General features: G+C 45.2%; 1 protein-coding gene and 1 long non-coding RNA gene across 2 annotated transcripts; both read left to right on the forward strand.

Moving 5' to 3' along the window:
• Positions 1–3979: 3979 nt before the first annotated feature.
• On the forward strand, positions 3980–12685 carry LOC140216400 (uncharacterized). The gene is made up of 3 exons (XR_011893064.1): positions 3980–4122; positions 9970–10129; positions 12593–12685. It is a non-coding gene; the product is annotated as an uncharacterized lncRNA (long non-coding RNA).
• Positions 12686–19859: 7174 nt separating this feature from the next.
• LOC129386195 (neprilysin-1-like) lies at positions 19860–47254 on the forward strand. Its single transcript, XM_072286893.1, has 6 exons — positions 19860–19989; positions 23230–23430; positions 34182–34235; positions 41332–41564; positions 45593–45739; positions 46696–47254. Exons 1-6 carry the CDS (start codon positions 19860–19862, stop codon positions 47032–47034), a joined length of 1104 nt encoding a protein of 367 aa, XP_072142994.1. The 3' UTR covers positions 47035–47254.
• Positions 47255–72089: the final 24835 nt, after the last annotated feature.

Consider the following 72089-nt stretch of genomic DNA (forward strand, 5'->3'; position numbering starts at 1 on the left):
TCATGTGATATTCAATGTACAGCGCACGTGGTTTCCGCGTGCTCATCACAGCGCGTGCAGGTCGCCGCGGGAAGGGCTGCCAGGGCCCCACTTAGGGCGCCGCACCTGATACCGCACTGCGGCAGCGGCTGTCGCCTGAGCGCACCTCGAGTGTGCGCGTAATTTCCATCGCGATGAGATGTTTCGAGATCCTTGAAAAGGGGGTGATTAAATTGCCACAGTGACATCATTTGTGCACGACGAGCGCTCAGCAATTTAAACGCGGGGCCTCTTCAGAGGGGCCGCTGAAGGGACAGTGGGATCATGTGCAAAGTGCGACACAACGGCATTCGCTTTCATCACGTAGCACGTTTCATAAGGCCGGTGCCCACAGCGCACCTCTCCCCCGCCCCTGTGAAAAAGAAAAAAATAACGCAGGCAACCATGCGCGCCGCTTATTGAGTTTGAATCGCTGAACATAGTACACTGGTGCGTGCTTGACGATTTCCGGTCATCGCAAGTGCAACCTTACTATGGAAGTAAAATGAATGATAACTAGCCACACTGCCACTTATTTCTTTCCTTCATGACCCATTTAGTACGAAAACACATATCATTTTCCTCTTCATGGGATGTCGCTAACTAGGCCCCTGAGTAATGCAAATGACCGTGTCTAAATGTGTCTGAAAACTGGAAAGGGGAAGAATTAATTTTTTCTGTTATTTATTGCCCGGTGTTAAAAAAATAACCTGCGGCTCCCTTAACTCTAGCTTCAAATTATCTAAACGTTATGCTATCTTCCATTGTCGAACGGCAACATGAGGCAAAGATGAAAAGTAATTTTTTCCCCACCCATTCTCTGCTTGACAATGTGCAGAACTCCACTTTCACATTTGCAATATCACATCTCTGATTTGCCTTCTAGCTAGTGCATCAAGTTAATATTGGGCACTCTGCTATGTTTCCTGAGAACAATGTATATTTGCCAGTCCTGCGCTTTCCGTCGGTAGTAGATTCCTTCAAACCATCACTGCAGTATTATTTCTTTCGTGGAAAAGGTAAAAACTAACCCAGTTTACATTATTGGGACAGAAGGGCCTGATGTCACCTCTTAAAAACAGTAAAAGCGTATTAGCGCATAATGGTAATACCATTATGCATCGTGTAACACAGCTCTGTCTGTGCGAAATGAGCTGGAGCTTGATTCCAGCTGGTGCGTTTCGGCATTCGCGGGAGGCGAGCACACGCTGGCTAGAGGCCTCACTTTTCATGTTCCCTTTGATCCGATCAGCCTGAATTTTCGGGCTTTGCATGGTACGGATTAGTCTCGATCTACGTTCTGCTGCTTTAACGCCACGCGCTATGCTAGCGCATTGCTGAGGTTTACTTGGATACGGTGTTCGAGAAGTGGTTTGTGGGGCGCCAGTGTAGGGTGCATGTGAATGCGGCTGCACTAGGGACAATAACATGCTTGAAAGGTTTCGTCACGTGAATAGTAAACGAACAGACATGGCTTTTCCTGACTCTCCTTCAATTTAGTAACACTGACGTAACTCAAAAGGGAAGCCGGTTACCGCGGAAACTAGCCGACATAATATGTAGACAAAAAATGGAGTTTTGGAGGGATGTTTCAAAGATGTGGAAGGACAGTTCATCCATCTAGTCGGTCGTCCTGGCGGTGGTATTGTAATGCGATATGAAAAAAAAAACGCAGAATGCTTGAACCAGTATTTTCGTTTTCTTTACACGCCAGCGATAGCAGCCTGCAAACGTGACAAGCGCACATCTCAGGAAGGGATTATACGAAGAAAAATATCCTTATCAGCACGCACGGTCTTAAGATGCTGCTAACGAGGCTAGGTAATTCGAAGAGGGGTGGTCTCGAGGGCGTAACATGTTTTCGACGATATTCGCATCAGAAGAGTCATGGTATCGAAAACCTGTTTGTGGTAAATCTCTGCTTAAGGCATGTATTCCACCACAGTAGAGAAAGGCAATAGCAGCACCCATCCGTCCATGAAGCCCTCGGTGTAAAGTGTATAACTACCGACCAATATGTCTTACTTGAGTCGCATCCGAAATTCTCGAAAATATATTATGCATCGGCGCTCTACAGCGCATGAATCAATATTAAATGTTCCCACCTCGTCAGCATCTCCTTCTCAAAGGCAAGTGACCGAATTCACGCACGATATAGCGTCTGCATAAGACAATAGAAATTAGGTTGATGACACATTTTTAGACTTCAAGAAGGCAAGCCACACGCTAATGCTTGCCTTCTTGATACAAAAAAATGACACCATATATTATTAATTTTCATGTAATATCTTAAGTAGATGATTACTTAGCATCACGTCGCTACTTCGTCATTGTTAATGGTGTCAAGTCCAGTTGAACAGAAGCAACTTCATGCGTCCCGCAAGGCAAGGTTCCAGGACTGTTGTTGTCTTTACTATACAATAATGATATACCTGAGGGTATCGAATAACAAATTAAGCTTATTGCTGAATATTTGGTAATGTGTGAGAAAATCACTAATGCCCAGGAGAAAAGTTGATTGCAGAATGCTATTCATAAAATTCTTCAATGGTGCACGCGATTTTCTAGCACATATAGATAGCTTTCACATAGTTCACTCGATAAAAGCAAGCTTCTAATACTAAATACCACAATCATGATATTGCAATAACTAACGTTTCGCAATTTATATAACTAGCATTTCAAGCATAAGTTAAATTGGCAGCGTCATGTTGGCGACGTATTAGGCAAAGCAGCTAAGGCACTATATTTCTTTGCTAAAATGCCAGGACATTTACTTAGACTTACCGTAAGTTACTTCATGAGACATACTTGAGATACGTCATTGACTGCGCGCGCTAGGACACCGTTCAATTAGATAAGGCGCAGAAAATAGAAGATCGCTTCGTCTCTTTATAATACGACAGAAACTTCTGTGCTACCTCCAGAAAATAGGCTCAAAGTGGGACCCTTAGACAATTGTCGTCTTGTACTTCGCATGAATGTTTTCCACAATATTTCGTATGCTACCGTTAACATCCTAGAGGCAACTACTTTAGGGAACCATATTACTACTCCCAGCGGATTGACCACATGTTTAAAGTAAGCGAATACTCCTGTAAAACATAATGGTTTCATATGTCCTTCTTTCCAAAACTGATTCGCGATTAGAATGTGTTGCACCCTTCTTTTTATTGATTTTTGTGATGATTTCTGCTCTCAGGTAAAAGAACCGATTCGATAATCTGTATCTTCTGGTTGCTGTTATTACTTTTTATGGCTTGGAGTGTTCTTTCAATTTGTTATTCATAGATGTATATGCTTTGGATGATTTCTGGCTAACATTTTTCTGAGTTTATTGCGTGTTTCTTGTTCTTTGTGTGCAATTCTGTTGTGTCGCGTTGTCTGCTGATGTAATGTTCTCCGTCACCCTGTACCGGAAGATATATACGAACTGAAATGCTCTTCCACCTGGAATGCCTTTTTTCTCTGTGGGTACAGCTTACAGAAAATATAAATGCAATGCAGCATATGACAATTCACCTCCACAAGAGTTTGTGTGATGAGAAGTGTGGTGGTTTTCGGAAAAAATAATGTCAAAAGTTACGTTTGACAGCAACGGCTGACTTCGTTTCCTAATACCACACCACAACCTGGGCTTTCTGTTGAGGTGCTCTCATATTTTATATTTAGTCAACACCTAGAAGAAAATTTAATTAAAAACGCCTGTTGAATTGCTTTAAATGATGCCACAAACAGCAGGTTTGTATGTATCATAGTTTGTTTTCATTTTGAAATCAGGAATGTTTAATATGGACACCCTGCATATTCCGGTTCCTTCTGGAGGTTATAATGATTGAACTTGCTAACAGAGGAGTGTGCGCTCGAGTACTATTCTGGATGAAGCATCACCTCATCCGCATCTTGCAAACTCACGTCTTGCAGACCCCAGACCTGGTGAAGTGGATGAGATCTCTGAACCTGGACCTAAAAAATAAGGCAAAGCTGGAAATGGTAGATGCTGTGGACATGATGATGCGCTGCAGCCTTGACTTTGGAATCCAGGTCATCTTGTCGATTACATTCCATAGTGCCTGGTTCATCAAAGATAAGCGAGCTATGCAGGTACGTGCAAGTCATAGCTCTTTCGTTCTTTTCTTTGCGTACACAGAAACTGCTCCGTCATCCGAATGTTATTAGGCTGGCGGAGAGTTAGTCCTCTTAGCTTCGTTTTCGTGTTGTTCACTAATTCTATTTTGAAATAAAACAGACTGCCAATTTCCGCCTGCGTTTTATACGGCTTCGTTGCATCATTATGTGCTTGCTTGACAGTCTGTACTCGTTTCGGCGAACCTTGCGATACATGTTCCTGAAAGCGAGAAAAGTCGCACCCATTGGTTCTTGTAGTTACTATGCCCTGGCACTCTGGCACTCTCTTCTGGGCCTATTCAAAATCAATCAGCCTGCCCGAAAAAGCAATGCAACCAAGGTTACTGAGGCTACTGCAGGGTGATTTTCCGTGAGGCCTGTGAGTTTCAGGCGCAGATTTTTTTACTCACTCGCCAAAAAAGGCAGCGCATAAGCCGCAAATGTGGTCAATTAATTTTTTTAATGTCTCTCTATCTCTCTCTCTATTGCCTTCAACTTCTTAGTATCAGCAAGAAGAACTGTTGAGAACATTCACTCGCAGGCGAACACCATATAAGAGACTTTTCTCGTGCAGTTAGACAAAAAGGGCTTGCCGAACGCGCTTCGCAAAACAAACACATTCACTTAACAAGTGAATACTTTTTGTGCTGAAGGAAGTCTTTTCTATGATCTTGTAACGATTTGCCACTTCACTGCTCTTCTAACATCGGTCTCTATGCTGATGACTGCGTTCTATATGAAGTGATTAAATCTTCTAATGATCATTATCGCCTTCAAGAGTCGTTTGCTAGGTTTTGCGATTGGTGTAACACTTGGCAAATGAACATTAATTTCAATAAAACCGCTCTGATGTCTTTCTGCAACAAATCTTCCCCCTCCCTTTTCAGTTACTCGTTCAATGGCCGTACAGTAGATAAGGTTTCTGAGTATAAGTATCCTTGTGTCATTTTTACGCATAACATGTCATGGTCCAAACACATTGATTACATATGCAGTAAAGCACTAAAAAATTAGGTTACTTGAGGCGAACGCTAACCCGATCTCCTAAAGACACAAAGTTACTAATGTATAAATCTCTAATCTGCCCTGTTCTTGATTATGCATCGGTAGTTTGGAGCCCGCATAAGCAGTTAGAGATTAATAAACTAGAAGCTATACAGAAAAAAGCTGTGCGATTTATATGTCATCGTTACGATCGCAACTTTTCGCCCTCTTCAACACTTTCTTCCTTGAACCTAAACACGCTCTCTTCTCGTCGCCGTGTCGAATCATTAAAATTCTTGCATTGCATTGTCAATTCTTTAGTTCGGCTCTAAAATGATAATTCCATTAACTTCGCGCCGGGATCATCAACGAGAAGACATCATGACCTAAACTTGATACCGTACTACGCACGTACTAACATGTTCAAATTCAGCTTTTTCCCCCGCTCAATCGAAGACTGGAATTCATTACCTGGGTCCATTCGCTCATGCTCATCCCAAATTTTTTCAACCGCCATTCCAGATGCATAATCGTGCTCAGCCATGCCTGGCAGCATTTGTATAACTTCCTGTGTATTTTTCTTTCATCAGTGCTCTTTAATAGTGTTCGCTTGTGTTTACCGCTGTATACTCCAATGCATTTTCAGTACCTTTTCTTAACCCACTCCTGCTATAGCGCAAATTGCGCTGCAGTATGTATGTATAAATAAATAAATAAATAAATAAATAAATAAATAAATAAATAAATAAATAACTAAATAAATAAATAAATAACAGTATTCGCTCCACTAGTCCCTCCGTGCATCTTGAAATAGCTACCTGTAAAGAAAAGCCACAGCCATATATATATATATATATATATAAACAACACCTACACAGCTTTAAAGGCACTGTATCAAGAGCAGAGGGCGCGGTAGCTGCACGGACTAGACCATACACTGCGAATCATAAATAATTATCATTGCGCATTATAAATGATTATCAATGACACGCATTTTGACACGCAGATGTGTTCAGAATACAATATATACAAACATGACTCTCAGGTAAGTGCCAGAAGTTACCATGATTATGTGTAGTGAAAACAAGATGACGTACACATGCAGATACAAAGGCGTGACGTTTAGCACATGGCATCTCTAAGTGCAACCTTGAATTATCTAAAAATTGACGTGTTAAGCGTACCACTTCGAGCCACAGCCACATACGTCAAAAAAGCCACATGTAAAAAAAAGAGAGAAAAATGTTGAAATCATACACTGCGTGAGAAGTGTATATTTGTGCTCAATCTAAAGTTATACAGGTTAGTTTTCCTTTGTATTAATTTATTCCGGACGAGACATATTAAATTTGTGCATCAATTAGGATTCGCGAAGCTCGCAGTCATGGCTGGTGCGGAATCCATATTCGAGTATTGTTACTTTGAGATTGCTATTTGAGTGGCCAGGCGTGTTAACATGTTTCGTGATTGGTAGATTTGGTTGGTATTTGGCATGCGACCTATGGTTGTTAAAACGGATCCTGAAAGGGGTTTCAGTCTGGCCTATGTACTGCATGTAGCAAGTGCCGCACTGGAGCAAGTACACTACATTATATGACTCACAGTTGAAGCTACCTTTAATAGTGAACATGAATTGGCTGTCTATGCTGGTGGCAGCCACCTTAGGCCTTATATGAGCGCAGACTTAGCAGCGTGGCTCATTGCGGCGACTGCAACAGGTCGGGTTAGAAGTGGCGATTTTCGACGACGCCAGTATGTCATCTATGTTTTTCGAACATCTGTACACGACACGAGGTGGCTCAGGAAAAACGGCTTTTAACCTGTCGCTTTTGGTGAGAATGTTGCAGTGTTTGCGGAGTATGCCTAAGACCTTAGGGTTAGATTCTGAATGTGTGAGTATCAAATCAGCCGACTGGGAGCCACTGGGCTTGTTTCTGCCTTTAAGGAAGTCCATCCGGTCATGTCCTGCCGCTCGGTGTATAGCGTCACCGATCATCTTTTCTTGATATTTACGGTTGAGAAGCTTCTTTTTCAGTTCCTGGCAACAAGAATTAAAATCGTCTTCTTCGGAACATATGCGCTTAAAGAGCTGTGCCTGGCTATATGGAATCGCATATAGCGCACTTACACAGACACATACACACAAACACACAAACACACACAAACACACACACACACACACACATATATATATATATATATATATATATATATATATATATATATATATATATATATATATATATATATATATATATATATTGAAGCATGGATTAGTTTATTGAGTGAATTCAGAGCCTCCGAATGGGCATTTGATATCCATAATCGAGGAAATCAACGAAGATGCTGTCGTTTCTTCGCGCAACCCTCGTGCCCGTTAATTTTCGCGCCCCACTGTACCACGACTGTGAGCATAAATTACTTGTCAATCAAATTTACCAGCGTACAGTATACGCAAGTGCAGCATGAATTTGTTACATTAAAGATGTAGTTTTTAAATTTTCAATGAAACGAGAAGCGCGGTGGTGATTTTAGCCCACGACTGAGCATAAATCCCACAGAAGGCGCACTCAACCGGCTCCGATGGCCTGCTTCGCTGCCGGTGATAAATTTCGTCCAGAAACCATATGGCAGGCTCACGTCAAGCCGCACTAGATTGAATTTCGAATAGGCTAGAGCTCATTCAATTTATACCTAGATCAGGAAGTCCGCATAAATCACGTGAGTGCGAGCACAGTTTGTGCCTACCTTTTTTTCCAAGAACAAGCACTATTTTAGCGGAAAAATGCGCGGGCTATACCAGCCTCAGTAGTGTGCGAAGTTTCATTGTCCATTTAGGCAATCAAAGTATCACAAACGTTTTCACTAGCTATTTGAGATAAAGTACCCGTTGCAATAGTGAAACTGGAGGTCGAAAGTAAAAAAACTAATGGTAATGGAGCCAGAATCATGATGCTAGCTCCATTTGCTTGTTACATGTAGGGCAAAGAAGTTCCTTGATAATTCGATGAATTACGCAGGAATGTTTCTGTCAAGGTTCAGCTGGTATACTGCACGTGCAATAAAGCTTTAGGGAACGACCACTTATTTAGCAGCACAATTCGCTGGATGATATCGCAGTTACTTCCGTATTTATGCCTAATAGATAACTGCCCAGATTTAGCACAAAACTATAGTTGGGGGACCAACTCAAACTTCTTTGTTTAAGTACAAGTAAGGCACATAAATGGTTCTGTCGGAGAAGCTGTGGAACAATGTCAACGAATGTTGTTGTGTTTTAAAATGGAATGATAAATTCTAGCAACTCACGAAAGCAGAATTTCGATTTAGGACATTCACTCACAAGAAAGGGCCGAAAGTCGGTAGATGTTAATAAACTGATGCGCAAGGTTCACAGACTCGTAATTGTGCATTAAAAATACACATTGTAGTTCTGTCAACTGCAACATTTAAAGCAATAAAATGCTTGAGATTTGTCATATAAGAATTCAGCTCGCGTGGAGCTGTTGCATGGTTCAGTACGGTTTCCCTATTGTCCTACTCTAAATTTACTGGAGTAGATTAAAGTAGTGTGATGTAGTAAATTTAATTTTTCCGCTTGATGTCTCATATACAGCATGATTTACAGAATTGCGATATCGTTATTATTACAGAGTCAAACAATTGTAAACTTCGTTGTTGTGTTCCCTGAACTTTCGTAATTTAGGAAACATTTCTAAAAAGAATGAAGGCCCATAAAAAGTTGACTACCTTCTGTCGCAAGATTTAACATATTCTCGTCAGCATCGATGCAGCCGTTGGCGATTAAAATAATTTCTCTATTCCCATGTGTTTAAGTAGAAACCATCTTCTCCTATAGCAGCTATTGGAACGTTGGCATTCATGTTATTCATGAAGGAGGCAATAAGTGGAACGTGTTTCGGAGCTAACCCAACCCGCACAAGTTAAAATTGTACTGTTGCCCACCTCTTCAAGTTTCTCACCCGAAAGCCAAGAATAGCCCTACTTGCCATCTTTAGTTTGTTTATTGTTTGTTTTATTTGTTCAAAATAACTAAAATTCGAGGTGCGAAAGGCATCTATATTTATCGCCATCAGGCTGCATCTAGAAATGTACGCCAGACACTAAACGCTTCATGCAGATTATGATGCAAATCCTTCTCACAAAGGACCGAACTTTGCCCGCCGTGGTTGCTTATCAGCTATGGTGTTGGACTGCTAAGCACGAGGTCGCGGAATCGAATCCCGGACACGGCGGCCGCATTTCGGTGGGGGTGAAATGTGAAAACGCCCGTGTACGTAGATTTAGGTGCACGTTAAAGAACTCCAGGTGGTTCAAATTTCTGCACTCCCCCACTACGGCGCGCCGCATAATGAGATCGTAGTTTTGGCATGTAAAACCTCTCAATTTTTTTGAGGTACCAAACCTTGCTTTCTTTGTACACTGGCGGATTTCAGCCTACGCGCAACTGTGTCGTGGAAGATGAATTGAAATCGGGTTTACTTGGCGTTTATTTATCGCGGTTGTTTAGCCACCAAATGGAACATTTGGACGTCCTCTTCCCATCCTGTTCTGCTGGGCGCCTAAGACACAACGATGAACTGTATTGATATGTAGTGCGGAACGTATGCTAGCAAGGCCATTTTCAATGTGCGGCAAGAATACGAGAAAACGTTTATTTTTGTTGGTTACAGCCACATAAATGCCACAAAAAAAAGTGGGGGAAGGAATAAATAATATCGTTTTGTTAAATGTAAATGTATAAATATACATTAAAGCGCAATGTGCCAGCACGGCGTGAAATAGCTAAGAGGTTCTGGTCGCCCAATCCCTCTGCAGCTCGGTTTCAGCGAAGAAGACGCAGCGTGGATTTTCTCGCGCTACAGTGTACCCAAGAAGAAGAAATTGGACGACTACATCGAGCTACTCGGCCTCTATGGCCTAACAAGCCCTGGCGATAAACAACTTGCAGCCAAGATCATGGAATACGAGAAGCAACGTGAGCAACGCATGTTCCCGTGTTGTAGTTAAGGAAAAAATAGCCAGGCGAAAGGCTTGGAGTCTGTGGCAAGCATTGCGTCAGCACCTTATCTCTAGACATACTCGGCTTTTTCCTGAACTGTACAACAAAACATTATGTTTCAACGGCACTACAGTGCGGTTCAGTTGCGCAACTTGTTTATCATTCTTTTTTTCGCTATGCATAGCTGTGAAGCGCAAGCTTAGTGTAAAGATATGAATTTCAATTTTTATAAATACGCTTTTGCAGCGCAACTACACACACAAGATAGAAGATAGCGCAGGCGAAACATTGAGCTATATGTCGTACAGAATGTATGCAACTACATATCCTCTGCTATGCCCGTTACTGCCCGTACAAATGAATAAAAAGTATTGGAAAAATTCGCGGCTTTCAGCGCCATTGTATATATAAGCGACTTTACTGTATCCGGCCTCCACCAACTCATGTCATTCTTATTTTCTGCTTTCACGCCGCCGAAGTGAAATTTTCCTTCTCTTGGTAGCATCCTCAACGTCAATTGTTGCTTGATTTGTGAAATGATCTGTTTGCTCGGCTGATTGGGTTTTTAACGCATATTTCTGCTGCGTATTGACCGACACTTTCTTCCGTTTTTGGTTGCCGTATGTTGTGCTTTTCACCTTCTCTGTTGCTGGATCTGTTCAACGCTTCATTTGGCGACGTTATTGAGAATAGCCCTGTGCCCATTTCGCTGTGGCGCTTCCCATTCCAGACTGCTGCCGTGCTGAGCTCCGGTAAAATTCAAAAATTGTCCCTTGTTCCTTTAGCGCTGTCACATCGCTCAAGAATATCTTCACATAACCTTTACCTCTCGAATGTTTGCGCGGCAGCCAACGCCTACTTGTGCCTTTCTTTTTTTCCTTTTTTGATGAAATTGTTTAACACAAATTGAAATTACCATTACTGCTTTAATGGAGACGCTACTTCGACGGCACATATTCGAAACGTTTTGCGTTATTTGTGCTCCCTGAAAAGTGAATGGCTGCGCTGCCGAGGCGCTTCAGTGGTCATGGGGGCCAACATTCGGCAGCACGTGCCCATCGGTCTCAGAGGCCGTAGTACGCGTGGGGCATTTTTTTTTATACTCACTATTTCGAATTATGGGTGCTATCAGCACCTACTCGATTGCACTGGAATGAATGGGAGTTTCTTGAGAAACTCCGCGCTTAGTAAAGCACGCAGGACCATCACTGAAGCGTGACGCGTCAGTCAGAGGGCAGTTGGCGCAGTGTTCTGGTTAATGGAGTTGATAAGAGCAGCTTCAACTCGAAGCTGTTTCAGAAAGTGGCGTAATACTCACAGCCATTATTTTCATATGCACTCCCAAGCGCGTGCATTTTCTGTGTCAATGCTTTGGTAAAGTCACATAATCTATTCTATACAATATTAAAGTTTCAAGTTTGTTTCAAGAAAGTCAATACAAGTTGTGTGCAAACACTGCATGGAATTGTGTCGAATTGAATTGATAGCTCGTTATCGTTAAACTTCATGCTACTTGGGCCCTCTCAGAAGTATTAAAATGTAATGGTGGACTAGAAAGAAATTTGAACCCCGGGACATGCAGCCTGAGAGCAATGTCGCATTTTGTAACATGAGCAACTAATCGCGTCCTGTGAACTGGTTATCTAATACTAGGATCCAGCCACAGGAACCCTTACCTCTCGGGTCCGGCAGCGACAGAGCGCGCTAATTCCGGAATGGCGAATGCTCCGAGTATATAATGTCCTTTTTTTATTTATCCCGCTAAGCTTTACGAATCACAGCAGCCTCTATGTAGTTTTTAACGTAGCCGGCTTTTAAAATTCTGTACAAAATTCTGTGCGGCATCTGTGCATTTGATCTGTTTGTGTCGCTTCATTTACTTTTTATGCGCTATAATATATTCATACTTGAATATAACTTAGGTTTTGCATATGTGGCCAAAGCTGTTCTGCGTTTCTTGCAGTTTTGCTCATTTGGTGTGCTCGTTCACCCTTGTATAATGCCTTCTGGTTAGCTCTTAGTTTGTGAAAAAAACTTAGTTGATAGAAGATAGCACTAGCTCTATATTAAATAGAATGTTCTTGCCATGCCACGGCTACTGCTCTTATAAATAACCATTGAGATTTGCTCCTGGTACAAACTTCATGATATTGCTAGGACTCTCAATAATCAAGTACCTAATGAAAAAGCGCGACCGCTGTTTCAAAAGATTTGTGGGTATTTATTTGTGAATAAGCTCGTTATCTTAAACACCCCTTGTAGGAATTTTCAAGACGTCCGCGCTAATCATCAATGCTTTTGTCATGCGGATCTGATAGTGGTCAGCTGCATCAATTCACCTTTGCACCGTGCTGTACAGCTTGCGACGCTCCTCCGTTGCAGCCTGCATGACACAGCGACTGGACTAATTATAGGCACTTTCTCTGATTCCTTCTGCAGTAGAAAGAACCATCTTAAAGTCTGCTCCCCATGAAGGCTCTATTCTGCACCGAACCATCAGTAGCATGGGCGACATGACGAAGCCATACGTAACAGCAGGTATGTAGCCCATACTTTCGCTTTTCGCTGCTCTCATCAAGCACACTCCCCTGTCAAACACGTGCATCCGTATAAGAATACGCCATTAGTTAAATTGTTTAACATGCGGAGGTGTATGTCCGACTTCTTCGACGAGAATTCTTCGTAGCGGATTTCTTCGACAAACGGCCTTGACAAATCGTCAGCCAAGACACCTGCGAAGCGTGACTGCGCAACCGCCAACCAATCCACAATACCTCTTCTTGATACAAAATTAACCTAGGGCCTCCACAAGGCTTTCGTGGGAAAACAGGGCCCTGAAAACCATATATTTGTCCAACCTCTAAAATTCCGCTTGCTTTCTAGGCGCAACCTCTCAGATTTTTGATGGCCTGGCCGTGCTGACAGACGAGTTCTTGACACCCAAGCTAACACATATGTAACGAATTGGTTTGTACGACCTCTACAAGGGTGCCGCTGGCCGCATTTTCCCTTACAGAATTAGGCACTGTAGCAATAAGCGGTATCTAAATATTCTCAATACAAGAAATAGACGCCTTCAAGCAAATCATTCCTGTTTTAAAACAAAGCTTTCGTTTCTTCTTTCCCGGTCTTTTGGTCTGTCTGCATGATAGGCTTGCCACCGAACAAGACCGCATTCACGCAGCTTTCATCCGCCTCGCCCCTCAACCGTCGAGCTACCGGTTTTAGTTTGAAGAAAAGGTCTTCTCTGTTTCTCTTTGAAAACGACATGCCAACGAAATTCACCGATGCCCTACGTCTCCGCTGAAAACTTCTGAATAGAAAAATGAAGAAGTCTTCGCTAAATGTACCGATTCTTCAAAGCAGGAGCTGGCAACCGCCAAGGCTAGCAGGAGTACTGCACCATTATTAGATTATTTCAGGCTAGTTCAGGAAGAATATAGAGAGAGGTATTCAACGCTGTATAAAAGTATACTGCAAAATGCGTTAGCCATAAACAGCTTTGTAGGAAGAATTAATCTTTATCACAAGAAATTCACTTTACATAGGATTAAAATGTGCGTGGTTTCTCAATAATTTATGCTTTCCTCTACATAAAATGCTCCTTCATTTTAGAGGTTTACGAGATCTATGGAATCTGGCGCGGACCTGTGCGTTCTCATTCATGCCGTGATTACGCTGCCGATTTGGTGATACGAAGGAGGCTGCGTTGATGGCTGTTCGTTGACGGATACTTGACATCAACCACGACTCCAGCGGCGTTCATCCCCACTACACTAAAGTCACCATGAATGTACCCCTAGCAGATTTGCGGTAAAAGACATAAAGGGGCAATAGCTCTTTTGCGGCGTGCACACAGTCACATACTACCACAGAAACAAAAAACAAAAAAAAAGAGATTGCGTTGCGTGCAGAGTTATGCAGTATCATTGAGTTATGGGGCGGTGTTATGAAGTAGCAATCTCGACAGAAATCTTGAGACGAAGACTGGTGAGTGTAGCTTATCGCTATCTGTTATCTTTACTGCAGCATTGGATTGCACTTGTGGCGCGCTCTCTAAAGAAAGGCTGAGGTAGTGTGAACATAACGCCAAAGGTATATTAAAGGGGCCTTGTAACACCTTTCCAGTGATAATGCAATGGCCTCACAATTAAGACGCCTCGCAAGCATCATGCCACAGAAATTTTCGGAATACTTCAAGTATCAGTCAAGTTATCGAACAAATGGGTGGCTTTCTCTTGTCGTCTCCACTGGCGCATTAGAACGTACAGAGCGCAGAAGCCAAGAGGGCAAATCCCCGCCAAATGCTGAGTGTCTGGGCGGCGAAAGGACTCGCTGCCATACGCGGTGGCGGCTGGAGTGGACGATGCTACGCACCACGACACAGCTATAACGAAGGACTCGTGCAGCCGACGCAGCTACGTGAAACTGTCACGCGCACACTAGCAGTGCAAAGATGAATGGTTTTTCGGTCTTTTGGAGATCACATACATGTATATCTTTCATTTATTTTACTCCAAATTAACAGTTCCGTGTTAGCGCGATTGTTCTCACGTTAACAGAATCAGTCATTAGCGGTTGGTGATTTCAGCTGCTTGCGATCACGCTGCATGACGACATTGCGGAAGGGAGAGCAAGTTATTTATTTTTCTCTTCTCTGCGTGACATTGCAAATGCGCTGCTGCATGCACTGCAATAATTAATAGCCAATATGTTCCAAGGTGCCCTTTGTACAGATAATCAACCCTTCTTTTACGATGTAGTAAATGCATTTTTGGACCCTTCAAGAAGTCATCAATTAGTCGCGCGTTTAGGGTATTTCAGTTGCAATGCTTAGGCTGTCGTACATGACCCATCAATCACGAAAACGGAGAAATCGGAACCAGTGCTGTCTTTTCGGTGACCCCTCAAACGTAAGCAAGGCGTCACTGGCGCTTTCAACAAGAGAGTTGTTGTAGATGCGCAACTGGCGTAGTGGAGGAGTCATAACAGAACAAAAGGACACTTTGTTATGTTTTATGTTTATTAAGTAGCTGTCTGCGTAAACATTACCTTGCTTCAAATTGAACTGCAGCTAGACTTAAGTTTCTGGGACCACCCGGTTCTGTTAGGGTCGACCTGAGGAAGTCATAGGCATACACATGTACACATATGAAAGAGAACAAATATGGCTTCCAAGATACCATACATGCGAAGCATATATGAGAAATGTGCTACAAGAAAGGTACTACTTACCAGTTACCGTGCAATAACGGAATGCACATATCCTTGAAAACAAATTCGGTAATTTTGGTCAGATTGGTGACGAGTGCAAATTCTTTGGCTCGAACAAGCTCTAAACAGCTATCGCCCACACTGAGATCTGAACTCGCCATCACTTTACCGCTTTCTGTCCGCACTCATGTATATAAGACTGCTATCAACACTTTGATGAGCACAGTGTTCATGTAAGCATCTTATGCTCTTGCGGATGTCAACTCAATCACAGTGAGCTAGAGGCAAGGCCATCAGAGCAACGAGAGCGCAAAGATGCACGCAATGGTTAATTTACTCCTAGCACAGACAATGAAGCCAAAACAATGCCTTATCAGAACGCGAACGCATACATATAAATGACCGCCTGAAGGGCACAAACACACGCACATGCAATTTAAAGGTGAACTTTTCAGGTACGCCTCTCTGCATCCTTAAGGAGCTGCATTGTATGGCGATTGATGGCAGCGTACGCGCCCCCATTTATAGCCGGCGCTCAATAAGAGGTATTGATTGTGAGCTGATTGAGAATATGAGCTTTGTGTGTTTCTTTCCTTGCCATGCGTATATAACATTGATTAGGAATTTCATGTATGCTGAACGAAACCAAGCTGTGTCTCGTTTTAATCAAGAAGTGCTTCTTTTTTTCTTTCATCACAGTTGTTCCCTTCGTACATAGCCGCGCTTCAGTCGCTGATCTAATGACAGCCCTTGCTAATGTCGGTGAAAATTAGTTCTGGACCGTTTTTCGCCCAATTCCTCGCTATCCATTTTGATCGACCATGGCAGAGTTCCCTTCACCAGTCACATAACGAAATAGACATGTCTGCGACACGCCTCTTTGCCATTTTCTCGATATGATACGCTTCCAGGGCCTCTCGTTGCGCTGCATCTTCACTTTTGTCGAGAATCCTAACATTCCTGAATTGTGTCTAGCGCCAATAATTATTTACATGCGTGTCCAACTGCATACCATCCCAGCTTCTCACAATATGCGCATGCTCCCTCGTGCGGTCATTGTAGCAGCGTCATCGATTTCACCGAAGCACACCTTGCTGCAAGTCCACGGTATCTCGTGCACTACTTCCGTGGAACATTTTACAAAGACTTCGCATGTGCTCCTTTCGACATTCCCTTTTGACTCTGCTGACGCTGCAGGTACAGGGAAACAAGTATGAAGGCTTCACTGGGGCGCAACATACAACGGGAACACCGCGCCCGCCCGTCACCTACATTTAATTGTGGTTTTCCATGTGCAAATAGGCAACCACTTCAGGGCCGCTCTAATGTAAATCTATTCCCAACTTTTCGTTTCCGTTTCTGCAATGAACCCAACACAATTGATCAACATTCTTTCGAACCGTCCCCAATTTCATTGTTTGTTCCGCGACGTCAGGAAAACTGCAATGCCCCCCCGTAAGACGTGTATACACTAATTGTGGATTATTAGACCGAAAAAAGAAAATGATCTCGGACTCTACGCGTCTTCACCATCAGCCCTCCGTAACCGACCAAAAGCTTTCGGTCAGCGCCCACTTCGCCTGTCTCTCACGCAACGTCACAAATCCGCAAGAACTGCGTCAAAGTGACGAGTATGCGTTAATTATGCATTTATGCGCCGAACAAAACTGAACTTCTTTCGGAATTGCTGCTGACCACCCCGATACAAAATGAATATAAGATGGCTGCCCACCTATCACTCTGGCCATGGATACTCGTACCTGCCGGGGGTAATGCATTGATTTGTGTCTATAAAAAATTTCGCTTGCGAGTTTAACGCTGTTGAGCCCTTTCAGCACGTACACGCCATTACTTTGCCAAATTTTATTGGCTGACAATCATTTAAAGCTGCATGTTTACCTTTAGGTGGCAAGCCCCCGCGATTTCCTACCAGATACACAAAGCTAAGCAAGAAGAAGCGAGTTGGTTCAAGACTCTGGCATCACCCTCCTTATCAGGTTATGTACTTTCACCGCACCAGCCAGGTCCAACCGAAATACTCTCCACTTCTGTTTGCTCCTCGCCTCTGGTCAGCCAATTAGATCAGAAAAACATGTCAAGTAAGGCAATGCTTTTTCGTTGAAAGTAAACAGAAATGACCTATAAATGAGAAAAGCGTATGATTGGTCTGTTCAAACAACGCAGTCAGTCACCGCCCTATGCTTGCCTGGTGGCTACGTAAATTTGACATCAGGAGGTTGGATTAAAAACAGATCGGAATAGTTTTAAGTCATGAGGCCCCTGTTCTCAATTTCCTTCACTGAGGTTTACTCTCCATCGCTACACGTTGACATTTGTAGGAGTGTTTCTCCAAGTGCGAAGAGGACCGTATGAGGGAAGCCATCTGAAAAAAGCCTACTAAACTCAATGTTAAAAGAGGAAACCGCCTAATGCGGCTGCGGTTTGTAAAACGCGGACTCAAGGCACAGGGAAGCTGTCCCAATTTTACAGTTGTTGAGTGCGCTAAATTTTAAAGCAGCAGATCTTCTTTTTTTTCTTGCGCACGTGCTATAACTCGAACGCAAATGTCGCTTCAAGAACTCGAAGTTTACAACTAAAAACTGAATGCACCTCTCGGTCGGAAGTTCATGTCTGAAGAGTAGGCACTGGCTGTGGTCACAAAGAGCAGCTAAAACCACGTCAGCCGCAGCCTTTTTCGTCAAATTGCACACTTTAAAGAATATCTAAAAATCGTCCATATGTCAAAAAGCCATTCAAATACAGTCGTGGGTTAATTTATTTTCTAAACTTGATTAAGTTAAGCCCGAGAAATATTGTTTAAAATGGGCACCGCGCAGAAGCCAACTTTCTTGCTGCAGGTAAAAGTTCTGCTCACTAAAAAGAGGAAAGAAAAGGGGCTGCATAGTTACTAATAAGTGATTCACTCGTCAGTCATGAGCAATATCATCATCATCATCATTTTTATTTTCACCACTGGATACAAGGTGAAAAATGGAGAGCCGAAAAAAAAACACGAAATTTCTTCGGTTTGACAAAGCTCCGGTCTCCCAGGCAGGCACAGTAGCGGCTGGTGTAGCAATACGATCACGCATAAAGTGTGGATATAACAGTATTTTAAACACAAGTACATGTAGATACTTTTATGTTATCGGCACTAGTTATAATACAATTGTGTAAAATAACTCCCAGTATACAATTGTAATATGTTATCTTCCATATTATTATTTAACGCAGACTCAATCTCATATATCACAAGAATGCAAAAGCAAGATATATAGATACACACACACACACATACACACACACACACTCACTCACATATATATATATATATATATATATATATATATATATATATATATATATATATACATACACACTTAAATATCATAAATTTTATAGAAGTGTACAAGAAACACAAGTTACCACCAGGAAACATTGTTTTCCTTTAGAAATTACTTTACATACTTGCAAATACATATGTACATGTATGTTAAAAAAATAGAAAAACAAAATCCGCATATAGGCTGATGCTTTCGCGACAGACACCCCGGCAACATAGCCGAGGGCGTCATCACATCCTCGAATTTTAGAAACACGAAGAAAGCCCTTTGCAGCATTCAGTTTACAACGCAAGCACTGTCACGTGGTCCAGGCACAATCACTGCAGCGGAAGCCTGGTTCTAGGAATAATTGTTAAAAGTGTGAACGTATAGACAAAACGAGAGTACATGATAAGTTCTGCAGAACTGTTAGAGCACTTAACAATACACATCTGTAAGAATCAATCCAATATTTTAGTTTTGTTTTGAGATAACACATCAACATTCTGTTGGTTGATATAGTTAACTAGGTAGGGTAATGTATGTTTAAGGCGTTGACAGCCATAATTAGTACGTGAGAATCCTGTACGTGAAGAAAAAAGAACTTTTTTTTAGGTTTTGTGATAAATACTACGTTTTTTTTTCTTTTATTAGCTTGTGGCCAGAACTGCAAACATAGCATACACAAGAAAATCCTAAGAAGTTTTGAACCGTCAGTACGAAACCACGACATGCATACAGCACTACGTGGTTTACTGTTAAATGGAGAGATACACGCTCTGCGAAGAGTAAAAACGATGGTGCAATAAAATAAATAATCTAGGTAAGCTAAACACAGGCAGGATATGTTTTTTTCACTAAATTATGCTGTCAAAAAGGCAGTGCTCTCAAAAGATGAAATCTCCGCAATAAACTGAAGTAAATATTTTGCAACTTTCTTTATCTATATAGCCTGCCATATACCAAAGTTTCGCAAACGCCAGCTCGACAATGTCTCTGTCCTTTAATCTCCAGAGAAGTGGTCTACCATCTTTGCTACGTACACCAACCAAATCTACAGCGGCAACGATACTGTTGTGTACCAGGAATACGTCTTGCCCGTTCTCGTAAACCTCATCAAGTCGAAAGCTGTGGGGTACACAGGGCTTCGCCACCTGATCACCTGGAGCATGTTCCGGCAGATGGTGCAATACACGGAACCGAGGTACTTCGCGTCCAAAAAGGCCATGACCGACGCCTGCTACGATAGCGTCCTCAAGGTCATGAAGCTGGCGGCCGTGAACCCTTACCTCCGAGCAAGTACGCCTGCCTACTTCCATTCTACGCCAACACATTCCTTTTGCGGTGAATTTTAACTGAACTATTTACAGGGGAAATTCGCCAGAAATTTACAACCCTACATTGATCTGACATTGTTAAAGCAAAATGTGACGTGACGAGGTTCACGCATATGCGAGTAATACGTGGAGCCAAGCGGAGCGAAAGAAGAAAAAAAGAACAAATGGGTCAAATGGGAGAGAATGGTCTTGCGTGAGACAGGCGTCATGTATGACATTTCATATTCATGTGGGGGAAGCTACGTTGGACAGATTACTTATTTGGATGTCGCATAATATTCTACATAAATTTATTTTGTTTATTTGACCTTATTTTATTTAGCCATTCGGAATGTGCAACTTTTCGGTCAATCCTTCAAAATAGGTATACGCCACTGTGACGCAAATATTGAAGATTTACATTTATTTGTACGTCTGTAGTGCTGCCGTGTACATATTTCTGTCATCCCCAATCTACCCTTACCAAGCAACAAACATTTCTTACCTACTCACGCGCTTGCTCTCTAGACATGTCGCACTGTTCATCAGCATGATTTTTTTTCTTGAAGTTACTCGCGCCTCCTACGTGGCCTAGGGCATAAATATAACGGGGATGCGACTCCAGCGCCAATTGCGTTATTTTAATACAAACACCAATTCTTGCGCCAAACTGCGCCGAACACAAAAAATTGACGGACATATTGCGTCACATTGCGCTACAAAAGCTTCGATATGTGTCCTCCTGCAGTGGCTGCGAAGAGCGAGCGCATTCGTTTTCTGAAAAAGAGAGCAGCCGTTCGCATTCCACACAATGCGCAACGGTGCCTCCGGCATACCTTGTCGTTATTTTTGCGCTTATAATAAAGGACTTTTCGGCGTGTCCAGCAAGTGGTTGGCGTGGCGCGGTCACTCCCAGCTGTCGTCGCTGCTGTCGGAACAGCCAGGGCGGCTGTGATTAGAAAATTTAGAGTGCACGAAAATGCAGCTGAGAGGGTCGAGCGGCGCTGTGCTTCCCAGCTGAAGCGCAAAATAACGAAAGTAGACTGAGGGCGCTGCAAGCAAACTAAATAAAGGGACGCGCGCACTGCAGCTGGTTCAGCGGAAGGGCGCCTCTGTCCCTAGGCCGGTATAGCGTAAAGCTACTCCAATCTGTTGGTAGGTCCATATGCGCAAAGCCTACGTTATTTTGACCTATCGCGAAGGGTAACGACGGATTTGGAATAAAACAGATTGGAATAGTTTTACATGATACGAGGAAGCCCTGGTCTATTAGGCAGAAAGGGCTTTAAAAGAAGTCACACTTTCGAGTGAAACACAAAGCATCGATTGCGACAGCAAACTAGAAGACAGCTATACGAAGTAAGGATAGTAGTTTTACCGCCCATGTAAACTTGTAAACATTCCCTTACAAAATTAACAAGCATGGTGACACGCGCGCACGAAGAAACGTGAACACATTTCACTCGATCACCGCTGGAGTGAGGAAGTGCGGAAGCAGCAACGAGCGAAATGACCTACGTGCTGCCTCTCGTTTCCACGCGAATTGAGCGACGAAAACACAGCGCCCACGAAGCTATCATCATTCGCCACGTGCGCTGTCTCCATCGCAGATTGCTTTAACAAAAAAAAGGCCTGCGTGGTCGTGCCAGACGAAGCAGCCGCCGGAGTAGGACGCACCCCCCCCCCCCCCCCCTGGTGCTTCGCCCGCGACGGAACACAGCGCGCAGTCTCCCAGCGTATTTCTCTCGCGCGCGCGAGGTTGAACCGCCATCTTCGGCTCGCCGTCGCACGACACAGCACACGGCGCGGGACAATGATGTTATCATACTTGGGCTTTGTAGAGAACGCCACCGCACTGTCGACGACCACGACATACATGGGCCTGGTGGGCTCATATAGTTGATGAACCACAGTAGTTGATAATTCTCGCTTGTCCGTAGCCTCCTGGTGAAGCACATTTCCAGGCAATTCACCTACACCGCCGAGACATAAAACAAAACGGTATTTATAAAAAAAAAACGTCTTGCGCTACTTTTCGAAATTTCGGACACACTAAGGCTGAATTCATGTTTTTGTTATCACTACTACAGATTAAAAATCTACAGGCACTACTGCCATAATTCGCATGCACTAGACGGTTGAAGTATCGGCGTAATCTGCTTCCTAATTCAGCTTAAGACATTGCATAAGGCAGCTGTAGAAAAGCGCTTAGGCTGGTTTATTCTGGGTCGTCGTGCCCTCGAAGTGCGCTGCTTCGAGGCCACGAACTTCAGGCTGACCGAACTTCAGACTGACTTGTTAGAAATTACTCCAAACTGCCATGTTTACTGTTCCAAGCTGCTCCAAAATGCTATTTTGTCCGCTCCAAACTGCTGCAAAATGCAATTTTACTTGCTCCAAAAATTGCTCTAAAATGGCTTTGGGCAGTCCCACCCCTGTAATGTAGAAGTTCACGTGAGAGCAACACAACTAAAAAAGAGGCCGCAAGCTGTACAGCACATGAAGAACCGCTTCACTAGAGATTTGTTGCAAATATAAATCAACATATAAGTTACAAACTGCAGTTATATTTTGCACAGTATCTCGCACGATACGCAGCCGCAAGTGTCCTTCGATAAACGCTGCTGTTTACAATAAAAACTTATTTATCGCAGGTTGCGCTACCTGATTTCCCTGTGACATTGACTGTACAATTTATGGCCTCCAAATTGGATAATATCCTGCTGGGGCTTTCAAAACGGCTCATCTGGACTGAAAACTAGATGATAGCGTTGAAAATGCTATAAAATGCAATATAGTATCATATTTTGCAGTGTATTGTTACGTGTTATATCATACAGAATAAAAGAATTTATTGCGGCACAATATTTCTTTAGAATGGAATTTTGCAGCTCACAGGGAATTCACAGAGTGATCTCCCTAACAAGGTTTATTTCTTTTCTTTTAATTATCGAGAAAGTTTGAATTGGGGGGGGGGGGGGGGGGTTGAAGCAGTATTTCAGGTACGTAATTCGTAGAGCACCTAATTTAATTTTCGTTAATATTGTGCAAGAAACCTCTCCCCCACACCCACCCCAAGCCGCACATAGATAAGAATAAGGAGACCGTAAGTGCTTGATTTATTTTTAGTTTCCAACAGGCACCAAGAACCAAAGAAAGTATGAATGATTATGACTGGCTAGCGCTGAGTCACAGTGTACACGCATTTACTCCTCACGACCAGCTGTCACCCCGGAAATGCTCCTTGAGGCTGAAGAAATGATGCTCGCAATCCTCACCGCCTTCCGAACGCTCCTGGTGTCATCGACGTGGCTCAAGGGCACGGCGCGAGTGGCTGCAATTCGAAAGCTGTTCTACTTGCAGTACCACATTGGAGGCCCGAGCAGCCGACGCCATGACGCCGCCCACGTAGAAGAGCTTTACGGTGAGTGGTCCTCTCTTTTTTTTTAAAGAGAGACAGGGACGATGGAGACGTTTCCTAGGAAGCCAATTTGCGCGAAGGTCAGGATCTGTGGAGCATGGTCTCTTCCAATTCATTAATGAATAACGGTACCAGACGTCAAACACAGAGGACACAACAGGTTCGATGCTCACCGCTAAAGCTCATCAATTATATATCATTAGAGATTTCCTTCACTTCTCTATTGAGCGTCAGATATAAGGAAATATTAAGACACACAGTAAAGCATGTGACTGTTTTACATATGCACCACCGATGTCCGTGTGCTCGTCCTGGCAGTAATTGTGTGGCTATTTCAATTTTAGCCAAAGCTTCCACTATATTTAGCAGACACGATACACATTGGTGGGTTTATATTGTTGCAGGAAGAAAGCAGGCCCACGAGTATAAAATAACGTATATTTACTACTGGCGTATATGGCGCTCAGGCAACTGCCAGACTTCGTCTTCGTCTATTCCAATTGAACTTCTTCGTTCCCTTCACCGTAACATCACCCTCCCGGTGGAGTAGCTCCGTCCCGGTGCAAGTTATAAAGCCTCACGTAATGGGGGGACATAGGGCTTAAGCCTGGTGACGTGAACAACATCGCTGGTCACGTTGTGATGCACTGAAGGCTGACCGACTGGGGCGATCTCGTATGTCACGTCGGACACTTGGCGTAAGATCTGGTACGGACCACAATACCGGCAAAGTAGTTTTTCCGACAAGCCGACGCGACGTGCAGGCGTCCAGAGAAGAACAAGGGAACCAGGTGAAACATGGTAGACTTGTTGCCGAAGGTCGTAGCGTCACTCTTGAGAAGCTTGCGAGACTGTGAGGCGATGACGGGCGACATCTCGGGCCTGGGCGGCTAAGTCAATAGCATCTCGAGCGTAACCAGTGCTGGGTGATTGTGCTGCGGAAGGTAGCAACGTGTCGAGGGGCAAGGTGGGGTAGCGGCAATACAAAAGTTTAAATGGTGAAAATCCGGCAGTGTCGTGACGGGACGAGTTGTTTGCGAAAGTGATGTATGGTAAAGGGACGTCCCAGTCACGGTGATTGTCGGAAACGTACATGGCCATCATTTCAGTTAGCGTGCGGTTGAGTCGCTCGGTGAGGCCGTTCGTTTGAGGGTGGTACGCGGTGGCAATCTGGTGTTCTGTAGAGCAGGAGCGGAGCAGGTCATCGACGACCTTCGATAAAAAGTAGCGGCCGCGATCCGTCAGCAACTGTCGAGCGGCGCCGGGGTGCAGGATTACGTCGTATAGTAAGAAGTCGGCGACATCTGTAGCGCAGCTGGTTGGTAGCGCTCGTGCGATGCCATATCTCGTGGCATAATCAGTTGCTACAGCAATCCATTTGTTGCCTTTGATAGAAATTGGAAAGGGGCCAAGGAGGTCTAGGCCCGCAAGAAAGAAAGGCTCTATGGGGATATCAATTGGTTGAAGCAAACCAGCGAGAGGCGTAGCAGGCGTCTTCCGGCGTTGACACAGGTCGCAAGAAGCGACAGAACGGCGCACAGAGCGATAAATGCTGGGCCAGAAGAAGCGGCGCCGCAGGCGGTCATATCTACGAGTGATGCCCAGATGTCCAGCAGTAGGAGCGTCGTGAAGTTGCTGGAGCACGGCTAGCCGAAGGTTCTTGGGAACGACTAGGAGGAGCTCCGGGCCGTCAGGACGAACGCTACGACGGTATAAAGTTCCATCGCGCAAGGTGAACATCCGCAGGGACGGGTCATTGGGCGAGGAGCTTAGCCGTTCCATAAGTGTTCGAATAACAGGATGTTTGCGCTGCTCGTCGCCAATATGGAAGAAGGCGGAGATGGATAGAACACTGATGTCGGTGTCTGCATCGGCATCGTCCGGTTGATCCACGGGATTGCGGGGCAGGCAGTCAGCGTCTTTATGCAGGCGCCCTGACTTATACATAATAGAATATGTACATTCCTGGAGACGCGATGCCCAACGTGCAAGTCGTCCAGTTGGGTCCTTCAAAGAGGAGAGCCAGCAGAGGGCGTGATGATCGGTTACGACGCAGAAGCTCCGACTGGAAAGGTACGGCCGGAATTTCGCGACCGCCCATGCGAGCGCGAGGCATTCTCTCTCAGTAACGGAGTAATTTCGTTCGGGCGTGGAAAGAAGGCCGCCAGCGTAAGCGATGGCACGGTCTTGGCCCTGGTGACGCTGAGCGAGGACAGCGCTGATGCCATGACCACTCGCGTCAGTTCGTACTTCAGCGGGCGCCTAAGGGTCAAAGTGTGACAGAATTGGGGAAGTTGTAAGCCGTTCAATCACGGTAGAAAAGGCTTTCTCCTGCAGTGGTCCCCAAGAGAAAGAGACGTCTCTCTTAAGAAGGTCAGTGAGAGGGTGAGCGATATCGGCAAAATTGTTGACAAATCGCTGGAAGTAAGAGCATAAGCCCAGAAAACTACGGACATCGTTTGATGAGCAAGGTATAGGAAAATTTCGCACGCCGTGAACTTTCTGTGGATCAGGTTGGATTCCGGCGGCGTTTACGAGATGGCCGAGCATGTTAATTTCACGGCGACCGAAATGACACTGGGAGAATTTTAGCTGAAGGCCATCCCTGCGAAACACGGAGAGTATGGTTGTGAGGCGCCGCAAGTGGCTCTCAAAGTTCAGCGAAAACACAATTACATCGTCGAGGTAACAGAGGCATGTAGACCACTTCAAGCCGAGCAAGAGAGAGTCCATCATGCGCTCGACTGTAGCTGGCGCATCGCATAATCCAAACGGCATGAATTTAAATAGGTACAGACCGTCCGGTGCGAAGAAGGCGGTTTTCTCGCGGTCCATCTCATCGACGCTAATCTGCCTATAGCCGGAGCGGAGGTCAATTGATGAAAAGTATTGGGATCCGTGAAGGCAGTCAAGAGCATCATCAATGCGTGGCAGGGGATAGACATCCGTCTTTGTTATCCTGTTGAGGTGACGGCAGTCAACGCAGAAGCGCCACGAGTTGTCTTTTTTCTTTACTAAGACAACCGGTGATGCCCACGGGCTACTGGAAGGTTCAATGATGTCCTTGTCCACCATCCTGTCTACTTCTTTCTGTATGATGGCCCTTTCTGTTGCGGAGACACGATATGGCCGCCTATGAATGGGGCTGGCGTCACCGGTGTTGATGTGATGCGTGACAACAGATGTCTGGCCAAGTGGACGGTCGTCGAAATCAAAGATGTCCCGAAAAGATGACAGGAGGTGACGAAGAGCCGTTGTTTGCTCGGAAGGAAGGTCAGGGGCGATCATCTTAGAAAGATCCAGAGCAGGCGTCGCAGGCGTCGAGTACGGATGAGTGGGTGACAAAGGTCCGTTGGTACTGACGAAGGATTCACAGGTCAAAGAAGAAATCTCAAATTCTTCCAATGGAGTGATATGCGCTTTGGCGATACCGTGTGGCAGCGCATGCGACAAAAATCCAAAATTGAGGATGGGCACGCGAGCGCTGTTTTCGCGGACCCGGATTGAGGTGCTAGGTAGGGCGATATTGCGCGACAAAACCACGTCAGTAAGCGGCGACACGACGTACTCGCCATCAGGTACGGGAGGACAGGGCGTCAGGAGGACATTTGTAGCCGCCTGTGGAGACAGCCTTGCAAACTCAGCAGAACATAAGCAGTTTCTGCCGACGCAACAACAAGTTGTTGCGTCGGCAGGAAGCGGCACATTCAACTGTACAACACCTGCGTAGCAGTCAATTTGGGCAGAGTGTTTCGAAAGGAAGTCGAGGCCGAGAATTAGGTCGTGTAAATAGTGATTAAGGAGGATAAATATAACGGTACAATGGCCCCTAATGGCCACACGTGCTCTGCACATTCCAAGGACCGGTGATATACTACCATCGGCGACTCGCACAGTGCGTGGTACGGCGGGCGTCAGAACCTTTTTGAGCCTTCGGCGGAGAGCAGCGCTCATAACTGAAAGCTGCGCTCCTGTGTCAACGAGAGATCTAATAGAAACGCCATCAACTTCAATGTCCAGTAGGTTTCCACATGTAGGCAGGGCCAACAGAGGATTTGCGGGCCGGGTTGGAGTTGCAGCTTCACCTCCGGGAGCTGCACCGCCTAGTTTCCCGAAGCGAAGCGACCGGTTGCAGAAGGGGACGAAGAGCGGTGAACGAGAGGCGAATGGGACCTACGAGCTCGCGGAGACGGGGAGCGGCTGGATCTTCGTGGAGCACTGTCGGCGTTGATGTTCCTAGTCGGCGTATAGGGCGAGAAAGTACGATTGTCTGGTACTTGGCGGTAGTGACTCGGAGACGACCCCCGACGAGGCGACGACCAATGGTTGCGGCAATGACGGACAATGTGTCCTATACCGGAACAGTTAAAACAGATAGGTTTATCATCCAGTGTGCGCCAGTCAGCTGGGTTGCGACGAGGGGGAGGAAAGCTTTGCGTCTGGGAGCAAGCGGCCGGAGAAATCTGGTAGGTGTTTGTATGGCGGACCGAGCAGAGAGATGGAATGCCCAAACTTGCTATTTCCTCCCGAACGACCGCTTGTATCAGGGAGATAGCGGGCGCGCTTTCCCGACAGTCAGAACGAACTGGAGCGGGAGCCATGGCCTCAAGCTCACGGTGAACGATGCGCGTGATTTATTCCGGTCCTTACGGCTGAACGAAGCGCGGCGGGCTTTCACAAGAAACTGTCGCGGCGGTATTGGGCAATCGGTCGAAAGTTTCAGCGACGCGGCGGCCCTTCGCTTGTTCGAAGCGCCGGCACTCCTTTGTAATTGCATCCACAGTGGCACAATCCTTGCACATCAGGAGATTGAAGGCATCGTCTGAAATACCTTTGAATATGTGACCAATCTTGTCTGCCTTGGTCATGTTGTTATCAGCCTTGCGACAGAGGGCCAGCACATCCTGTATGTAGACGATATAAGATTCTGTGGACGTTTGTGCGCGACACGCAAGTTCTTTTTTTGCCGCCAGCTGACAGCGACCGACAGGTCTGCCAAACAGGTCTCGCATTTTTTCTTTGCAGACATCCCAGCTCGTTAGGTCAGCTTCGTGTGTGTCGTACCATCGCCTCGCAGTTCCTCTTAGGTAAAATATCACGTTTGCTAGCATCATTGTTGGATCCCACCTGTTCTTGTCGCAGACTCGTTCATACACCGTAAGCCAGTCCTCGACTTCGGCGTTGTCCGTGCCACAGCATGTCCCTGGGTCCCGCGGATAAGTGAGGATGACCGTTGGCATGGGCTGCTGAGGCGTTGTCGCTTGTTTCGGTTGGTTTGCCATTGTGCCGGCAGGTAGATGACGTCCGCTGCGAAGTTCCGCGATTGCACCCCGCACCTTCCACCAAAATGTTGCAGGAAGAAAGCAGGCCCACGAATGTAAAATAACGTATGTTTACAACTGGCGTATATGGCGTTCAGGCAACTGCCAGACTTCGTCTTCGTCTAGTCCAATTCAACTTCTTCGTTCCCTTCACCGTAACAATATGTAAGGATCGAGCGCGAACGTAGAAGCAATACATCACGAACAAGATAGAATTTATCGACAGGAAATAGAGAAAGGTCGACTTGAGCTAGTGTGCTCTAACTTGCTACTCTGCCCTGGGGAGGAGGGAAGGGGAATGAACGTATTGGGATGGGCTGTTATGATGGGACAGTTGGTGAGTGCTTATGTATGTTAGACACTGGCCTTACTAGAGCCACTCGTCTAGCTTGGTGTCCTGCTCAAACATCAACAGTGCTTTACTTGCCCCCATTGAAGCTGCAGTGTCAGGCCATGGGATGAGGACAGCGTGCTCCGACAGCGGTTGCCTGCGAACGCTTGCTAGGAAACTTTCTAACGTGCTGCGCTCCAGAATTCTGGACAATAGCACACAGTTCGCCTTGTGCCTGGCGGAGCAATGAATATTGTTGCTGATATTGCGAGCTCCTGCTCCAGCGAGAAACAGCCATTTTGTTAACAGGAAGGTGGTTTTATCAGCGCGAGGTACTTATCGAATTCGGTTGCAATGCGTGGCTGGAGCTCACAAACAGCAAAGCTAAAGCGATGTCAAAAAGCGAGACACATGATCTTTTTTTTTAAGCTTCCCAGCTCATGCATTTTAATAACTCGGCATTGCACAGCGTCACTATTGGTGATTTTGCCGCTCTTTTCGCAGTCCTTGGTGTATTTATTTTAACGCAGAATCTGAGTTGTACCCTTAGAATGTCAGGCGTCTTACATAAGGATGGATATACTACAAACAGTATCCAAAGGATCATACTCTACAAATCTTGGCATTCGCTTCAGTCACGTATACATGAATCACAGGATGACCTCAAGAAACCAGATTACCGGAAGAAGCCTTAATGTTGCAGTGTACAAAGACAAATTGTTGGCAAATATAATGATTACGGCGGTGGCGATCAGTGAAAGAAAAAGAGCAAAGCAACCGTCTTCCTTCATTATTACGATTCTGACACTATTAATCTGTTAAAGTAGTTACACTTGCGTTTTCGTTCTGGCTTCTTTGTACTCGTCTCACATAGGCTATATTTTTAGAACCTTTGCCTAGGCGATACACGTCTTCACTGTTTCTTTGTTCATGGATGACACGACGGTTGTAGTGTTAGCGAAACAACTGACAAGCACTATTATACATAAGCAATGATCCGTCGGCCGTCAAAGGAATCTTCAAGGTGCAGTCCTCGCTTGGAAAAGAAGACATCTCTTCGTCAGATTTCTTCCTAACAAAAGCAAGACTTACCCAAACGCTAACTATGGCCTGAGGCCTCAACTGCAGTCTCCCGGGTGGCATAATAAATTTTACCATCGTATAAAAGGCGCTTCAGTTGTATACAATCAAATAAAGTTAAAGAAGCTGCCACTTGAAAGACATAGAGCACGAGAGTAGAATAAATTTGCTTGCATGGAATTTTTAACTATGATTTATTCTAGTACATATGAATAAGCGATTACGTTCAGAGTTAAAACGAAATCTATGTAAAACACTGTTTCTGTTACTTAAAAAAAATATTGTCGCAGTACAACCCGGACAGTAGACAGGGAGACGTTCAAGGGCCGCAGGACAACTTGTTCAAATACAAAACAGGCCAGAGACACGTCTTCTTCGTCCTCGCCGAATCTCACTGGCACACTAGATGAAGTCCGTTAATGTCCCTATCTTCGTTGTCGTCTGCAGAGAAGAATAGACGCATCATTCGTCCCTCCATAAAAGAGCATCGTACGGATGCTAGACCAGAAATGTCACTTGCGGAAGTAAGGGTCTCTCGCATAGTTATTCGCTCACATATGGCTTCATGCGGACAACGTGCACAAGTTCAGGACGGGGCGTGCGGCCCCGCGTACGATTCGGACTATCGGGGACGACCTCGTACGTGACGTCACTGAGTCGGCGCAATACTCAATATGGACCTAAGTATCGCCTTAACAGCTTCTCGGAGAGGCCTCGTTTCCGTATGGGTGTCCAAACCCACACTATGTCGCCGACGTCATAGATTACTATTCGATGGTGAAGATCATAGCGCCCTGCTTCGTAGTCTTGCTGCTGGCAGATCCGCAAGCGCGCGAGTTGCCGAACCTATCTGCGCGTTGCGTAAACACAGCGGCGTCCGTATCAGTGTTGTCAAAGTCATGTGGAAGCATCGCATCCATCATCGTTTGTACATCCCGCCCATGAACAAGGGTTAACGGAGTCATGCGCGTCGTCTCTTGTTTCGCCGTGTTATGTGCAAACGTGATATACGGTAGGATGTCGCCCCAATTTTTATGTTCAACATCCATGTACATGGAGAGCATGTCTTCAATTGTCTTGTTTAGGCGTTCTGTTCATCCATTGGTTTGTGGATGGTAGGCGGTTGATTTCCGATGCGCCGTTCCACTTAGCAGCAAGACGTGATCTAAAAGTGCAGCCATAAATGCGGTTCCTCGGTCTGTTATTACGACGGGTGGTGCGCCGTGCCGCTGCACAATGTGCTCAACGAAAAAGCGCGCCACTTCGGCCGCTGTGCTTCTGTGGCTGGCCTTTGTTTCAGTGTAACGTGTGAGTTAGTCGGTTGCTACGATAACAAAGCGATTCCCTGCAGTATATGTAAGAAGCGGACCCAATATATCCATTCCAATTTGGTCAAATGGTCTTCGAGGAACCTGGACGGGTTGCAGGAGGCCGGCTGGTTTCGACGGAGGCGACTTGCGCCTCTGGCAGTCGAGGCAAGTGCGGACGTGATGTTTCACGGTGGTGTTAAGTCTCGGCCAGTAGTACCTCTGCTGCACTCTGACCAATGTTCTCGTGTAGCCTAAGTGACCAGAAGTCACCTCGTTGTGACAGGCCTGAAGCAGTTCCGTACGAAGAGCTGCAGGAATGATGAGCAGATAGGGGGACCCGGTCGAAGAAAAGTTTCTTTTGTAGAGGACTTTGGCCGGCAAACAAAACGACAACAGGCCTCTTGCGAAAACTCTTGGCGGTTTCGCAGATTTGCCCTCTAAGCAATTGATGAGTTGAAGCAACTCAGGGTCATTCCGTTGTTGTTGAGCGATGGGGGATGTGTCCAGAACACAAAGAAATGCCGAGTCTTCTTCGGGTGGAGCAGACGACTCTATCGCCGAGCGTGACAGGCACTCGGCATCCGTATGGCGTTTCCCCGACTTGTACTTGACAGTCATGTCTAACTCTTGCAGCCGTAGGCTCCAACGCGCCAGTCGCCCCGAAGGGTCTTTAAGGTTTGTCAACCAACAGAGTGAATGGTGGTCGCTGATAATTGTGAAGTGGGGCCATATAAATATGGGCGAAATTTCATAGCCGCCCATACTACGGCGAGGCATTCCTTCTCAGTTGTAGAGTAATTAGCCACTGTGCGTGAGAGTGTTCTGCTTGCATAGGCAAGTACTCTTTCTGTGCCCTCCTGCAGCTGCACAAGAACAGCTCCCAAGCCAACATTGCTGGCATCAGTGTGGAGCAATGTAGGGGCGGTCTCATAAAAGTGAGCAAGCAATGGTGTCTGGAGACGTTCCCGCAAGTCATTGAATGCACCTTGCTCTTCGTCGCCCCATACAAAAGCACCGTCGTCTCTCGTCAGGCGGGTTAGCGGCGACGTAATGCGAGCAAAGTCGGCAATAACCCACCGGTAATAAGCACAGAGGCCCAGGAAGCGCCTGACAGCCTTTTTATCGGACGGTACGGGAAACGGTGCTACGGCGGCAATTTTCTCAGGATGTGTGCGAACACCTTTGTGGCTGACGACGTGAGCGAGAAACTGTAGTTTCCCGAAGCCAAAGTGGCACTTCTGCGGCTTCAGAGTGTGGCCGGCCGACCGGATGGACTGCAGAACCGCTTCAAGCCTTTGGAGCTGTTGTTCAAAAGTTGCGGAGAACACGATGGCGTCGTCCAGGCACACTAAGCATGTTTCCCACTTCGGACCCGAAAGCACAGTATCCAAGAGGCATTGGAATGTAGCAGGGGCAGATCACAAGCCTAAAGGCAAGACTTTATATTCGTATGGGCTGTCTGGCGTCACAAAAGCAGTTTTTTCACGGTCTCTCAGATCTCCCTTGATCTGCCAATATCCGCTATTTAGGTTCATTGAAGAGAAGTAACGCGCGTGACGAAGCCGGTCCAGTGAATCATCTATACGGGGAAGCGGGTACACGTCTTTCTTTCTCACTTGATTTAGTTTTCAGTAGTCCACGCAGAAACGCAAGCTGCCGTCTTTTTTCTTAACTAGAACGACAGGAGATTCCCAGGGACTCGATGGTTGAATCACGTCGTCTTCCAGCATTTTTGTCACTTGTTGTATGGCTTCACGTTCTCTGGGAGCCACACGATAAGGATTTTGGTGAATTGGTGTTACCGTATCCTCTGTAATTATTCGATACTTCGTTAGAGGCGTCCGTTCGACGCTGGACGTCGACGCAAAGCAGTAATTGAACTTCGACAATAGCGTGAGGAGCCACTCTCGTTCGTGCTGCGACAAAGCAGTGCTGATGTCAAGTGCAGAAGCTGGGTCTCGCGTAGGTGCTTCTTCGAGTAGGGAACAGCAGTCGGGAACATCCGCAACGCCACCAAAATAAGCCACAGCCGTGCCCTTCGGAAGGTACCGTAGCTCTGTGCTAAAATTGGTTAGTAACAAGTTAGTGCACCCGTCGGTGACATTTACGACTCCTCGTACGACCGAGATACCGTGAGTAAGCAACAACGTGGTTATTTGGTCGGCAACTCCCTCGTAATGAAACGGTGCGTCACATGCTACCAAAACAAGGGTACATGATCGAGGTGGGATGACGACGTCGTCTTCTGCTAGACGAAAGGAGTTGCGTTGCGGCGATAAGCAATGTAATAAACCAGGGCTTCTATAGAACGTAACAATGTGGTCCGGAATGTTCAGAAAATCCATTCCAGTTACCAAATCTTTACAGCACACACGAAGAACGTTGAAAGTGGCTACGAAAGAAGAATTCCGGATGATAATTTTAGCAGTACATCTTCCAATAGGCATCAGTAATTGCCCGCCTGCCGTCCCTATGTGGGGTCCCGTCCGTGGCGTCTTTACTTTCTTCAGGTGGAGGGCGAGTTCCTGACTTATTATAGTGAAGTCGGCACCAGTGTCGACTAACGCTGTCACCGGCTGTCCACCCACCAAAACATCAATGTCGGCGCTCACAATTTCTTCGGTGTCCGGGTTATCGGCTTCACGTCGTTCTACGGCGATAGTGTCGGGGGCTTTTTATTGTCTTTCGGTGGGCCTGCAACCTTACCCCCAGAGGTTGCCGCCTTCAGATTCCCCGGCGTGGGCTCGGCGACCTTTGTCCTCGGAGGTAAGTAAAAGTACGTCCTGTAGGGGAAGGCATCTGATGTGGAGGGGTTGGGGAGCGCGAACGACGGCCGAAATCGGACTGAACATGCGGCACAGATTTGTCATTCGGGTGCGCTATTGGAGGTCCCTGAAAAGCAGTTTCGTCGCGGCGGAGCATGGAGTCGTCATTCACACGTCGACCATAGGACCACGGACGAAAAGGTCGAAATGATGTGTCGCGATGCCAGCAATGACGCGAAATGTGGCTGGCGCCTCCGCAGTGAAAACAGAGTGGGCGCCTATCGACGGTGCGCCATGCGTCGGTTCTCCGAAATGGGCCGTCTCGTAGTGTCGTTTTGCGGCTTTGACCAAGGCGCTGAGGACGGCGGCTGGTGGTATGAGTGTAGCTGCGTAATGGGTGCGCGCATCGAAGGCTCCTCTTGCGACGGCGACCAAGGATCGACCGTCGGAGGATCGTGGTACGGCGGTGTGGTTGTAACGGGTGGCGGACATCGGACAGTGGCTGCGTAGGTCATGGGACGCAGGGGATCTTGAAGATCGGCTGCCGGTAGCGCCTGCCTGATTTCACCACGCACCACTCCGGCGATTGACGCTACGGGTCTATCCACTGTCGGTGTCAGAATCTTTTGAGTTTCTCTGACGAGTTCTGTGATCAACTCCCGCAAGGGCTTCTGATACTCACCAGTCACTGTGGCGGCATTGATTGTGGTGCTAGTGGACAGTTGATCGTACTGTCTGCATCTCTGCAGACATACTGTCTGCAATAGCCGTAGCCTCTTTGATTAAGTCAGAAACGCTGACTGGTGGATTCCGCACAAGTCCCGCGAACAACTCCTCTTTTACACCTCGCATGAGGTAGCGCAACTTTCTTTCTTCGGTCATGTTTGGGTCGGCTCTACCAAAGAGGCGGGCCATGTCCTCGGCCAACATTGTGACCGACTCATTAGGTTGTTGTAACCGTAGCTCCATCATCTGCTGGGCGCGGTCGCGTCGGTCGGCACTCACAAAAATATCCGTGATTTTCTGACGAAAGTCATTCCATGTCGTTAGGCTAGCTTCGCGGTTTTCGTACCAAGTACGGCCACTGTCGTCAAGGGCGAAATAGACGCGGTAGAGCTTTTGCTGCTCAGTTCACTGATTAATCTGTGAGACGCGTTCATATTTGTCAAGCCAGTCTTCAATGTCTTCGAATACTGCTCCGCGATAGCGATCGGGAATCAGAGGATGCAGAACGGTTACTTGCTGCAGACTGGAAAACCGGCTGCTTTGAGGTGCTTACGCTAGGTTGGTTTCGGCCATTGCGAAATGTGAGGAGCTCCTGGAGAGAGGTGGTTGAAGGGGGGAGAACTCCGGGGCGAGGCCTAGCAGCCGACGACTAAAGCGATGCACGGGTGTCGTAAATGGTGATAACGCGTCCGGGCTAGAGGAACGACTCCCAGAAGGACAACCGAGCATCAGGCGCGGTCAGTACCCAGCAATATTTAAAACGTTATATTCAGTATTTATTTTTCATTGCGATAGCGTTTACATGGACCCTCAAGGCGAATTTCTGCCGTCGGAGTCAGTGGCGCACTGATAATACCTTACGAAATGCAAGTGCGATAAAATCACGGCCAGCCACGCGCCGTATGCTGTAGGTGCGAGGGAAAGCATGCGAGCGTCAAGATAGTAACATGGTAACTTGATGCGGCCGCGTCTTCTCGTGGACATTACAGGAAGGCAGGAATAGTCTGCGCCAACATTTAGCATGATAAAGGGGGACAAGCAGAGCAGCGCGCTCATCCGCTTATACTCCGGTCATGGCTGCACATGGAATGGCTGAGCGTGGTCGCGTGTCTTCTCTCATGGATGCAGTCGGCGGTGTGCTCGATGGTTAGCCGAAGCGAGATAGCTGATGACTCCGTGTCCGCTGTGCTCAAGGGCGCCTGGTTCGTGTCGAAGCAAGAGGCAGCACGAACGGGAACGCGCTCGCCCCTCCTGCCGCTCGTCATGACACCAGTGTTCTGATAGCGCATTCCGCAGCCATCGAGTCAGAAGTGTTCTTGTTTTTTTCCCAGTACGCGCGTGAGGTCGTTCTTCTTAATTTGGTTCGTAAGTGTTCACAGTAGGCTGTTGGAAAGCTACTAACCTTACTGATTCTACCTGTCCAATAAATTGCCATCCCAATCAATCGTTCGCCTTTCATGCATAATAGCGACATTTTATGTATGAGCATATCGCGGTTTATTCAAAGAATAAGTAGGTGTGTTATATTTATGGAAAGTTGTAACGAGTCCGAACGCAGTTAGGAGAGTGCACTAGTAGCTTTGACAAAGGGAATATGACACTTCTGAAAATAATATCGTTTCAATAAAAGAGCGTAGCATTGGTTAGGCATATCAAAATGCTAGTCCAACTCGCACCTCACGAGCAATATGTTGTTTAACGCTAAATACTGTATACTTTCATTGGAATAACTGAAATAGGTTATGCAGCAGAGATGCACACAGAGGCACCTATAACCCAAGACTATTGCAAATCTTTTATATTTCTGCCATCAGCCCTTCACGATTGGTCAAAACTCTCTGGGATTACCGCAGCTTCGCCACTCTGTTCAGCTACGTCAAGAAAACCGTGTATCAGATGGGGAATATTATATGACGTGGGCACACCAATTATACATTAGCCCGAACTAAAGAAGAATAATCATTTCTGATTCCACAGCATCTCAATGGCCGTAATATGGGGATGGCCGTTGAATGGACGTAATATAAAAAGAACGAGGTCGAATGCAGCCAGACAAAAATTTTCAATAATGAAGCTGCCGAATTCGTTCAATCTGAACCGAAGAAATTTAGGCGTAGGATAGGACAGTGATAACTTTAATAAAGTGCCGGCAAACGACGGTTTAATGCGTCGTGACGCTGGCCAAGCGTCGACCCGGGCTTGGCCAAGCGTCGACCCAAGCGTCGACACGGGCCCAACTGGGCACTAGCCCATTTGGGCCCGTTTGTAGTGGGTCATGTGGCTTGTGCTTTTCGAGCACACGCCGGGCCTGCTGGACGGCCCATAGTTGTGAGTCCTTGTCTGCAGACTTCAGTGCACCTTGAAGTTCGGGCGGGTAAGTCCTGGAGGTAGCTGCCGTCGGTAACCTGGCACAGTCCCATATGACGTGCCATTGGTCCGCAGGACCCGCTGCACAAACACCGCACAGCTCACTCGGATAGAGCTCTGGGTGAAGCACCTGCATCATTGCGGGGGCAAGGAGTGACGCGGTCTGTATTTGCCTTAGGATTACGGCCTCCCCCCGACTGAGTGCCGGTTGGGGAGGTCGCATTGTCAGTAGAGCTAAGCGGTAACACTTCATTACTTCGGCATAACTGGTCAATCTGTCTTTGGTTTCGAACCACCACACGGAACGGTCACTCTCGGTGGCGCTGAAAGTAAGCGCTCGCGCCGCCGAATGGGCCGTCTCGTTGTGGTTCAGTGAAGATGCACACTCGACGGCGTGCGCCGGGAACCACTTGATACGGATGATGCTGCCGCGGTCTTGAAGTTGGAGCTTGCCGATGATGGCGGCCGCCGGCGCGCACATTCGCCCCTTGGTAAAGTTGTGCTCGGCATTCCTCGAGTCGCTGAGCACGGTGCGACACTCGCCCTCGGTGATCGCCAGAGCGATGGCAACCTCCTCGGCGTCTGTGGCGTTCGTGCACCGCACGCTCGCTGTCGTTGTCTTGGTGCCGGTAGCCGCCGCAACGACGACTGCCGCGAAGCCTTCCCGCTTGTATTCCGCGGCGTCCACGTACCGGGCGTGCGGGTGTTGGGTGCGTTGTTCAGTGAGGGCCTTGGCCCGCGCCTGCCGCCGTTCTTGGTTGTACTCTGGGTGCATGCTCTTCGGGATGGGTTCTACGTAAATGTGGGCCTGCGCCTCATCTGTGATCTCGCACGGTTGCCGGCTGGGAGCTTGGGGGTTGTAACCCAGGGACGTCAGTATACTGCGGCTCGTCTTGGTTGTAGAGGCACTCGGTTTGTACGGTGAGCTGCGCCTCGGCTATTTCTTCTAGGGTGTTATGGACGCCGAGCTGCAGGAGCCGAGCCGTACTCGTGCTCTCCATTAAGCCCAGCGCCGTCATGTAATCCCGTCTGATCAGCGTGTTGATCTTGGTCTTGTCAGTGACGTGCCAGTTGAGGTAGGCCGCAACGTAGACGATGTGACTGATCACGAACGACTGGACAAGGCGTGCGAGACTGTCTTCACGCCTGCCCGCATGTCGCGTAGAGACTCGGTGTATGAACCGGATGGCGTCTATTGCCTTGGTGGTAAGCTTTTTGTTTGTCTCGTCCTTGCGGCTGCTCTTGTTGAGCAGCAGGCTCAGGACTCTAATCTTGGAAACTTCGGGAATGCGTTGCACCGATGCAGTCACAATCTTGATGTGGTCACACTCATTTAATTGAAAGGAATGAAAGGACAGACATAATTGAAGCCAATCATGATCTCATAAAAGAACCCAGGGTAATCTCTGATACTTTATTAATTATATTCAGTGGGTTTTCACTGAGACCGATAAAAATGGGCCTACCGAGCGCTTTTTTGACTCAGAGTGTGATTTAATAACAACGCGTGAGGGTGTATTGACCATGTTGCTTAATTTGAGAGGTAAAAAAGCTGTAGGGCCAGATGGAATTACGAATGCATTTCTTAGACGTTACGCTGAACAGCTATCACAGCCAGTAGCTAACCTCTTTAGTCAATTTTGACGTGAGGTTCGGGTTGGTTGGCATAAAGCTAGGGTTGTTACTATACGTAAAAAAGAAGATCGGTTACCGGTTTCGAACTACAGGCCAGTTTCTATTACCTGTTCCCGCTTTAAATTGCTTGAACATGGGGTCGCTAAATATATATACACATCTTTAACACATGAGAAAGTTCTGACATGCCATCAACACGGTTTTCGCAAAGGAATATTCACAATTACCCTGGTTGCTACAATTCTGCTTGATTTTTCGAGTGTTTTGGATTTGGCAGGACAGGCTGACGTACTGTTTTAGATTTCTGGAAGGCATTCGATAAAGCTCCTCATAGAAAAATGTTGTAAGAACTGCAGCAAATAGGGCTTACAGGGTATACTGTCCAGTGGATAAATGCTTACATCTGTAATAGTGTAAAGTTTGTTCCGATAAAAAAAATATGAGTCCACAGCGCTGCATGTCAGTTCTGGTGTTCCCCACGGGAGTGTCCTTGGTCCGCTTTTATTTATAATCTATGTGAATGACTTGGTCGATGTTGTTCTCCAAGATGTAAGCATTCGAATATTTCCGGATGTCTGTCTTTTGTTAAAAAATATCCTCTAGAGGCGATCAAAATGTGTTACAGACAACCCTTATGTCCATTGATGATTGGTGTAGTAATTGTAATATGGTTTTGAATTCTGAGAAAGCTGTTCTTTTACGCATTACGAGAAAGAAACATTCCGTGACTTCAACCTACGTTCTTCGTGATAATCAAGTGGCGCAAGTACGTAGGTATAAATATTTAGGCATTACTGTCAGTAGCAACTCTAGTTGGACACCACGCATAACAGATATTTGGACTAATGTGCTTCGCAAATTGTGGTTTTTACGGAGACAGGTAAAACATGCTCCCCCTAGGATTAAACTTTTGGCTTACAAAACTTTCATTCTGTCTAAACTTGGATATGCTGCACTCATATGGCATCCTTTTATAAAAAAAAAAGATACTATGCTTCTTGAAAAAATACAACGTAAGGCAATCAGATTTATTTTTAACAAGTATCGACTACTCGACCACTTTGGCCATAACATAACATTCCTTTGTAAAAACGAAGAGAAAGGTCACTTGTATAACGTTTTTGATCAAAATCTTCTCGGGAAAGATTGCACTACGTGTACCATATTGTGTCCAACCAGCCACTGCTATGATAACCCATCGTAAACATAATCAATTAGTTATTTCAAGAGTTATTAGTTATTCAACAGTTATATTACCCGAACAGTTAAAGACTGGAACTCCTTCTTGTGCTTCCACCAAAACAATTAGCGGTGGCTTCTACTCGCATAGGTATTCGACGGTGACAACGATGGTTGTAATGGGGGAGTTTTCCCAATAAAATATTTGCTCTGAAAGCGGGGAGCTCGTGCTGACGTAAATAATATAGCAGGGACTCAGGCGACATCGTTCGTGAACAACGCCTATAACTTCCTGTAAGAGCAGTTCGTACCTCGGAAACTCTCAAAACGTAATCACTTTGCTCTCGCAGCAAGCTACAGCTGCCTCTCCACCTAATTACCTTAATAGAATATAATCCACAATGCACGCTGCACCCCTTCTTGTTCTTGCCAATATCATATTCATTCTCCGTACAGTTATAATTGCAATCTTGTTTGTCAGGTTTCTTTACTATCCTCTTACACTCGGCCCTTGCTGAGGGAGGTAAACAACAGAAAAGGCAGTAAAGCACTCATAAACAAAGTCCACAATGTTTTACAGCGTTTTACGGTGTTCGTGCCATAGAGCTATAATTCGAATATAAAATGTCAATGCCGAACACATGGTAAAACTACAGTTGCGGAGCATTTAAGCCTGGACATTTCACAGGTTTACGCTTTGTTTTTTTACAGACAGAATATGAATTAGTGGTTGGGTTTCACATTCCAAAGCAAAACATGAGCTACCAGAGATGCCCTAGTAGAAATTTCTAAATTATTTGGTCAATTAGGGCATTTAGAACGCTACGAATTGTTTACTATTCATTTCCTTTACATGGGAACTTGAGCTGAAATGAACATCCTACATCGTGCTCAGTTGCATTTACAGCGTGCCGTAAGAAACACTGTGGTGCCTTTCACCTAAAAAGTGCAGTATTGCACTTCCAATGACAGTTTTTTATTGTTATTAGCGGCGGCGGCCAAACTACATCTTAACATAAGGGATAATAGGGTCAAAATAGGCATCAAAGAAGTGATAACTACAAGAAAGTCGAGCCTTCCGGCCATACACTTTAATACATTTCAGGCACCTACAGATAGTATCATGGTATATGTGCAAATTATGTCATAATTGAACTCGTGTGTTGCATTTATTTTATTACGTTGCACAGCTCCACTACCCGACGTGGACCACAAGCGGTTCTTCACGGCATGGAGGAACGCTCTGTCCTTATCACGCCACCAAGTGTGGGCAGATCAAACGTCGTGGCAGTTCGACGAGACGGAGGTGAACGCCCACTACACAAAGAATTTGAACATCGTAATCATACCGACGGCGATACTGCAGCAGCCTCTCTTTTTCTTCGACAGTCCACCCGCCCTGAACTATGGCGGAATTGGGACGGTAAGCAGCGTGGAGTGTTTAACCATCACATGATCAAATCACGAGTCCTAGCTTGGCTAAGAATATGTTCTCGCAGAATCCAGGATTCTTGGGGAATTTTTTTCGCTAGACACTGACCTACTTGCTTAATCGAGGGAGTCATGTACAAATACAGTTCAGAGATATTATGCATATCCTAGATTTTCAGTGCAACTATTGCATTTGCTCTGCGGTACTACGTTTCTGCAGGGAAATTCCAAGCAGTTACTATGTTTTGACACAAAGAGCCTAAGCTTACTTGCGCTATGGTTGCCTACGTCTCAAGCCACGAGTCCCCTCACCTTGTCCGAGGAAAAATGCTGCCCGGTTGTTTAGGCGATACTGAATTATTGCAACAACCAGAACTCCTTGCGATGGCAAACTTTCGCCTGAAACACTCCTAGACTCGCCAGAGATATTAATCTTCATTCACGGGGATGGTAGTGTTTTCCTGAAGGAAACATGCGATGACCACATTTCAACGCGTTAAAGCGATGGGAGGGAGCTATGAGACGAAATGCTATACCCAATAATTTAAATATATAGACTATATATGCCAATATTCTATACGAGATATCAAACTATTCAGAATATTACTAAGATTGAATTTCCTGCAGCCTTCAATGCATGTGTCAAGAGGAAAATTTTCAAAACACCTTCGTACTGCCTGACACGGTGGAGATTGAGGTTGTAGGAATCTGACAACACCGTGAAAAACGAGCGGACCGAACTACTTGGAAGCACACTGCCTATCTGGTTCCAGTTTTGACACCTCGTTTGAGCACGATCGGGCAACTGTCTCTTCCTGAGAACAATTTCTTCATGTTACTACGCAGAACAACTTCGAGCGGATTCTCAAGTACAATGTTTTGCCGAGTATTCGAGGGACAGCACCTATTTCGTACCCATGAGCGTTAGGCGTGTGCTGTATTTCGTATGCCCGAAAAACGACCGTCCTCTTAAAGAAGAATCGCAGTTTTACCAGAAAGGCGAAGCGTGTATTCCGATAGCAAATTAGCACACAGCTATGCGCAATAAGGAAAGTAGTAAGGATAGCACCATGCACAACCTCCGCCGCAGTAAAATACACGCCCTGCTCCTTGCGCGGGAAGGAAGATGGTGAGATTTCTCCTCACCTTCCTCCATTGCACGCGCGAGATTGATCCACCACTATCAGCTCATCCTCACAGGCTTTTACTACAGTATACGGCGCGCGGTATACGGCGCGCGGGAATATGACGGGGACGCAGGAACTGTGCCTGGAGTGTCGATACATTTCATTCGTAATACAATACAAAAAGTCGTCTCAACAATGCTTGCTAACAACCTTCTCGTCGCCCTTTCACCATGGCAGATAGTGGTGCTGCAAGTCCTTCGTAAACATACTATTGCCAGATGCCTCGGGTTCCTCGCGTACATTCGCTGCGATACGGGAGAGATATTACTGAGGGCAACTTTCCGCTGGCGTCACCCATGTCTTTAATATTGTTTTTATTATTAAGTCCTTGCATCGGCCTTCTTTGCTGGGAAAACCAGTTTCAAAGCGAGTAACCGGAAACGCGTACTTCAGGTACAGTAGTAAATGAACTGCGCATGGTATTTTGCGTATGGGTACTGCGAGGAAAATTGGGGAGATTTTTCGTGTAGCGTTGTGCCAGACTGCTAGCCTAAGGCATCGGTACCTTGAGCATGCTTTGTAATTGTACTTTATTCGCCCCGAAAAGGGCACCCAAAATGTTTGCGTATTCCTAGAATATTTTACAAGAATACATTAACATACCCAGAAGTAAAAATTCGTGCCCACTGGCGAGCGAAAATTTAATGATAGATTGGGATGTGACCCGAACAATAGATTTGGCATGCTACTACAGGCGTAATATAATATAAGAAATCAAAATCGGAAGAAACACATTCGCCGAAAAAGAACTTGCACTCGTATCCACTCATAAAGTAGCTTTGAAAGGGGCAGCACTGAGCATCGCGTGATTAAAAATTCAATTTCTGGCGTATTAGGGCCCAAACAAGCGTAAGATTATGAGTTACGATGTAATGGGAGACTCCGAAATAAGTTTGACGAACTGGGGTTCTTTAACGTGCACGAGATGCACGAAAGATTGAGATATTTGCATTGAGCCGTCATCAAAATGCGGCCAGGATTCTGGACAGGATGAAATGCTGTCCAAGGGCCAGGATTTCATCCCGTGCCCTCGGACTTAGCAGCGCAACACCAGAGCCACTACGCCCACACGGCGGATGGCGGGGCAATGAACAAAGTGGAAAGTTGTGCTTGATGGCACCGGCAATGAGCAACATGTCATGCACTTCTGTGGGCAGCCGAAAGGACAGGAATGGGTAGCAATTTGATTATTGACGGTACCAGGAAGCTCCACTTTACTCCTTCGGTTCTACTAGAATGGTCTATTAGAAGACAATAGACTGTGAACATCTTCAGCATCATTGTGGCAAGATTTTATCATCCTCAAGACATTTATCGCATGTAGATTCAAATCAACAATATTTACGCAGTCCTTATGTACTCCAAACAAACATTAAAGAGCAAGCACTGGAGAAAAGTACCTGTTGTGACAGTGTTATGAATAATTTATTTCTGCATCATATTACCCGTATATAGCACTCACGCTTCAATGAATATATGAACAATTTATTCCTTTCAATGACTTCAATTTGATAAAGTTATCCGCAGACTTCATCGCACGGGCCATAACCACCTCTCTACGCCTGACAGACACACGGCTTGCATACGTTGGACAGACGTTGAGAACGATTTTACTTCGTCCATGTTTTTGCAAAGATGCATCTTTTCAAAAGCAAAGATGTAGTTTGCCGAACCAGATTTCCACAATGTACCCCTTCGTTAAAGTCGTGTCTAATCTTTGTCCAACTAAACAAACTTCACAAGTCTCTTGCTTCCAATACTAAACAAATGTGTCTTACATATTCCTTGGTTTTGCCGGTAAGCGGTGAATAGCCGCAGCGCCACCACTTCGCAAACGTCCATAGGGAGAGGAGGTGATATCAAATCGATGTCAATGACTTCGACGGCACATTAGTGCGTTCCGCTTCCGGAATTGATAAAAATTACAAGTTTAGCTTGTGTCAGGGACATTGAAAACAATTCTTTCATCTCCTAGAAGTTCTGATGTCGAATACGACAATCTACGGTAAATGGACGCACGGATGAACTGATGCCGCTGTCATCACTCATATGATTTTTTTTTCTTTTTCATGTGTTTCTGTAGGAATATGCGCGTTTTTTTTAAAGGGCCTACTTCTAGGACAACAGGCCCATTTGATAGTCGTGCACAACAAAGCGGGGTGGATATCTCAATGGGCGCAGTTAACAAAACTGCGATCTCGTTGGTATTGCATATTACGGAGTAGTTATCTGGACATTTCAAGATTCATCAACTTCGCGATTTTAAACATTGTCCGCTGCAACTTTAAACCAAGAGAAATAATGTGTACACGTCATTTATCTTCACTAAACACCGATGAGCCCTGTGCTTATATTCACCAAATGCAATATTGGGTGTTAGCTGTAGACCTCCGTAGTTCATAGCTTGTGCTTGGTCAAGTTGGTGATGATGCATCTCCCTGTGCAAAGCACACGAGGTTGCGAATTTCGTAACTTCTCATTTCATTTCTCATTGCTCTCGTCATGATTTGAGCGGATTTCCAGTTACAAAGGCTGCGCGACGGAATGACACTGCATGCGAGCCATCGTCTGTGACCAAACGATATGAGAAAGAGAATGGAACTTCGTAAAGTATGGCCTCAGAATCCTTTATTTTGCGAAGCCTCGAGCAACAACTACTTTACTGAAGAGAAGTAACAGAGTTGTTTTATAAAGCAAAGTGACACGGCTAAAACATTAAAAGCGGAAGTGCCTCACGTCAAAGCCTTCCCAAGTTCGGCGCTCTGTTGTTCATTATCGACTCTATCACTCTCGTTTTGTTCACATAATAATAATTCATTTCTTCCCCTCGCAGATAATGGCCCACGAAATAATGCATGGATACGACGCCGATGGCACTAATTACGACCGAAACGGAAATTTTAAACCTTGGGGAACGGAGGAGTTCGCAGTAGCATACAGGAAAAAAACGGACTGCATACGACGCTCACATGAATCTGTCGTGAGTAGATGCATTTCCATTTTTTCAATACCGCATGATTTTCTTACACTCTCCTCAATACGTGCCTATATCAAACGAGTATATGCTGCACAGGGAGCCAATAGCTTGTTCTGCAAGAGCCTTAATGTCACCATGGGAATTACGGCGATAACCACACTTGGTGATGACTGCATGAAGTATCTCTCTACAAATAAACATTGTGGGTCCTGGTCAGTGCTCGCTTGTGTCGTCTGCATTTGCGTTGATCTAAACTTATTTTTCTTCATCCCTGTTTTGCAAGTGTCTTGCACACTATGATTCCTGCCCGAAATCTGAAAATCCCGTCAAAAATGTCCAGATCTCATGGAATATTTGATTGGCTTCCTTGCCCTGGAGTGGCAAGTAGAAATACTAACTCGTTAGTCAACGGAATAAAAGAAAACACCTACATGCGACTCTTTTGGGCATCGGAGAGGCTATTGAAGACCTCGGGCTCAATTCTACAGTTACACTGCGCGCAGCGTCACCTTCTCACGACGACTACAGACCAGGTGTACTCGAGACTCCCTTCAGAAGCAAAGATGCTTAGCTCATCGGCATTTTAGGCACAGACCAAAAAGAAATAAGAGTATCACTGTAGCTCCTTAAGTAAACAAGTCTCGGCAGCAGTTCTTAGGCTCGCTTAGTACATTCGTGTGTATGTGCGCAAATATATTGCTATTTGTCTGCGTTGCCTTCTCTCTTTTCGTGTCTTTATTCCTTCACCCCTACAAAGCCTAGCAAACCATACGTGGACCTGAATAACCTGACTTAATTACACTCTTCTCTCTGTCCATCCCCCTACGGTGTCTCTCAAAGGCCGCGAAAGCCGTTAGTACGCTAAGCCCCAGTCTTTCTTTTTTTAAACCTCAACGATAAAAGGAGTCCAGCTGGTAAACTTATTCGCACACCGACAATTTTTTCAACATTACTTGCAGGGAAGCATGATGCCCCCGCAGGAGAAACTGGCCGACACGATGAAGTCGGAGAACTTGGCCGACTTTGTGGGCACCATGACTGCGTACAAGGCTTACTATTTGTTGCCAGGTCACAAGCGGAAGATGCAGCTGCCCGGCCTCAACATAACGGCCGAACGTCTCTTCTTTATCAACAGCTGCGTCAAATTGTGCGAAAAAAATCCCATGGCGGCGCAGCGGTACGCGTCATCCATTTCGCGCTGCAACGTGCCGCTCATGAACATGCCCGAATTTGCGACCGCGTTCGGCTGCGCAATTGGGACCCCCATGAACCCCCCGGTGAAGTGCACCTTCTGGTAGCGAAAAGCGCACACGGCAGCCACGTGGAGCATTTCGCGCCACGGTTCTGACTATTTTTGTGTACCCTGACGTCGCTGCTATAAACCCGGCCACGACTGTATCAAAGCTACAGCAAAAACCGTGCAGCTCTATGTTTCTTTTTTACGTCCTGTGCTACAACCGTCGCAAAGGGGGCACACAGAATAAATTTCGCTCTGTATGAGCTCATGCGCTTTGTGAACCGAGAAGTGTCCTAACACGTTCTTTGTGAAAACATGCCCATATTGGACAACTGACACCAAACGCGACGATGACATGGTACGCACATGAGCCCGCGCTTATGTAAGCGTACCTCACTACACCCATATCTCATTTCACATTTCATGCATAATCTTATCGTTAAGAACTAGCGCGTCTACGCCTTGCTAGGAAGCCAATCGCGTACACGCGAACTATGACAAAATACCTAAGGATATTCATGAGCCGGCCTCCGTATTTTGCCCTGGCACTTTGCATTCTGCATTCACAATTACCCTTATACCAGAGCAGATTTTTCGATATAAACGATACCGACGCATACTCGGAGTTTCTCACTAAGACGTGCCTCATAATCATATCATGGCTTTGGCAAGTAAAACGGCAGCTAGTTTAATTTAGATAGTTTAATTTCATTTGTAACTTCGCTTCGCAGCGGCGAGGTTGAGCGGACCGTTGAAAGGGCCCTATTTTGCCCCTTATTTATTTCGACGTTTCTTCTACTTTCGTTGTCCGCAAAGATTGCCCGCTGTCGTTCAATAAGCAACAATGCAAGCAACGAACAACGCTGTTCATCGCTTTCTGGATGTTTTTACTGCGTGCATTGCGAAATATCTTCTCAATGATAAGCATTCGGTGCGAACTTTGAGACGTCTCGAATCTATCTATCTATCTATCTATCTATCTATCTATCTATCTATCTATCTATCTATCTATCTATCTATCTATCTATCTATCTATCTATCTATCTATCTATCTATCTATCTATCTATCTATCTATCTATCTATCTATCTATCTATCTATCTATCTATCTATCTATCTATCTATCTATCTATCTATCTATCTATCTATCTATCTATCTATCTATCTATCTATCTATCTATCTATATCTTTTCGCATCGCCATGAGGTCGCGGTCGTTTCTTTCACTAACAGGCATGGGGCGGCATGACATATATGTATACAAAACACGAATGACAAGTCATGATATCAATGACATGCCATATTTGTCATGGCGTGCATATTTTCACGTAAATGATATGAATGACATGACATCGTCGTTGTTGATTTTCTAACTCAATGTACAGGTTGTTAGACAATACAGCTTTTCTATAAAAAGGCTATAGGAGCAGCAAGCAGGACATTCTGCAGCCTATCAGTGACGCAGAACTACTTTGCCGCTAATAACATGATCTTCAGAAGACTAATTACCACAAATACGTTATTTACCTTGTCTTGGTACTACACCATTGGCACCTTAAATAGGGACATGGATGAGAGTTGCATTTAAATGCACCATCATTTTCCTTGAAGGGGACACTAAAGGTAAATACTAAGTCGACGTACGCTGTTTAAATTCCTTTCCGAAAACCTCGCAACGCTCATTCTGTGCCAACAAAAGACTTCGTTTACGCGAAAAGTGTATCGGAAGGGTCCGAATACCTTTTTCGAAATTCAAATCTAACGCCATCCAACCGGTGGAGTGGTGAGGTTGCATAAGCGATCACCGCCCTTTACTGCCGTCAGTGAGCAAACCATGGCCCAACAGACGGCGGCACCAAGCCAAGACAGAACGGCGGATTCCCCGCTGCAACTGCCTTTTGATCAAGTGGCGTAGACCGTTCGGGCATCCCGCGACGTCACATGGACGTTGACTTCTCTGCTACTTGCAGTTTGTGCGAGTTTCGCGAGCCAGCCAAACCAGTGCAGCAGTGCGCTATCGGGAAAGTGCTGGAACGCGAAAGCGTGGGTGGCGCACAGTCGAGCGAAAACGAAACGTTTCCACCACCCGCGTCGTTGTCAACGGTAATTTCAATGAGCACTTTCTGAACATGAAATGGAACTGGGCAATCGCATTGTATTTCATCTTATAACACAATACGAGGATGTTATTTGCAACGAGTAGTTTAGTACTAGTGACATAATTTAACTGAGGAGTTCTTTCGTTATCGAGCTTCAATATGCCGGGAGAGTCTCTAATCTTTTACCTCGATTTCTCAATTATTTAGACTCTGTTCGCGATAATATTGACGCATTAGAGATTCTCGAGCACTCACCTATCACATTAGCGTAATTTCGTATTTCTTTTTAGTGTCCCTTAATCTTGAAAGTTAACTCCGAGTTTCAACGGTCAGTCCAAACAATGCTGAAACCGAGCGCCATGGCAGCGCATGAAATCCGACACCGCTATTATATCAGACTGAAACGTTGCAAAAGTTGACCGAAGCGTTTGCAAAAGTTGCAAACCGAACGTACTGGCCTGTCGCGGCAGCTGCGGCAGGCTTCGCCTGACAAGCGTGTGCGGCTGTTTGTCGGATCACGATTTGGTGCGGCATCTTCTCTTTGAAACTTCGCCTCGGATTTCTTTATGCGGTGTTGCCGTCTGACGCACAGTGGTTCGCCCTAAGTCTCGATATTTATGCAATTGCTGACGATCACGTCTTGACACAGCTGTTATTCATGTGATGCATTTCGTTTTATTCATGTCAAGGATATCCTTACATATATATTTTTTAGAAAATGAACCTGACATGACAGAATGACATGCGACCAAATTAGATGACTAAATAGATTGAATGACGTCGCATGCATTTCATTTACTTTATGCGCATAAGTTATGTCTGTCATGTCGAATGTGTGAAAATGACATGTCACGCCATGTATGCAACAAAATTGTTTTAATAAATGCCATGATCTATGTAAGTGTCAAGCCAGGACATCATTCCCACGAACGCCGCGTCATGCATGACAAGAATGCGTGCGGGCACGGCATGACTTTATCATGGCATGAGCTTATGCCGGCCCAGTGTGTAGTAACTCTAGTAGTGGAAGACTCTTAGCCAAATGAATCCCCCAAATGATGTGAACTTACAGATCTCTTAGTTGGTTACCTGAGGGATTTTTAGGTCTTTACCTGTTCTTTTCCTTCACTGCCCACTTCATGTTCCTTTTTTTTTTCTCTGGCACGAGTATGCATAGCGCCTATAACGAAGGCAGTTTCTGTGCAGCGTCTCCTAGGTCTTTGTTGATTTGTTTACCTTTATTTTAATTAGAAATAGTAGTAGGAAGTAGCAACACTGCCAAGAAGCATATTGTCACGTTGTAGTGACCCTGACGAGCCAGACAGTGAAGCACTAATTTAACATTGGGACACTAATTAAGCGCTTTATTTGGAGAACTGGTGCTCAGAAAAATAAGTGGCACTCACAGCGTGCTTATGCACGCTATGAGTGCCATGCTTTGAGTGCCTATGCTTTTATTCACGACTCATCGTAGACTGCCGAATAATTGATGCCTTCGCGCGTTTCCGAATGTACACTAATATTAGCGTTGGGCATCTTATCTGATCCGACAGGATTTTTTCTCTACGGCATCAGCGACAACGATCGAAAGAGTTCCCATACATTAGAGCCAGTTCTGCACCGAGCGGTAGTATTGGAAAAATTGTGACTCGGAGAAAGACAGTCGCCGCAAAAAGTTAAAGACTGTATTGTGTCATTATGAGAGTGGCCTGTATTTGAATTAACGCTATGAACATGATTCTCGCGGCCGCTTCTAGTACGATGGCGCTGGTTAGTCTATAAAGTGAAAAGACGACGAGTGATGGCGCAAGTAGTTTTTCAGAAATGTTTTTACATTTGTTTCATATTCCTTTCTTCTCATTTTTTATATTGAACTATCCCGTTCTTGGCCAATACCCAAGAATGAATGGGTATGTACCTCAATATCAATGCGTTCAGTTTTAACGACAGTGAAAATTTTACCTCAGGAGCTGTGGCAGTTTTATTATATATGTTCAAGATACAGTTCTATAAGTAAGCAATCGTTTATTATTTACTGATTCGCTGGAAGGGCGAAGTAATGACTAGTTCCATCATACAATCATAGATTTTGAAGTTCTCTTAAGCAATGATGTAGAACCATTCAGCAACCCAATTCATGAGTACCCGACGTCACGCAGTCCACGTGATCCACCCCAGCGCTGAAGACAACGGACTCCTCCGACTTCTGCTCAGCTTCAAGTAACCGCCTACACTAGTCGACATCGGAGCTACGTGGCATAATGGAGGTATTAAAAAAAGAGATCCTTCCGTGGAAGACGCGCACTTTTCTCTCTCGCCTCTGTTTCGGCAAACGATAGTTCAGCAGCTCTGAAAATACTTAGCCACGAGTAGTCTTAGCGCGACAAAATGTGTCTCTCAACAACGGCATTTTCATAATGTGTATGGCCACTAGTCTGGAAACGGTAGCCACCTATCATTTCAAAACCTTAGAATATAAATAAAATTACTTTTAGCCATCTTCTCGTAATCATAATTCGTGAAAGCGTTCCGTCTTAGCATAAAAAATTATTCATAGGCAACTTTGTCTCAAAATTTGGCCTGTACACTCCTTCAACTTATCATACAACAAGAGGGGCAGGGGGGTCTCACAGTCTAATCGTCCTATTGCGCTGGTTTTCCACTTGTAGAGCGATCGCCGTGCTCAAAGGCGGTGGGCGCGAATGTGCATCTCTCTGTGGTGCTGCTTGAGTCTCTTCAGGTCATTCCTGTACCCTGTGTTATCAAGCCACCTTTTTTTGCGCACAAGACAAGGACAGAGAAGACCCTGAGACTTACAACAGTGTTTTATTTCGAAGTGACCACATATATGGCTATTCTGTGTCAGCTCACGTGCGTGGCAACCAAAACCGACCTCTCATCTCTGTCACATCGTAACGATGTTCCCGAAGCCCATTATTAAAACATCGTCCACTCTGACCAACTTAGAGCCACAGTTCACAGGCAGATTGTAAACTATTCCTTCCGCACAGGCAACAAAATTTGACTGATGTCTTATTCTGCACGAAGACTCTTTGAGGGCACACGAACTGGTAAATCGACACGACTGTAGTTTATCGGGAGCCGAAATAAACACATTTATATTGGCCCACTGGCCAATTCGTTTCAGCCGATGCGATATGGCGCTGATATACGGAATAAGTGCGACTCCTTTGTGAAGTGTGGAAGACTGAGTGGTATCAGTTTTTTGTGGTAGCATGCGCTTCAAGAGGCTTTGGGTACTTCAGGGGCACTGTGCAGCGGAAGCGGCCTGGAGCATAACGGAGAGATGGGGGGTGCTTGTATTCGCACCACTTGATGCAGTTACTTATGGAGAACAAGCGCTCGGCCGTCGCGCTGAGGCCTGGGAGCGTGATGTAGCGCTGGAGACCCGGCAGTGAAGTGTAGGAAGTGTACCCGATTCTTGTGCTGACCAAGTCGCATATATTCTCCGAAAAGATATCGAAAAAAGAGAGAACAAAATTGGCAGGGGGGGGGGGGGGGGGGTAGTAGGGCCGCTAACAAAAGAGAAATAACTCATACATGCGTGAAACGCACTGATCGTGCGGCACTCCAAGTCGGACACATTGTTCGCAAGATAGCAAAAAAACCTAAAACAATTAAGCAAATTTTTAGCCTAGTGTTTAGCCGAGACTGGGGGTCTTGACTTGTCCCTTTCACAAATGCCAATCAGCCTCTGGCATGTTACACTATATTCGAAAGCTAAAATTCTCACACTTTGTCATCTTTCACTTGAGGCTCTGTACCATGGTACTACTTGTCATCGCGTTCTTTGGACATACCTGGCCCTTGCGCCATAACACACCACTCATCCCCAGGTTCTTTAACAAATTGCATTAGACTATGTAATTATTAAACAGGTATTAAGTGACAACACAAAATATGTCTGCTATACGTCATGGTAATCTATCAGCCTTTATATGCTTACATTTTAGAATTTGCTTCCCAGTCATGCTGAACACGTCAAGCAGGATTTTTACAAAGAACTACAAAATCTGACAACATTAATAATCTCACACCCACGTTAAAAGCATGGTCGTAGTCCTTTTTTATGAAGCTGCGGAAACTTTTTTTTGTTGCTGTTTGGTGTAATCTCGTACTCTTCGAAAATAGCCACCCGCGAGCCTTGCCTGGCGTGGCAAACGCCGCTTCATTTATGTTGCATCTTTGGAGACCTCGACGCACCTTAACTTCTGCATTCTTTTGTCGAGGGCTTAGTATTCCTAAGTGAGCCCATTCTCAATGCGTTTGTTTTTAGCATTGAGAATTGAGACAGTTTAGACTGTCTATAGAGTGCCTGTAGACGTCTTGTAGACATTGCTTTTATAGATTTGTTCTTTTTTTTTTTTGTGAAGACGAAATGTGGAAGCTGTATGTTGACAAAGCTGATAAGACCTGTGCTTCTTTTTTCCTTTACATCCACTCTACAGCATGTATATAAGAAAATGACCATAAGATCTTTGTTCCTTTATGTCTTCTTCAATTCTATAGACTACATAGAGACGAAAGTCTATACAGTCTCTATTTATTCTTGTTCATTCTTTGTCTATAGACTGTTTATAGACGACAGTTGATAAGCTGTTGATTATTTTGTCTACTCGCGGTTTATAGATTGTATACAAACAAAAGTTGATCAGGTGTATATTTCTTTTGTCGATTTCCCACTATATAAACTTGCTCTTTACAAACGTCGTTAAATTTCTGGTTTCTCTTTGCCTATTTTCGGTCTACACCGCGTCTATATACAAAATGGTTTGAGTTGCCTGTTTCTTTAGTCAATTGCCAGTTTATGATAGTCTACGGAGAAAAATGATGAAGGTCACCATTTAATCTTTGCTTTTGAATTACGCAGCCATTCATTATTATTTCACCAGATAATTAGCTGTTTAAGTGTCTGCTCGCAGTTTCATCTAGGGTTTTACTGGTTTTCAACATGTAACCTCTGCAACACCCTTCTCCGGGATTTTTACTTGCGAATCACACGAATGTGGAATATATACATCTCTGCTAATCAATGCTGCTGTTGATGATGGCGATGATAATGATGGCATCCCCGTCGAAACGGGATGCTTACAAATAGTCACCTAAGCTCCTACATGCAGCGTGCAAGTGCTATATGTAACTGCTACATGTCGGGACACCTTGTGGAATAATACTGAACGGCAATGCAAAGTTTGCACCTATCGACGCTACGTGGCGCGCATATCAAATGGCACAATACGATGATATTGATGATGATGATTAAATGACGTTCCCTTTGAAACGCAATGGTGAAAAACAGTCGCCTAGCCTGCTTGAATTAATAAGGTATGTCATGCAAAAAATGTAAGGCGTACAGACAGGAGCCAAGAGAAGAAAAGTGGGCAGCACGAACGCGGACTATTAACTGAAGGGAGCACTGAGGTGAAAGAAAGAAAGAAAGAAGACACAAAACTCATCTGCGCAAGCTCTGGAATGGTATCACCACGTGTCAGTCAGGTCAGACGGCTCATTTTCTCCGTGAAGATTTCGGTGGCCTCATTAGGCAGCTGCACTCGGGTTTCTAGTAGTTCTTGGGCTCGTTATCGGCGAACGACACTTGTAAATGTCTGCAGGAAGCCACTTCTGAACAAGTCCACACCGTTAAGGTGGCTTCTAGGTTCTCGAACCATCTTCTGGCGGCATCTTCCAATGCGAAAAAGACTTGTCTCACTTTTTCGTCGCCGTCCCAGCTGTTAAATGTAGCGACCCTCTCACACATCTCAAGCCAGCTTTCAGGATCCTGGAATGGTAATCCGCCGAACGTCGGAGGCTCCCTGGGCTGCTGCTGCATCACGATGGGGGACGCTGGGGCTGCCATTGGGGGTGACATGGCGACAATCTTCCTTGTCGTCTCAGAAAATAGTGCGTGCTCTGAAGACAGTATTTGCAGCCTGCGGATACCATGCTGGTTCTTGGCGGCGTTGGTGATGTCTTCTGCGTTCGGGCTTCGGTCACAGATCTGTGGGGGCGTCCGGTACTTGAGCGCGAAGCATCTCCACAAGATGTCACGTAGTAGTGACGGTGAAGAAAGCAGTGAAGATCTGACTAATCAAACTAGCGTTCAATCGGGCGAACCTGTGCCCTCAAACATATTGTTCACTCAAGGAACAAGGACAGCAGCGAGCACAGTCGGCGACCGTCGAAAATCTGATCAGCGGGTAACGCGCGTCAGCATCTATACATGAGTCATTTAAGATTGCAGAGTAAACGCTGGTGCCCGCGTGTCTTCCAGAAAGTTCTACACCATTCGCGTCAAGCATTTCAGGCAATGAGTTTACACAAGATTCGGCGACAACAGACCACGGGTAGACGCATCGATGACATTCCAGAAACTTCCGATACGTGCAGGTGCGTCTTGTGTCTTCATGTATCGTGCATTTCTAACGGAGAAAGGCACTCACGCATAAAATATAAACAAACTCACGTGGCACTATGTAGACGAATCAATCTCAAGCTTCACAAAACCAATGCGTAAGCGAACGAGCGGAATGGCGGGCGCACCGTCCAGCCGACGGCCGCGTCAACTAAACACAACTGAGAGCGAGAAGAATGTCGAGACGCCTAACGTGGACAGCAGACGAAGCCGAAATGTAACACTGGAATTGCCGCACCTTCAACAATCGAGCAGAAGCCATGCACCGATTCGTTAACGCGGCTTTGATCAAACTGGATATCGTATTTTTCCAAGAAATCGCTACCAGACCAGTTAAAGTACGCGGATACTATACGACGTTTAACCCCGATTATGCCCGGGTAGCAGCGCTGGTGGCCAATGACGTCGCAACGAGTACTCACTGCACACAAAACTGTGCCATGGAGCCCTAAATTATGAACATTCATGCCAACAAACAGGTAGGGCCGCAACAATAGTAGTAAACATTTACAGCCAGCCAAAAAGAGGAGGAGTGGAAATATCGTCGCAGCAACTACCTCCTCACTATGAACGAAAAGACCGACTGGTCTTATTCATCATCATAATGTTCATCCTGGTTAGACCCACTGCAGGGCAAAGTTCTCTCCCATACTTCTCCAACTACACCGGTCATGTGCTAATTGTGGCCATGTTGTCCCTGCAAACTTCTTAATCTCATCCGCCCACAAAACTTTCTGCCGCCCTCTGCTACGCTTCCCTTCCTTTTGAATCCAGTCCATAACCCCTAATGACCATCCGTTATCTTCCCTCCTTATTACATGTCCTGCCCATGCCCATTTCTTTTTCATAATTTCAACTAAGATGTCATTACCTCGCGTTTCTTCCCTCACACAATCTGCTCTTTTCTTATCCCTCAACGTTACACCCATCATTCTTTCCAAAGCTCGTTGCGTCGTCCTCAATTTAGGCAGAGCCCTTTTCGTAAGCCTCCAGGTTTCTGTCCCGTACGTGAGTACTGGTAAGACAGAGCTGTTATAGACTTTTCTCTTGAGGAATAATGGCAAACTGCTGCTCGTGATCTGAGAATATCTGCCAAACGCACCAAAGCCCATTCTTATTCTTCCGATTATTTCAGTCTCATGAACCGGTTGCGCGGTCAATACCTGCCCTCAGTAGACGTATTCGCTTACCACATTCAGTGATTCGCTACATATCGTAAACTGCTGTTCTCTTCCGAGACTGTTAAACATTACTTTAGTTTTCTAGAGGTTAATTTTTAGACCCCCCTCTTCTGCTTTGCCTCTCCAGGTCAGTGAGCATGCATTACAATTTGTCCCCTGAGTTACAAAGCAAGGCAATATCAGCAGCGAATCGCATGTTACTACGGTATTCTCCATTAACTCTTATCCCCAATTCTTTCCACTCCAGGTCTCTGAATACCTCCTGTAAACACGCTGTGAATAGCTGTGTAGACATCGTATCTCCCTGCCTAACGCCTTTCTTTATTGCGATTTCGTTGCTTTCTTTATGGAGGACTACGGTGGTTGTGGAGCCGCTAAAGAAATTTTCAGTATTTTTACATACGGCTCGTCTACACCCTGATTCCGTAATGCCTCCATGGCTGCTGAGGTTTCGACTGAATCAAACGCTTTCGCGTAATCAATGAAAGCTATATATAAGGGTTGGTTATATTCCGCACGATTCTCTATCACCTGATTGATAGCGTGAATATGGTCTATTGCTGAGTAGCCTTTACGGAATCCTGCCTGGTCCTTTGGTTGACAGAAGTCTAAGATGTTCCTGATTCTATTTGCGATTACCTTTGTAAATACTTTGTAGGCAATGGACAGTAAGCTGATCGGTCTATAACTTTTCAAGTCTTTGCAGTCCCCTTTCTTATGGATTAGGATTATGTTAGCGTTCTTCCAAGATTCCGGTACGCTCGAGGTCATGAGGCATTGTGTATATAGGGTGGCCAGTCTTTCTATAACAATGTTCCCACCATCGTTCAACAATTCTGCTGTTGCCTGATCCTCCCCAGCTGCCTTCCCCCTTTGCATAGCTCCCAAGGCGTTCTTTACTTCTTCCGGCGTTACTTGGGGGATTTCAAATTCCTCTACAAAATCTGTCTCACATTATCGTCGTGGGTGCCACTGGTACTATATAAAACTCTATAGAATTCCTCCTCCACTTGAACTATCTCATCCATATTGGTAATGATATTGCCGGCTTTGTCTCTTCACGCATACATCTGATTCTTGCCTATTCCTAGTTTCTTCTTCACTGCTTTTAAGCTTCCTCCATTCCTTAGAGCATGTTCAATTCTATCCATATTATACTTCCTTATGTCAGCTGTCTTACGCTTTTTGATTAACATTGAAATTTCGGCTAGTTCTATTGTAGCTGTAGGGTTAGAGGCTTTCATACATTGGCGTTTCTTAATGAGATCTCTCATCTCCGGGGATACCTTACTGGTATCCTGTCTAACGAAGTTACCACCGACTTCTATTGCACACTGTTTAATGATGTCCGTAAGATTGTCGTTCATTGCTTCGAAATAAGATCCTCTACCTGAGGTAAAGCCGAATATCTGTTCTGTAGCTTGATCCGGAATTCCTCTATTTTCCCTCTTACCGCTAGGCATTATACGGGTTCTTATGTACCAGTTTCTTCCGTTCCCTCCTAAGCCTAGGCTAAATAACTGCAGCGCACCTTGCGGAGCACATCCACATTGCATCATGGCAGGGTTAGCGCAGAGTATGAAGTCTATTTCACGTCTAGTCTCGCCTTTATGGCTCCTCCACGTCCACCTTCGGCTATACCTCTTGCGGAAGAAGGTATTAATTATCCGCATATTATTCTGTTCTACAAACTCTATTCATAACTCTCCCCTGCTATTCCTGGAACCTATGCCATATTCCCCCCCTGACTTGTATCCAGCCTGCTTCTTGGCTACCCTGGCATGGAAGTTGCCCATCAGTATTGTTTATTTTGTTTTTACTTCTGCCATCGCTGATTCCACGTCTTCGTAGAAGCTTTCGACTTCCTGGTCATCATGACTGGATGTAGGGGCGTAGGCCTATACGACCTTATTTTACATCTTATGAAATTTCACTACAAGATCTGCCACCCTGTCATTAATTACGAGCTACCACCCTTTCGATTCACTTTGGCAGCAGCAGCGGCGGCGCACAGACGTGTCATAACCAACTTGATCAACCTTTCGCAGGAGCAGGACGAAAGCGCTGCCAGCGTAATCTGCTAGCATATTGCAAGGGTCCCGGAACATATCTGCCTTCGTGCATTGCCAATCTTGAAGAAAATCCAGTACGTCAAGTACAACAGGACTCACGCCTGCTGCCATCACGCCTGCTGCCATGCACTGCCATCTGTTTTCGCTGACCGGAGCCTAGTCCTGGGCTTATCTGCTTCATCGAGGGGGCGGCATTCCTGTGTGCCGCGTTCACTTTGGCAGCAGCAGCGGCGGTGTAAATATCCTTCATAACCATCTTGATTAAGCTTTCGCAGGTTGGTGGTAATCCCATTACTATTTCTGGAAATATTACGCCGGCGCCGTCACTGTTGCTGCAACGAGTGTATTGCCTATCGCCTGCTTGTCGTGAAATTTGTGTTCGCGGGGACATTGGCCGTTCGCTGGTGCTGAGTGTTTTTTGAATTATGGCAAACACTGGTACTTCGGGGACGTTCTCGTGGCTTTTGGCGAAAAACAACCGAATAGCATAAAACAGATTGTGAAAGTGTTAACCGATGTACTAGCGAAGCTTTACAAGTGTTCAACTGACATGAAGAGTGAAATTACAGCCGTGCGAACTTCAAACACTGATATCCATTCTGAACTAGAGGAAATACGAGGGCTTATGGGGTTTCATGAATGAGAGTTTTGAGCAGTTCAAGAAGGATGTTGTGGAGCTCCGTCGCGAAGTGATGGAAGCCAAAACAATGAATTCCCAATGCCATTATGAAATTAAGCAAATGCACAGGGCACTTGTGGAAGCTAAGAATGAAATTATCGAGCTAAAGCAATACAGCAGGAGCCAGAAAGTAGAAATAAAAGGCATACCAGTGGTGCCTGATGAGAATCTGCGTAAGTCAGTGAAAAGGTTGGCCACAGTTGTGGGTCTCGATGTCTCCGAAGGCGACATTGACGTTTTGCACCGCGTGCGATCAAAGGACAAGGATAGACCTAATGTTGTGTTGCGGTTTTGCACTCGTGCTGTGCGGGATAAATTCTTCTCTGCGGCTAGAAAGGCAAGGCTTACCACAAGAGTTCTTGCCTTCGAAGAAAGCAATCCGGTTTACGTTAATGGGCATACCTGTATACCTAGAGAAAAAAATGGAAGTTTGCCTCAGTTTCGCAACGAAAGATCTTCATGAGGAAGACAGAAACTTCAACTGTGTGGAGAATCGAGAGTGAGAGCAACCTGGCTCAAATCGTATAGCTTCTTTTTTCTCTCTGTTCATATCTTCTTTTTGTACTTCTCTTTTATCATAACTTTTAGTTGCTATCAAGGTGATCAATTAATAAAACACCAAGATGTGTTCTCAGTTTTTCACTGCAATGTGCGCAGTGTCCAGAAAAATACTTACTGAGTGCTTTCCTATCCCAGCACAATTTTCTTTTCGACTTGATCGCAATTACGGAAACCTGGCTCAAGGATAAAGAATCGCCATGTATACCAGGCTACAAACCTTCCTCTCTGCCAAGGGTTTCAAGGGCACGAGGAGAAAGTATCGCTTTTGAAGTTCTTCCTACCCTTACTATCAGTGACCCTACGAGTGAGGCTCTATTTATAAAAACTGTGTGTGGCATAACAGTCGGTGTAGTGTACCGGCCTCCCGGTTCTGCTGTTTGAGTTTTTATTGAGAAACTTCAATAAATTATTGAAAACTCAACCTCTATAAAAGGTAACCATGTCGTAATGTAGGAGACTTTAATATAGACCTTTCTGTAGAAACTAACAATTACACCTTACTTCTACACTCATATAACGTATGCAATCTTATAGCAGAGCCAACGCGTATCACTGGCAGTTCTAGCACTTTAATAAACCATGCGCTTACGAACATCACATGTAACAGATTGGCCTGAACTTATCTAGATCCAATAGCCGATCACATACCCATATTTGTTGCGGTTAAAATCCAAGGAAAGAGAACTGCGAACATATCTGGTCATGAACCGCAGATAAAAATTGACTATCGATTAGTTCGTGAGAACTTGCCGACAATAAACTTCTTTGATATCTATGATACCGACATAAACAAAGAATATACAAACTTCTTTACAGTTGTCCAGAGTGCCATCTTGCAGAGCGCCCCACACAAGTCCTTGGATCGATATGTTGCACCTATATGCCCATGGATGACTCACGACATCCTACGCATACTGTAGGCGAAATTAAAATGGCATGAGAAGTGGAAATGTGCTAAAACACAATGATTATTATTTAAGCCAGTTTAAGCGTTTCAGGAACCTGTCCATCTCTCTACTGCGCAATAGAAAGCAACAATACTACTCTTCTCTTGTCATTAATGCTCAGGGCAACACAGGTAAAATTTGGAATGTTGTAACAGGTGCAGTAGGGCTTCGTTCAGAGCAGCGTATATTGCCAGATGTACTTGACCAGGAAACAGTTGTAGAATTGAACGAGTATTTTGTAAATATAGGACAGCAGCTAGCAAACCAACTTCAAGTCAGCGAATGCACGCAGTCGATCCAATCAGTGGCGAATACCATGGTAATTGAGGATATCACATTGGATGAAATAATAGCAGTTGTTAAAGAGCAAACAAGTAAGGCAGCTGGGCTTGACAAAATAGATGTTAAGCTAATTGAGGACAACATTGACATATTAGCGGGTCCCCTACTTCACCTATTTAACCACTCCCTTGATTCCGAAATATATCCTTCATAACTAAAGATAGCAAAAGTAATTCCGATTTATAGGGACGGAGATCGTTCTAATCCATCAAGTTATCAGCCGATTTCAATTAATAACATTATAAACACAGTTTTTGAAAAGATACTCTCCGTGCACATAAACAAATTCATATCCAAATACAATATGCTGACCAACATGGTTTCAGACCTCAGAAATCTACTTCCGCTGTTTTCACCCTGACGCACCTGCTGCATACGGGTCTCCAGCAGAATAAGATTGCGGCCGTTGTCTATCCCGACACAAAAAAGGCCTTCGATACAGCTGACCATCAGATATTACTCAACAAGATTAACAATCTAGCGTTTAGGGGCAAAATCCTGAACTTGATTCGAAGCTACCTCAGTAACCGCAAGCAGCAAGTAATACTCAATAGTTATACGTCTACTTCACAAACCTTACTAACTGGTGTGCCACAGGTTTCCGTTCTTTGGCCCATGCTTTTCTCACTTTACATAAATAATTTCCCTGCAACGCTTAGGAATTCACAGGCTTTAATGTGTGCTGATGACACCGCTCTCCTATTTACTGGTGACAGTCTGCATCATATGCAGGATAAAATAAATGCAGAGTTAGATAACGTTTTTAAGTAGTTCACGTCAAGCAAACTGACCCTTAATCTTAGTAAGAGTAAGCATATAGTTTTTCATTGCAGGAAGAAAAATCTCAGTAACGAAATACTGGACATATCATTACGAGGTAGAATAATACAACAAGTTGTCTCCCATAAATATTTAGGCATTTCCTTTGATTCAGACATGCACTGGAAAACTCACATCAACCACCTTTGTTCCAAGCTTTCTTACGGATGTTATATTCTCCTTAAGGCTCGTGAATGTTTCGAATATACTGTCCTACGCATTCTGTACTTTTCCTTCATTCAGAGTCAGATATCTTATAGTATTGATTCATGGGGAAACACTTTTATAACTTATCTTGAACCTGTATTCCGTCTGCAAAAACGCGCATTAAGAATTATCACTTCGTCTAGATGTGCACAATCCAGTACGTACTTGTATAGCTCAGAACTGAGGTGAAACAGCGTGAAAAAGACGAGGGCACAAGGAAACAAATACCACAGACAAGCGCTTGTCTGTGGTATTTGTTTCCTTTTGTCCTCGTCTTTTTCGCGCTGTTTCACCTCAGTTCTAAGTATGAACCAACTAGCCCTCATCAAGATTTTGTATAGCTCATTGCATGTGTTGCCAGTGCATGCATTGTATGAATTGAAAATTGCTGAGGCAATTCATAGTATTATTAAAACCAATTTTCCACTTCCAAATACTTTATTTAATATCCCGTTACGAAATACGAGAGCTGCATCTAATCAATGTTTTAATTTGCCTCCTTGTCATAATCTGTAGGCGGAAAGGCTCGCGGAATTACGTTCAAAACAGGATACGTGGATACGTTCAAAACAGCTGAAGTGGGCAAAAAAAAGTGATTTGCACACCAAAAAGCAATGTCTGGGTGCCTTTATGGGGTAACAACATTTTGTCAAAATCTCCGCGTGGGCGTCGGTCATAGGTTTAGGAAGAGAAGAAGAGGAAGAAGGCTGTGTCCAGATAGCAAGCACCACGTTACTGAAGCAGAAAGAAAGCTGCCGATATGCTGTCACCAGAGACAGGGATGACGTTTCCAGCTTTTGAAAGCGCAGACGAGGTACAGTGCCCTTTTATATCCTTCCTTGCTTTCGCGTATGGCGGGCGCGTGGGCCATGTTAGGGCCTCCTAAACAAACGCTTAGCCTGATGAGGGAATCGATTTCACTTATGAGCAATTGCGCAAGGATTCGTTACTGATTTCTCCTTCATTTATCGATTCACTTGGGTTGCAATTTCCGTGCAGAACAACGTGATATTCCCTTCACGCTACTTAAGAAGCTGGGTATCCCTCTGGCAATAAAAAAAAGCATTGAAAATCAAATTGAGCAGGCCGAGACAAGTATTGACTGGATGGTACACCACTCCGTGGGCGGTAGCGTGTTTCACTTGTGTGATGAAGTAGTTTGTGTCGGCACGGCCACCATTAAAGGCAATGCCGGAGCAAATGCAGCAAGGCCCGTCGGGACGGCAGACGTAACAGCAGACACGGGCCAAGCTGGGTACCGAAAAGAAGAGCTGCTTTATTGCATAGACGGCTGGTTTTATAGATGTGCCGATTAGTGTAGCGCCCCTTGAAGGCTAGTGAATCTCGTTCCGTAAACGAAACCCGTTAACCCACAACACCACATTGATTAATTTGACTTTTTCGCATCATACATTCTTGCTTTACTTGGACAATAAGACGAAAATCAATGACCGACGACATCGCTAAGTTTAATAAGTAGTCGTAAAAGTAGCTGTAAGAAGTTGCAATGCGGTTAAAACAGCCAACCTTGCTGGTGTTTCATCTTATTCAGTATAATGTCTCGTTGCGCGCCCGGTGTCATGAGGAAGTTGGCGAAACCGGTGGGTGCACTCTTGCTGATAGCAGAGGATATAACATAGTGTAACTGGGAAGAATAATCCTGTTATTATCAATGTCACGAACCTATTTATGACGAATGCTGCATAGAGAGACCTTCCTTTTCATCACACCACCTTGCCACAACTATATATAGCCGCATTTCGATATGTAATATTATTATTTTTCGATAGATGCCCGATTTATAGTACTTTAAGTCTATCATTGCGTACGTAGTAGTTCGGTGGAAAATAGCACAAATATACCAGGAACGAGAAAGGAGACAGAACAGCCGGCCTCCTGTGTGCTTCTAGTTGTCCCGGTATTTCCGGGTTCGTTTCAATGCTGAAGTAAGCGCCAATGTACCCAACAATTCACATTGCTAAGCAAATACGCTGCCCGTACCAAATGCATGAAAGACCAGTAAGACGGTCACATGGATCTAGTTTAATGAGTCAGCACGGCGGTCCCATTCTGCGATTTCTGTATTAGAGGATCTGTAATGTGCTATACATATTACATGACTTGTCCAACTTCCCTTCATCGTCCTCACATCACGCGGCTTTCGGCTTCCTTGCTAACTCTTTCCCTCAACTGCTTTTCTCATAAAGCATTAACAAAGGAGGAGGCCGCAGGATGGCAGAGACTGCAAACGGGCTCCTTCCCAAACTTACACATACTAAGTAGGATGTTCCCCACGCAGTATAGCGCAACCTGTCCGTGGTGTGGAGCTAAACCAACATTATACCACATCACATGGGAGTGTACAAGAAACCAGGCATTCCACAAACACAAAACACCAAGTGCGGAGCAATGGGAGAGCTGGCTCACCAGCCGCGAGCTAGAGGCTCAAATAGCTCTAATAGCGCACACGTGGGAGGCGGCCCGGCTGAGTGGAGCCCTGGACTAGGGGCCCATCCATGACTGAAGAGGACCCAAGCTTCAAGAATGAAAACTTCGGGCTCCACCCGCTAAAACCTTAAAAGAGTCAATAAAGTTTTCCATTCCATTCCATTCTCGTACTGTCACGCCTCTCATTAGATATTCCATCGCACGATGAGCGGCGCGGAGCGTTTGCGCAACTTTATTTCCAGTCCTCCAGTTTTCGACCCCGAAACTCAGTATTAGCAACCTGTATTTCTTTATTTACTTATGTATAAAAATACATACATAACAGTATTGTACATGCATATTAATTAATTTTTGAGGACAAACTTAAGTGAACTCTAACCTTTTGAGAATGCTTCCACACGCGAATTCGAAGGCCATAATTGTATTGTAAGAATTACTGCTTGTGCTTCAATGAATTATTTGAAATTGTGCGCAAACCATCGTCGACGATTGTCAATGTAAGCGAATAGCCGGATACATATAGAAAGATACTGGCTTTATTAAATAAATGAAGTGTTGGTGGCGTATGTTTGTCACACTAAAGACCTTTACGTGGCGCTTGTTGCGTCATTACATAATGCTGTAATGGACAGCGCCATTGTTCCGCATATCTACCGCGCCATGTTGTCTCTAGGGACGCAAACACTCCCGTAGATCGTGATTGCCATCTTCCTCTCTCAGTGGCGCCCTCTTAAGCGTCTGCAAATGGAGAGAGGGGAATGGGAAAAGAGGAAAGCTATTTATGCCAAGCGCTACACTGCAGCATCTTAGCCTTCAGGATAAATAGTTTTGCAAGAAATACGGAGCATCTATTGCGATATCAAATTAGTAGACAGCTATATGAATTTCGAATAATAGGTTTATGGGCAGTATAAACTTCTAAACATTCGCTTACAAAACTATATTAACAAGCTTGGTGTCACGCGCGCACAATCAAAGGTTCACACGTCTCACTCGATGACCGCGCACAATTGCAATCAAAACACTGGAGTGAGAAAGCATGGGCGCAGCAGCGAGCGAAATGACCTTCGTGCTGCTTCTCACGTCAACGCGGAGTATGCGGCGAGGAGAGTTCACACGAAGTTATCAGCACTCTGCGCACATGTCCCTACTGCAGATTGCTTTCCAGATAGGACCACGCGTGGCCACGCCACACGGAGACGCTGCCGAAGTAGGGCGCCTGCTGCGTGACCCGCGACGGGAGACGGTGCACTTCCTCCCCGCTTTCCTGCGTTGCGCGAGGGAGATCGAGCCACCATCGTCTGCTAACCCTCGCACGCATTAACGGGCGCATATAGCGGGCGGTGCGCGGCGATAATCTTATCGTCCTTGGACTTGTTGCGGAACAGCACTGCTCTGCCACGCCTACGGTTCAAATGTCCCTGGCGTGTGCATATAATATTTGTGGCAATCAAATACTGCAGATGGCGTTTTGCGAGGAACTCGCCACGCTGCTCAGTAGCGAGACAGCACCCGCCTATTGCATCGGCGCCATTGTATCGGCGGCGGAATGAAACCACTAGCCACGAGAACAGACGTAAGTGGCAACGAAAGCTGTTCGCTTTAAAAAAGCCACGACACTGCTATCTTAACAAAGAACGCGGAAACCACACGCTCATTAGAGAGTTTTAGATTTCTGGACCAAAGTGGCATGGTGACCCATGATAAACGCGGATGGTAAGTGCGCATGCTCAGAACCCAAGCCAGTCTTGGGTTCTTGCGTTCCCGTTGACCCTAGAGCCAAAAATCAAAACTAGCATGGATCCCTAAGCCGTCTTGGGTCACCCTCGTGGCGTCGCTTTGCTTAAAAGAGCATACCTATTTCGTAGCTGTAATACAATGAATGCGTTTATTAAATTTTTAGTTTGCCCTTCTTCCTCAAAAATACATTCGGTTGGTTTTCATTTCTAAGGAAAACGTTCCTACTTTTTTTTTCTTTCAATCGCCATTTTCCCTACTGCGGCGTCCTAAGACCTTGACCCAAGGTTGTCTGCATTTGACCCAAATCTCAGACGCTGCTGCTCTTCTAAACCGGAAAACAGCATACCCACGTGGCTTGTAACCCAGATTCTTGAGTCTCAATTCTAAGGTTCCTCATTGACATAATATTTACGGAAGGCGCGACATAAATATGTGTGGAATTGTGTAGAAGCCACACTTCTTTTCAAAGTTTTCACGATTTGCGGCCCTTACACGGGGCTACACTTTTTCTCTATTTTTTTCCCTGAGTATGATCACAAAATCTGTCGTAATCATCTATGCCCACCCACCAAAAGCGAATGTTATCCTTTTCGTAATAGCTTTGCTATCATTGTTATAATAGCTAACAAAGAAAAAATGCTGCCGACGTAGCCGCCGGCTTGTGCACACCACGGATCACCGAATGTGCCATTGCATCAGAGGGCAGCGCGCAGCTCCCGCCATCTTGTAGCGGCACGCAGCAGTACGCCGCTCGTGAAAATTTGCCGATTCACACGCACCACCCAATGTGATTGATTCTCAGGTGGAATATTTTTCTCCAAATTTTGCGCTGCCAAGTTGGGGGTGTGCCCCTTACGCGGGTGCGGCTCGAACACGAGTCTATATGATACGTTGTTTAGTAATCACGTAGTTGACGACTCTTTGGCGGGACTGTCGAAGAAGAAGACCCATTTCAAACGAGATTACAGCGAGCGTTTGTCCTCTTGGGCTTGCTTTACGACAAAACTGCGTAAGTTGTACTCGAGGCCATAAATAGTTATTCCTTCTTGAACTGCTGTTCCCATAGGCGAGCATCGACCTGCGGGAGCCAGACGACTACTTGTTAAGGCCCGTTGGAGACAATCAGGAAGACAACGAAGAGTCGCAAAGCGAGATCAGGCCGGATTCGATCACGCTAATGGTCTGCGTGTTCACCATGCTACTAGGAATTTTGATCACTGCACTCCTGACCATCTATTTGCTCTCCAGTTATTCGCTAACCGAAGCCACCATGAAGGTGAGAGCGGCGTCACTATCCCACTTGATACGGTGAAAAAAAGAGAGAGAAAAATAAATAAATAGCGAGACATATATATTACAGGTATAAAAATTTAGGTGAAACGAAGTTGTTAACGCAGTTCAACTGTTTATATCCCGGGGGGTATTTTGTAAGTGTTTACCTAGTGGACTCGTCCATTTCCACTGCAGCTGAAATTCTGAATGGCTGGGCTGGGACACGCGTTAGAAGGAGACAGGAGCTTACACCTAGTGAGTCCTTCAGTAGCAGACGAAATGGACATGTCCACTAGGTTAACACTTATACAATACAGCAACCGCCGGATGCCGTGACCACGTGACCGTGGATAGAAACTGCCCCGAGAACTGCCCCTCTTTACGAGTGCGCTACTTCCAGTGTTTGCACAAATTACCCAGTCGGAAACCTACCAATACGATGCACCAAACACAGTGAAAACGAGACATAGGAAGCAAAGCTTCAATATATATAATATAAGCTTAAACTTCAAAGTGATAATACTTCAATGTCCTAATGCTTCAATATCTCTCGGCAAAAGACACGTTGTCTGGCTAGTTCGTTAGAATCACTGATAGAGTTTATAAGCACAACCGAACGACGATGTAGAAACAAACAGATACAGAAGCGCTGTCTCTTTGTATCTGTTTCTTTCTACGTCCTAATTAAGTCGCGCTTATATGCTGTATCATGGACTAGGCAAAAATACACAAATCGGTCATTTGATTCGAGGCCACGTTTCAATTAGGAAAGTAGTGTTTGTCGGGGCACTGATGAAGCAAATTACTTTTGTCGAAACGTTACGTTCTGCGAAATTCCTTCGTTGACCACTGTTGATTCCTTCAACTGCGCATCTTCGAGCGCGCGTCTGTCTGGTTCGAAATACAATCCAATATATCTTTCAGTGATCGCAGCACAACCTCCAATACCTGCTGATCAGGAATACTTTCCAGCGAGCAGAATTATGCGCGTTTCTGTCTACATGACATTTGGAAGGGCTGCGTACCTAAACCACCAATTAAAATTCGAAAAAAAAAAGAAAATGTGTAGATCCAAAGCACATCTTGGAATCGATGAAGTGATGCTTTCGTGCAGAGCTTAACTAACTGCCTTACATTTGGCCATCTCATTTTTGCTTGTTTGGTGCGAAGGAAACGTGCGGGCACCTGTGTTCTCTCCCACACCCGTGCTGCACAATGTAGCCCACGAGGCACTTATCGCAAAGATCTAGTTTGCGTTCTTACTATAGAAGCAAACGTGCCATTGTAGCAAACGTATGATTGTATCCTAATGATTATATAATTTATTGGAACACAATGACCAGAAACTCTTCGATATTCAAGTTGACATTAAAGCGGAAACATTCCAGCTGGCCAGGGCTATCTAATGTGTAGGGTACATAACTGGTAGATCATTAGACCAACATAATGGGTACCAAGGGAAAAGAAGTACAGTCTAGGATGGCACAAAATCGGAAGGGATGATTAAATTGGTAAATTTGTTGGTGCAATTTCGAACCACCGAGGGCAAGAGGGGGATAATTAGCGATCGCTCGGAGAAGCCTTCGTCCTGCAGTACGTGAAAATATATGGTGGAAATGATGAGAATAATGAGTAAAGCTACGGGCTGCTGCGCAAGGAGATTGAGGTTCGATTCCACTATTGGGTTCATTTTCAGTAATTTTAATGCGTGAGAATTATTTGGCGAGTACCCCAGGTCCCTCACGCGAAAAGTGATGCGAACAGTGTAATGCTGCACATGTGCACAAAATAGCATAATTCTCCAAGGCAAGACATTTAATCCTTACAGAATTGTAAATGTACATGACTGGTAGCTTTATAAGCGATGAGCGTTATTTTGAACAAAGAAGGAAAATAAATTTGATCAGACAGAATACCAAGTTGGATACATAGGGCTCCATAGAAATGCATGGGCAATATTATAGTATGGGTGCGCTAACTGATATGTGGCAGTATGTTTTTGCATACTTAAGCAACTGTAGTGTAGATTCTGTATTCTTTTGTTTTTATATGATCTATTCAGCAAAACAGCAGCCGCATAAAGCAGCGACCGTCAGGAAAGTCCAGGAAGGGGCGCAATGAAAACTTCGTTTAAAGAAAGAAGGGGGATGGTCGCAAGGCTTACGGCAAGTAATGACGAGAGAGTGAGGCGTTGAATCCATGTAGTTGCTTTCAACGCATGGTGCAGTTCCAAGTCTACATTTCGTAGCCTGAATCAAGCTGTTGCAAATCTTGGCGAAGTAGGATGCACAAAACAGCATAATAATATCTTTCGCCTCATTCACGTTTAAACTTATGCTGAGAATACATGTTTTCTGAAATATACAGCCTATTCCAGTGCGTCGTAAAATGATAAAACCAGCACGAGCTCACAGGCATAAATAGAGCGGTTTTAAAGAATGCGGCATTTTACTCTACTTACCTATACAGCCTTTTCAAGAAATAAACAAGCTGAAGTGAGTAGAGCAACTTCTTTAGGAAGCTTATGTTGCTTCTGCAAAATGCAGTACGTGCAAAAGTTGTTTGTTGCGGTTGTAAGATTTATCGATGTTGTCAAACTGCACATCCATTTTCATTTTCTACATTTTTACAACGCCGCCACGCCATCATAATTCTAAAAAAGATCTACGCGCTTCCTTGTTCCAGTTTCTAAATACATGATAACATTTATAAAGATAGGCTACGCAATCGCAATTTGGTGCTCCAGGTAGGTTATCTGATCACTATGTTTATTCCCGCAAACAGGGTACGCAAGCGCCAGAATCTCCGGGTGGTAGCATGGTTGTGCCGAGCGTCGAGTCAATAAGTACCCGGCAGTCACACACAATGGAAACTCCTGGACCTTTTTTCACAACCAAGACTGTACCGATTCCTACGGCATCACCTGTTGTGGGGACTGAAACGGCACTCCCGACAACTCTTTCAGTTGAAACGGCACTCCCGACAACTCTTTCAGCTGAAACGGCACTCCCGACAACTGTTTCAGCTGAAACGGCACTCCCGACAACTGTTTCAGTTGAAACGGCACTCCCGACAACTGTTTCACCATCTGGTGACGCGAGCGACAACGTATGCACGACCGACGAGTGTCACTTCATGGCGCAGTGGCTGCGGCAGAAGCTGGACCCCGAAGGAGACCCGTGCGAAGACTTCTACCGTTTTGTATGCGGCACATTCAAGGAGGGGCCGGGCACTAGCGTCTTCGCTAGGGTATGCCACCATAGGCTACATGTACCGTTGCACTGTGAAGAGCTTTTGAGCCAATTGATTGTTCTGCGTAATTGGACCTGTACAGGTGATGGGTCAGACGCAGCTGCTCATGCTGATTGCGTAGGAAGGTCTCTGTACATTTGGTTCACTACAAATAGAGGGGGAAGAAGAAGCATGCTGCTCAAGCCAGTTTTTGGATGAGACATGTCCTCGCCGTGAAAAATACATTTTCTTTTCGAAAATTCTTCCCTACGGCGATATTTTTTCATGGCTCTAACGACTTAAGCCTACATATTTCTATGAACTTCTATACACTTGGGATCACCCTACACCAGTCACTTCACTGAGTACATTAAACAAAGTGCAAGCAAGGACGGCGGACCTATCGGAGGCACAGTTAAATGAACTGGTTGCACTCACTTTAAACTCTGGAAGGGCTACCAAGTTAGTTGCGGTGGACATCGCTAGATCTAGCCGGAACCTTTACGTGATTAAGTCGCTTGTGAGGTTGCCACATGGCTGGTTTTCCAACCAAACAGTCATTAAAGTTTAATCCTGCAGTATGTGCACTTCGCGTATCGATACTTCGTAGATTGTCCTTCTTACTCGTGCTACGAACACCGTTAGCAAAGACTACCTGAATGTAGCGCCTTTTACAATGAGTTTTAAGCATTTTGCTCCACAGGTAAACAACGATCGACACCAACGTGACTGCTGCTCATTCTATGTCGCCTAGTTACGCCTCTTGTAGAATGAACGTGGTAAAAAACGGGCAGTATTTTGGATAAGATACCTTAATAAATATGTAAATTTATGAAATAATTTATTATTGCGACAGTCATAAATACTGGTGGGCAGATATATATGTATGTTTTTTATCCTAGATGTTGCTCCCAGGCGAAGGAAGAGTAAGCTTCAGATTACGAGTGCGGCAGCTATGAACTTCTATCTGGCCACATTTGCAAGAGCATAATTGTAAGCAATGTTTCCCTGCAACGTGTATGATGTGCTATGCTCTGTATTGCAAAATAGCACGAGCATAAACTCCTTTCTACCAATTCTAGGCCTG

The sequence above is a fragment of the Dermacentor andersoni genome, chromosome 3 (genome assembly GCF_023375885.2).
Source record: "Dermacentor andersoni chromosome 3, qqDerAnde1_hic_scaffold, whole genome shotgun sequence".
Taxonomy (NCBI): domain Eukaryota; kingdom Metazoa; phylum Arthropoda; class Arachnida; order Ixodida; family Ixodidae; genus Dermacentor; species Dermacentor andersoni.

Excerpts from the sequence above, each read along its gene's own strand:
- LOC129386195 (XM_072286893.1), top strand. The coding sequence starts at position 19,860 with ATGTTCCGGCAGATGGTGCAATACACGGAACCGAGGTACTTCGCGTCC. Across the intron at positions 19,990-23,229 it reads GAACCCTTACCTCCGAGCAA|CTGTCACCCCGGAAATGCTC; the intron begins GTACGCCTGCCT and ends CCTCACGACCAG. Across the intron at positions 41,565-45,592 it reads ACTATGGCGGAATTGGGACG|ATAATGGCCCACGAAATAAT; the intron begins GTAAGCAGCGTG and ends TTCCCCTCGCAG.